Source organism: Protopterus annectens, chromosome 2.part1 (assembly GCF_019279795.1).
Source record: "Protopterus annectens isolate FY-2018-M chromosome 2.part1, PAN1.0, whole genome shotgun sequence".
Taxonomy (NCBI): Eukaryota; Metazoa; Chordata; order Ceratodontiformes; family Protopteridae; genus Protopterus; species Protopterus annectens.
Genome location: NC_056729.1, coordinates 1,623,084,519 through 1,623,156,607, shown reverse-complemented (window position 1 = coordinate 1,623,156,607; position 72,089 = coordinate 1,623,084,519).

The following is a 72,089-nucleotide window of genomic DNA, read 5'->3' as shown; positions in this document are numbered from 1 at the left end:
TGTAGATGCTGAATATTAAGATACTGAGAAATTCTTTATCAAATTAAGAAGAACTAAAATATAATTGTGTATTATGTGACACTTTTAGTGTCAAATGGGGAGACTGTTGCAGAAAATGTTTATGTCATGTTTATTCTTCACTAAATATATAATAATTTGTAATTTCTTCACACAAGTCAAATAAATGTTTATGATATGCTTATATCAAAGGAAGGCTGAAAAACAGATGCATAATTATGCAAGATATATTTTTATATGATTTAAGTAGTAGCCTTCTATTTTAAGTGCCTTATAATTGCTTTCTCTCTGTTAGCAAACTATAGTGTACTGACTGATAGTCGAATGCAAAGTAAATGCTGAAGTAGTTAGGAGATGTTATGTTATGTTATGCTGCAAAGTCTAGTTTCAGAAAGTTAAGGAATTGTGATAGATATCCATGGAAATAGGATAAATCAAATAAGGAACAGTGACACTCTGGCATTCTCAGGCTGGGGGGGATGAGTCTTTGCAAGGCTGTCTGTGAGATAGTGCTGACTGATACTGAATGTTACAAGATTGAAGGACAATAACTTTTAACACAGGTGACTCATGCTTAAAATGCGTATCAGTGAAGTGTTCATGTAAAGCTGTAAGCAAGAAGCACAAGGGTTGAAAATATTTTAAAATATACTGATTTCGTAGGTTCATAGGTAGGTACTAGGCTATCAGCCCAAGGGCCTACATAAGCCTAGCCAACAAGGTTCCCTGGCTTACGCCACTCAACAAGTTATTTTCCTGTGCCACTGTTGAGCAGAGACACAGAAGTGATCCCCGGGGTGTATTTCCTATTTCCCATCCACTCATCAAGATTTTTCTTGAAGAGTGCTAATGAAGAACTTTGCTTGACATAGATGGGTAGCCTGTTCCAGAGTATGGGAAGTCTCTGGGACAGGAATCTATCCCTCCAGCATGTCCTGTTTATTGTGGTGACAAGGTTTAGGTCCCTAGAGCATGCAGCTTGGAGGGATTGGGATTTCTTTAGGTGTAGCATGTCCAACAGCTCTGGGTTTGACATAGCTTTATATGTTAAGCAGGATATGCTACAGAGTAAAGCTGGAGTTTTTTGAGGCGGTCAGTGTACAGCATTTGTTTGAGGCCAGTAATCCTCTTTGTGAGGTACTTCTGTGGCCTTTCCATCTGTTGCAGATGTCTTGTGAGGTACATTCCAAAAGGGGCTTTGTACTCTATAATGGGTCTAATGAGTGTCGAGTAGAGGGGAGCAATGACCTCTTTTTACCTGGATGAGAACCTTTTTATGATGAGGTGTGCCACGTAGAAGGACTTTCTGACTACTGTGGCAATGTGACTGTCAAAGGAGAGACTACTGTCCACCTGGGTCCCAAGGTCTCTTATCACTCATTCAGTGTTAAGTAGATTGCTGCCTATGTGGTAGTTCATGGGTACAGAGTTTTTCCAAAGGGGATGACACTGCACTTTTTGGCATTGAGATTGAGGCCATGGCTCTGACACCAGGCATCTGTCTCAGTGATGCCCTTCCGTAGGATGTCCACATCATTTGCGGACTTGACTATACCACCTAGTTTGCAGTCATCTGTGAACTTCATTACCCAGAGGCCTTCTGTTTTAGCCTGTACTTCAGAGAAGTAGATACCAAACAGGAGAGGTCCCAGGATGGAACCCTGTGGTACTCCACTTGTCACTGCTTTGAAGTCAGATTTGGAGTCTGCAACTTTTACAGTGTGGGTTCGGTCAGTGAGCCAGTTGGCAACCCATCTTGTGACATAGGGATTTATACCTAGTTTAGTGAGTTTAGTTATAATTCCAGAATGGGGGATGGTGTCGAAAGTCTTGGCGAGGTCAAGATAGGCTGTGTGAACCACCCTACCCTCATCTACGGCTTTGGTGACTGCCTCAAAGAAGACAATCAGGTTCAGAAGGCATGATCTGCCTTTCACAAACCTGAACTGGGTGGGATCCAGAGTTTGGAGGTTACCAGTGTCTTTGTTTATGAGTTCCATGCTGATACATTCCATGGCCTTGCAGACCAGGCTCGTCAGGCTAATAAGTCGATAGTTCCCAGGAGGAGTGGTGGCTCCCCCTTTATGGAGTGGGATAACAGTTCATTCTGAAGTTCATGTAAAATGCAGCCTGGGATGTTGTCCAGTTCCATGGATGCTGAGTTTTTGGATTTATAGAGTGCAGCTTTTACCTGCACAGTTGTGATTACATGGACTCTGCAGTCTTCCTGTATAGATATGGGCCCTTTAGGGGGTGAGATGGGGGTAAAGTTAGCACTGAACCTATCTCCCAGAATATTGGCAATATCAGTTGATTCTGTAATTTTTGTGCCTTTGTGCTGTAACTCAGGGCAGATCTGGTGTTGCCATCGAGATTCTTGACATAGCTATAGAATGCTTTGTGGTTGTCCTTGGAATTAGTGGCGATTTTGTTTTCGTAGTTAGCTTTGGAGGATCTTATAAGGGATCTCATCTTCTTACTGAGGCTGACCAGGGAGCTCCTCCACTCATGGGATTTTACTCTCTTTTGCAACAGTTTCTTCCTCCTGTTGTACAGTTTGTTTATGGCAGGGGACCACCAGATTGGCTTGCTTTTTTGGAGGATAGCTTCTTGGTTCTGTTTGGGCTAGCACGATCCATGCACTCGTGTAAGTGCTTATAGGTTCATAGGTTCATACTAGGCTATCTGCCCGAGGACATTTACAAGCCTAGCCCATCGTTTTGTGGCTTAGGCCACCCCTTTAGTATGGGGAACTATACCCATTATTTTTCTGTGCCTCTGTCGAGCAGTGACACTGAGGTAATCCCTGGGGTATATCTGCGATCTCCCATCCATTGGTCAAGATTTCTCTTGAACAAGGCCAGCGAGGTGCTCTGCCTCACATGTACCGGGATTTTGTTCCACAGCATAGGGAGTCTTTGGGTGATGAATCTATCCCTCCAGCACGTCCTATTAATAGCCGTGTCAGGTTTAAGTCTCCCCTTGTGGCTCTGATGGATCTAGATTTTTGAGGTGAAGCATATTCATCAAATCTGGGTTTGACATGGCCTTGTCTGTTAGGCAAGGGTCACCTCTGAGCAAGCCGGAGGTGACTGACTAGAGATGGAGTTCTTTCTGTCGGGCAGCATAGGACAGATTTTGAGACCCTTTATCCTTTTGGTGAGGAACTTTGTGGCCTCTCCAGCTGCTGCAAGTGTCGGGTCAGATACATTCGAATGGGGCATTGTACTCAATCATTGGTCTGATGAGTGATGAGTAAAGGAGACTATGACCTCCCTTGATCTAGATGAGAATCCCCTCATGATAAGGTGGGCAATGTAGAAGGTCTTCCTAACTACTTTAGCTACATGGGTGTCGAATGACAGACTACTATCAACCTGGGTCCCCAGGTCCCTGATAACTTCTTCTGTGCTCAGTGGATTGCCACCTATTTGGTAGCTAGGGGTAACCTTGTTTTTCCCGAAGGGTATGACTATGCATTTTTGGCATTTAACTTTAGGCCGTGGCTCTGGCACCAGTTATCCGTTTCTGTGAGACCCTTCTGAAGGATATCTGTGTCAGATGTGTTTTCTACTATGGCGCCCAGTTTGCAGTCATCTGCAAACTTTGTCAGCCATAACCCTCCTGTGTTTGCTTGTACTTCGGAAAAGTAGATGCCAAACAAGAGTGGGCCCAGGACTGAGCCCTGTGGGACACCACTTGTGACAGGCTTTGAGTCTGACATGGCGCCAGCAGCTCTGACCCTGTGGGTTCTGTCACTCAGCCAGTTATAGAGTGCATTTGTGTAGGATTCAGCAGTTGTAACTGTATTGTCCATCTGCATGGGTGTCATGAAGTTCACCACGTCTGTCTTAAGAAGCATGAAGTTGGCTTTGGAGAAATTTTTTACTGTGGTTTCCTTAATGGGGGTGGGGGTGGGATGTGGATATTAAGGGTGATTAGCTTATGGTCAGATCGGACCAATGAGGAGTTGACTTCAGGTGTGGAACATTGGTCATTCATGTTGGTAATGACTAGGTCTAGGATATTGTTGCCCATGGTGGGGGTGTGGATAAGTTGATCCATAGCATTGGAGTTTATGAATTCCAGAAAGCGTTGAGCTAGGGAATTGGTACATGAGTAGTTTTCCCAGTTAATGGTGGGGTAGTTGAAGTCACCCATTATTAGGGTGTTTGGTTGAACCCTAATATTTTCCAGCACATCAAGAAAAGAGGAGTGGGAATCCTGGGGCATGATGGGGGATCTGTAGCAAGCTATAATTTGGATTGCAGTTTTGCCCAGAGTTAGTTGCACTTGGATAACCTTGGATGTATTATGCTGAGCAACTAGCCTGGAGGTGTGGATATCCTTAATGAATATGGACACACCTCCACCTTTGGTGTTTCGGTCCAGGTTACATGGCCAAAAAGTGTGGTAAGAGTTATAGCCTGGTAGTGCAGGGGTGCTCTCTGGAGCCCTGAACCAGGTCTCAGTCACTGCACAGATATCGATGTTCTCCATTTAAGGAGTGCCTCGAGTGAGTGCATTTTGAGATTTAGACTTCTATCATTGAGTAGCATTACTCTCAGTTTTTGCTTGCCTGTTCCTGTTATGGTGGTGAATTTGTTATTTGAACATTGCCTAAAAAAGGCACTATAGGGACAGCAAGAGCCTTAGCCAGTATCCGGAATCCCAGGGGCGACAGGTGCAGGCCATTTGTGGCAAAGCATCGTGGTCTGTCGAACATGTCATCCCAAGCACTGGATCCCCTTAGAATGACACCAGAAACTTAGCCAATTGTTGAAGTCAATCATTTTGTCCTTGTACTGCAGTATCATTCTGGGCAATGGCAGAATGCTACTCAGGGCTAGCGTCATACCTGCCTGGGCTACAAGATCGGAGAGCTCTTCCATGTCTCTTTTCATGTACTCCAGGGAGGTACGTCTCAGGTCATTCACACCAACATGGACAATGACAGAGTCATATTTGTACTTGTTGTGGAGTGACCTGAGTGCATGGATTATGTGGTGGATTCTGGCACCCGACAGGCAGCTGACAGTAACTTTCTCCTTGTTTAGCCTGGTGAGTGGGACATCAGTGTGCCTAACTATAGAGTCACCTATGACTAGTGTGTTGGGTACGTTGTTTTGCCTTATTGGCTGTGGTTGATTTTCTGAAAGTAATGCAACATTAAAATTATGCATGCATGTTGCTCATAAAAAAATGTATGTATATGAAGTGTTTTTTCTTTGTTCCTTGAGACTGATTCAGAAGATTTTAGCAGTCACTAACTCAGCGCTGTTTATGGAATAAACAAGTACTTTTCACATTCTGAAGTGTCATTATTAACTGAGTCAAAAGGTAAAATTCTTTGCTATTTAATTTGTTGTATAAAAATGTCCTACTAGCACAATTCAAATACATCCTTCCCATACTCTTCTCAGCTTCCAAGTAGAATTACACTATACTCCGGACATCACAGATTTGATTTGAAATTCATTGCTAACTCCTTCTTCTTAAGAACTGTTGCAAACTTGAAAAAGCTAAATATCTCCCAATCACTCCAAGATCCAAACACACTGTTATACCAACACTTATTTGCTCCTCTTTCTGCAAAACTGCATGAAAAAACATTGTGCTATAACTTATGGAACCTATTAGAATATGTGTCCTCTCATTGCACACCAAGATCCTCCTTGCATTCCCCCAAACATGTATTCTTTCTACTAGCTCATTTTCTCTGGAAATCTTACCCTCCATCCTTAAAGGAGCACACTGAATTAAGCATCTTCAGAAACAATTGATGTCACACCTCCAGCTTCAAGTCAAATGTTCCTGCCCCACTTGGAAAACATTGTCTAACCATATCATTCTCATCCTACCCTGTATTCCAGTATCATGTACCCCCATGCATCTTCTTCCCTCCTACAGTGCTCCTCATTAACTCATGCAACTAATTCTAAACATCACTGTCTACCTCCTTTCTGTTGCTGCTCAACAATTTTTCTATACACTCCATATTATATACTTGTTCATATTATGTATAGCATGGGCCTTTGTTTAATGAGTGAATGGAACATTCATCTAATGACTGTTCATTGTACATAGACCATAGAAAGTTCCTTTGCTCGAAAGGCCAAATTATTGTATATACGTTCATTGAGCAATCATACTGGCCAACATAAAGGGAACAGAACTAGTACATACTTACCAGTAACATAGGGATAAGGAAATCTACCCTTTCTCCACTGTAGTGTAATCTCGTAGTTGGTATATATAATTAGTAGAGGGTGTGGGGGGCAGCCCCCCTACAACTGAGGATTTGGCGAACACTGGAGCCTCCTTATGGGCAAGTTGGCTAACTATGATCATTTGATGAATGTATTTATGATCATATGGCCTTTCGAGGACAGTAACTTTTTATGGTCTATGTATGATGAATGGCCGTTCAATAAAACATTCCATTTCTTAAACATAGACCTGTATAGCATTATGTAATAATTTCTTTATTTATGTGCAATTACATCAACTGCATTTCTGACTATCTATTACTAATGTGCACTACCCCAGTAAAAATATAACTAACTAACTCAATAAATAAATAAATAAATAAAATAAATGTTATATATCAGATAATTCTTTATCTCATCCAGACAGTGTTTGCAAAAGGTTAGTAATGATCAGTACAGTACCCTTCCAAACAAATTAAAATAACGTAAAATAACATTTTACAATTCTCAAGCAATTAAACTCTGTTGTACCTCACCAAAAGAAGCATAAGATTTATGTTCTGCCTTACTTTTGTACTTTTAAATCTCAACAAATATTTACACAAAGTAAATCTGCCATAAAACTAGAGATAAAAACAAGAAAATGTAATGCTAATTAATAAACAAAAATATCAGATTTATTCACACAGTCTGGTTGTGGCAGTTAAATGAAAATATTTAAGTATAATTTCTTGTTGCTTTAAACAAAACAAAGAATAGTTTTCAGCTTCTTTCACAGTTATCAAGCTACTAGTACTTTCTGGGTCTCACAGGAAAAAAATGAAAAAGTTTGCTTTCTGATGTAAATGAGAACTTTTTAACACTCAAAAACTAAATAGCACTGCCAAAGATAATATATAGTCACACAGCAGTTAGTTTTGACAGCTATCTGAAGAAATCAGATTGAGGTGTAAAACACAAATGTTTCCCCAGCAGTTATTCTATACATCTTGTTTGTACCTTTCCCTTGAATAGCAGTTCATGCATAACATGAACATTAAATTGTTCTATAATCACGCATTCCTTGCATACCCATCCCTTTCAAATCCTGAAATGATAAATTCCAAAATAATTATGATCTACCAACACTTTCCTTCTGCATAGCTAACAAATGATTAAGCAAGTATATCTCCTGAAATGTCTTCCCATATAAACTGCAACTACTGACATGTGATCATTTAATACTTAAGTAAATTACAACTCATCTTTGTATCAATAGCATGGGGCAGGGTAAGTTGTGTATTTCAAAGTGCTCCTACATTACAATTGTTTACATGTCGTCCAGATAATAAATATCTCACATACAGCTCATTCTCCATATGTTTTTTAGGTCTAACCTATAACAATCTATCTGCTACAATGAGTCTGAGATTAACATTTGAAGAAACAAAATTAATTTTGTTTCACTTGCAAGTATGCTGAGTAACTCAGCAAAACTGATATAATCAATGCAGAAACTTCTGGTACTCCTGGGGATTTATCCCATCCATGTAACTGTAATGCTAGAATTTAGAATTTAATTTAGAATTTAATTTAAAATTTAATTTCACCACTGTCTTACTCTCCTTTACTAACACTACCCTTCACCTTAAAAACAATAGCTATCTCTCCTCTGCTACTTTCCTAGACCTAGCTATAACATTTGACATGGTCCCACACAAACAACTTCTCTCTGTCCTCAATAACCTATCCTTCTTACAATCAGTCACCAACTGGTTTCAGAGTTACCTGTCTGACCGCCAACAATCCGTTGTATGGCAGAATGACATATCTCCCAAACTACCTGTCTCCATAGGGGTTCCCCAAGGATCCATCCTTGGACCCCTACTCTTCTCTGTTTTCACCAATAATCTAGCCTCTGCCACCAAACATGGCACACTCATACAATACGCAGATGACTCAATCATCATCTGCTCAGCCCAGCCCCTACCCAAACTGCAAAAAGTCACACAGGAAGCCTTTTCCTCTGTTGAAACTTGGTTATCCGATGCCCAATTAATACTCAACCCAAACAAAACTAAACTACTCATCTTCCAACCCACCAAACATACTCAAAACAACTCTCACTTTAACATCACAGCAAAAGACAACACCACTATATACCCAACTGAACACACCAAATTACTAGGAGTGGAAATAGATAATAAACTAAAATTTGACATTCACATATCCATGACCATAAAAAAGTCCACAAAAAACTAGGAGCATTATATAGAAATAAGCAACTTCTCACCAAAGCAGCAAAGATTTCAATAGCAATTTCCCACCTTATCTCCACCCTACTTTATTGCCTCTCCAATATATACCAACCTAAGGCAATGCGATCTAAACAAGCTAGAGACCTGCTACAACAAAATCGCCAAATTCGCCACAGGGGCATCCTACCATAGTCACCACTGTCTCTCACTTGATGAACTGGGCTGGCTTGAACTCCCTCACCTCCTTCAATGGTATCAACTCTCACTCGCCCACAAACTAGTAAACCATCCAGTAAATGTCCATCCCTCCAGAATCTACTCCAACCCTATCGTATCACCAGACCACTAAGATCCAGCAACAAAAATTACTTGCAGATCACTAAAGCCAATAACTCTGCTGGTGAAGCATTATTCTCTTGCAGCATAGACAAATTATGGAACTCCCTCCCACCCACAATTACCTCCATACCATCATGCACCCACTTCAAAACTTTACTAAAAGTGCACCTAAAAACATGCTGGCTATGCCCTTGCAACTCCCACTCTAATATCACCCACCCCATCCAACCACTACCTTTCTTTCCACTCCACTAACTACCTTGATTATAGCAAGCTCAGATGTTCATAAACCTAGTACTTATTACACAGCAGGAACTTCTCATTGTAACATTTGTTAATGTCTGTTATGTACTTCACAGATAAAGATTCTAGTTGTCTACTGATGTACTATGTTCTTCATCTGTAAATATGTTGTAAGTAATTGCTATGTAAATTGTTAATCACTATGTAATCTAATGTAACTACTGTCTGTTTATTTTAACTGTGGAGCTTTTCTCCCCGGACCTTCGCTGAAAATGAACCTACATCCAGTCGGACACTCCCGGTCAACAAATATAAATAAATAAATAATAAGCAGAATGAAAAATGTGTCACTGTAGTGTTACTTGCCTCAGCACTTTTGCCTTTATATCATAAAAACTTGTATTTTGCCAACTGCATAATTTGTTGGCCATTGTAAATGTATAACATGCAGTACGGCTACATTATATTTATTTAAAAGGTATGAAGAATGCAAGGAAAAAAGTAAAATCATGTACAATATAAGTCTTGTTTAGCAGAAATTTGAAGTGAATTCTGAGTCTGCAGTAGCAAATTACATTATGAATTCCTGTTCATATACCATCAGCAGGATTCACGAACCTCCGTGTAAGAGTTACAAGGCTTACACGGAGGCTGCAGTTAAACGGTGTGACGTCAGCATGCCATGCATATGCATGAGGGCATGCTGAATCACACCTAAGGCTAACACGGTCCATGTAGGACAGTAGGGGGCGTGTCCGTTGGGCGAGCCCTGCAAACGGACACGCCCCCAGAAGAGTAAAAGTCCCGAAAGTAAACCCCCACGACAGAGACCGTGTAAATGTGAATAAACACAACACAACACATGCCCCCACAGACTATGAACATAAAATGTATAAATGAACATTTTATATTTTTTTTTATAAGTTTTAAAGATGTTTGCCCATGAGTGCGCTCATTTGCTTGGGCATGCCCGTCGCTTAGCCACAGTTAGCAGTCAGTGGAAAAGCATATAAGAACTAAATATGCAAAGTAAGCCAAGAAACAATAGCGTAGCGGTAGAGACGTCGGCTGAAGAGGAGGCAGTCATGGTTCGAGCCCCGACAACATCAATTTTTATTTTTAGTGAAATAAGCACGAAACAATTCCCTGACATATATGTACATATATAAAATTATATTTTATGTAAAATGTAATGAAATGGGCCATGTATTTTGAAGAAATGTGAGATAATAAAAAAAAAAATTGTCAGATGTGCCTATAGCTGAGCTACAGTCTAACAAGTTGAGGATATCTGCCTGTAGGTGAGCAGTGTTTTAACAAGTGTAAAATGAGTGCCTGTAGGTGGGCAGTGGTTTAACAGGTGTAAAATGAGTGCCCGTAGGTGAGCAGTGGTTTAACAGGTGTAAAATGAGTGCCCGGGGTTGAGCAGTGTTTTAACATGCTGAAACTGTGTGCCCGTAGCTGAGCTGAGCGTAATATGCGTGCTGACAGTCAAACGACGCGTAAGCCAGCGTAACCCGTTTGCATGGAGCTGCGCACTGCGCCAACAAGCTAACAGGTGGGCAACGTTGAGCAAGCTGTATCAAAACTGCCTTTACACAGACACACCTCCTAGCCTGTGCAGACAGTCATAAAATATAAAAAGCAATGGCCAAGCTCGAACCCAGGATACCATGCACCATAGTCAAAGTACTGAACCACTAAGCCATGACAGTTGCAATTAGAAATGCAGTAATAGCATATATATAGGAATGAATAGAAAGAGGAGCATGAGAAAGCAGGTTTTGTGAAGCTGATATAATTCCAAAATGGCCAATCACAGATAAGTGCGGGAAAAACGGCATATATAAGCCCCATAGGCAGGAATACACAGCATAACCGATTGTGGAACCGACTTGCAGCCAGGATAGCAAGTGTAGGAGAGGGTAGTTGCTTCCGAGCACAGAGGTGGGGCATTGAGGAGTCCAAATATATAGTTTGGCTCCTCGTCCATGATCATGAGGCCCAACTCATGCAGGGCCAGGTCCTGTGGGGAGCATATAGGGCTGAGGCGTGGGACCGGTTGGCACATGATCTCACCAGTGCCACAGGAATACCAAGGACTGGTGAATAGGTCCATCACCACCATGCAGACCTGAAGAGATGGAAGCAGGACCAACTGAACCATTTGATCCAGGAGGCCCGGCAAATGCCCAATGCCCCACTACTGAGTAAGTTACATGTAATTATTTATGTAAGAAATTAACCTAGCTGATATTATGGAGATGTGTATTCCAATATTACTTCATTTATATTACAGCTGCAGGTGTCCGTTCCATGAACTGTCGAGCCTATGCCAATAGGCTGGTGCAGTTGCGCCACCAGGCAGGTCAGTAGTTCTCTCCCTGTAACTGTAAAAAAATATATAAGTATGACAGTTTGCAAAAGAGTGCAGTGTAGTCACTTATTAATAAAATGTGCAAGTAACAGTGTAAGAGAGTTTGCAAGTATTGCTTGATTACAAAGGTGAGATGCAGCCTGTAATCCAAAAATAAAAATGAAACAAGTCTGAAATAAAGATGTCCCACCTGTAATATAATAGTACATAACCTGCAGCAGGCTGAAAAGTACAGCTACAGAAGCTGATTAAAACACATGTGAAATATATCCCTGTTTAAATTCTGAAACATGACATAAGTGAGACTGTTGGAAACGATTGTCATAACTAAAAGTAAAACATGTCAATAAAGCCTAGAATTAAGTACCATCCTGAATTGTAAAAATAAAACAAGTGAGAGAGTGTGAGAAAGAGGTATGAATCCACCAATTAAGTAGTGATAACTCCTGAATAAAGTATACTGCAGTCAGTACAGAATGAAATGAATGTGACAGGCAGAACCAAACAGCAACATGTGTTGAAAAAAGTAATGAAGCTGGAATGTGTGTCCCAAAATCTGGATATGTTGCTCTCAGTTTGCAATATGCAGATAGTATGGTTGTATGAAATACCAAACATCCACAGTTGTCTTTAGCCATATAAAGCAAATGTAGCAGGATGATGTAGCTGAACAGAGCCAGATATGAATGTGTATGAATAAATATGAAATGTATATTGATGTAGCACTAACATTCCTATCACCAACCTGAATTAGTTATCACATAGGAAACTGTAGTCAGACCTGTAGTGTGTATATATCTGCAGCTAGTAGAAATGTACAGCATATGTATAGGTATTTGAAGTTGTTAATGAAATATTTCTTCATCCTACCCTATAACCACAAATAATCCATTCCATGTGAAATGGGTATGTGCATTCACAATTAACACCCCTGGACATTTGTCCTGTTGGTTCATACATATGTGCATGTACGTTGATGCATGTGCCCTGTTCATACATCCAAACCTGATGGCCTGTTGCCATCAATCAACCCTGCATGTTGTTGGATTGTGTATTGCTGTTCAAATTATGCATGTGTTATGCTTGCTGTTCAATGGCTTGAATTTATGGGTGTTTGGTTAATGGGAATACTAATGCATGCTGTTACAACTAATTGTGAATGGTATTGTACGTTACTAACCCAAACTGTCATAACATAATGTAAATCATAGGACGACAGGGAAGGCAGGTTCCAGCGGACCCACATTTCCCACCTCAGTTGGCGAGTACACCTGGCAGTAGTGCCCAGGCCGGACCCTCCTCCGGTGGCCCTGTGCCACCTGCGGGTGGAAGCGCTGCAGGGGATGGGGCTCATCCCCCCTCTGCAAGTGTGGCCAGAGGAGAACATCCACTCACCCTCCGTAGTGTCCGGACTGTGGTGCGTAGGGAGATCTGGCACGTTGTGCTTGGGCCCCTACGCAAGCTTGAGGCACAGATGGCACAACTCACGGGCGTGCCTGCCGCCCGGCCTACACAGCCCCCAGCACAGCCCCATCCTGGGCAGTGAAGGCACAGTGGCAACTGCCCATGGGTGGGGATCTCAGTTCCACTGTTGCCATCTGTGGGCTCATGGGCTTGAGATATCCAAACATCCGTCCCCGTCAATTGTGTAACAACCCCACATGTGTCATACACCACCCCTGTATGCGTCTTGTTTGTCTTGTCTGTTAACCTCCCCTACCTACCTCCCCAGCTATACCGACTTCCTGTACCTGACATACCACTCTCACCTGAAAAAAAAAAAAAGGGCACTCTGTACCCACAAAAAAATTACGCCCCATACATAGTTGCCCATTTTGCACACATGTCTGTTGGACATGTAAACTGGCAATTACAATTGGCTGTACAACAAATATTATTGTTGTCCTCACACCTCTCTCAGGGGTGGAAGGTTTCAGATTTCACACCAAATTACAAACATATGCACAGCTGTTGCTGACGAAGAAATGGGCAGCTATGGGCCTTTCCTACATCCCTCCTGCAAAACCCAAGCTTGTTTTCCTACTGTCCTACCCTCTTTGTGCCCCCTTTTTCACCACTTTCCTATCTCCCCATTTTCTTTTCTTTAAAAGATAATAGCGCGTGTGTGCGTGACAGTAAGCATTTTTAAGCAGTAGTATGCGGGAGTGCGCTTCTGTGCGCTTAGCTAAGCATGTGAGCGTGAAGCTAAGCAGCAGTGCGCATGCGTGACCTCCGCACAAACCAGCGCTAACCCGCTTACAACTGCTTAATAGTGCCTTAGTCACTCTGAATGACAAGGCCTGTCGTTTTCTCAGCAGCAAAATAAGATACCTCTTTCAGTCTCGAAACCAGGACCTTGGAAACACTAGTCTGCATGACTTACCACTAAGCCATGACTGCTATACAAGAACACTGTGCTGAAAGAAATATATCATAAAATAGTAGGAATTAATGTAAAGGGAATATAGCAAGTCTAGTACACAAAGCATGTCATGTATATTTACTGTCAAATCTAGTGGATTTGTAAAATAGTACTGTGTGCTGAGAAACAGTCATGCTAGTTGGTAGCCACTAGTTAATAATGTCACAGTAGCATTTGGCAAGCCACACACATACTCAGAGCAGGATAAACACTGCCATAGTTGAATAGTTAAGAGATCAGACATAGCAACTGTGACTGAGTTACAGGGATGTCCCTGATGTGAAAACAAATGTGAACTGTGCCCCACTGACATCCTGTCAAATGTACTAACAGTAGGCAGAAAGGAGTAACTACACATGCAATGGTAACTATGACTGACTGAAGGTATGCACCACCTGCACGTCACAAATGGTGTACTAATACATATGCTTGAAATAACCCACAGTCACAACAAAAGAGTATCAGAATATGTCATTGGAGTAACCCACTGCTATGTACCATTCCATGAGGCTGATAAAAGATGCATCGGAGAGAATCTGAGGCCTGCTCAGCAGCATGATCAAATACCCCTGTAAGTGTCAAGGCCCACACCATGGCCAGACCACACTGCATGCAGTAACACCCTACCACAACAAACACATAGGGAATTGCTGCCCAAACAGATTTAGCAAGCATTACAAGCTGTGAATGTAAATGGAAAATAGGAAAGCCATAGCAACACATTACAGGAAAGACACCTAGCAGGCATAAAAGGAGTGAATGTAAAGGCGAAATATTGAAGCCATAGCAAAAGATTGCAAGAGCCACTGCTATATACCAGTTACACCACAATCCCCACAGGAAAGCACACACACCCATATACACAGTATTACTAGTCGTAGGTGTCAGTTTACATACACACGGAGAACAGGACACTGGAGGAAGGAATACTCAGCTTACAGAACAACATGCATTGCAGTGTCTACAACACAGCCTGAAATATGAGAGACATACCAACCCTTACACTCACAGAACAGTGTCCACAGCAAACCAGCATGGTCCCCACCCTGATAATCTGAAAGGGCTACGCCTACCTAACAGACCTTTTTATAGCACAGTCCTGTAATCACAGTGAGAACTGCAATCACTACACAACAGGCTGCATGCAATTAGTAAATGCTGGCTAACAATTGGTGCAGAGGCCATCACATGGACATGTGCAGATACCTACAAAAGCATCCTGTACTCCCAGTCCACACATGCAATACTTTCATTGCACACGCTGGAGGTAGAGAGAGAGAGAGAGAGAAAATAAGAAAGAAAGAAAGAAAGAAAGAAAGAAAGAAAGAAAGAAAGAAAGAAAGAAAGAAAGAGAAAGAAAAAAAACCTGTAACAACAAAACAAAGAGGCTGACAGCAGGCCAAGTAACTGCAAGCCTACACAAACAGCTGCAACAAACACAGGTAATGTAAAGTACTACTACTATAATACTCTACATACTGTGAACCCTCCAGATGTGTTATTGGTCTGTATCTATGTATATGAAGATGTGCATAGGGCCGGGGACATACTGAAACTGTCACTGAAGGCTCCACATACATATGTATGTGACGGTAGCTATGTGCACATAGCAATGTAGGTTGTAGTGCAATGTACAAGTAGGTTGTACAGTAATGGATGTTCAGCAGTACGTTACTGTGTGTATACATATGTGGAACTAAAAAGGAGGAGTATATATATATATATATATATATATATATATATATATATATATATCTATATATCTATATATATATATATATATATATATATATATATATATATATATATAAAACATGTGTATACATATGTATATCGAGATATGTATGTATATACAATATGCATATGTGTATACATAGATAGAGAGGGATGTAGAAATACATAGACATATATAGTTTCACAGTATCATAGTTTAGTATTAGGCTATCTGCAGAAAGTGTATAGAATAGATTTAGAAACTTGCGCCTCTGTATAGTAGTGACACAGTGAAGACCCCCCTACATAATAGCATTAGTTTACTGTGCCTCTGTCTAGTAGTGACACAGATATGACCCCTGCTGTAAACCTATGATCTCCCATCCACTTGTCAAGAATGCACATGAAGAGTGTCAGTGAGGGTCTCTGCCTAACATGAACTGGGATCCTGTTCCACAGTATGGGAAGCCTCTTAGTGATGGATCTGTCCCTACAGTATGTCCTATTCATATGTGTGCTGAGGTTTAAATCCATAGCTGTCATGGTTCTGATGGATTTGGATTGTATGAGGTGGAACATGTCCATCAATACCTGATTGGACATGGCCTACTACATCAGGCACAGATCATCCCTACGTAGGCAGTATGCTATGGAATAGAGCATGAGTTACGTTAGTCTGGCAGCATATGACAGTTGTTGCAGACCCTTGATCCTCCTGGTGATGTACTTATGGGGTCCCCCTAGCTGTTGCAAGTGCCAGGTGAGGTACATACCAAATGGGGCATAGTACACAGTCATGGGCCTGATAAGGGAGGAGTATAGGGTACAATGACCCTTTGATCTGGATGTGAATCCTTCATGATAAGGTGGGCAAGGTAGGAAGTCTATCCAACCACTTTGGCAACGTGGGTGTCAAATGAGAGGTCAGCATTGAACAGTGTCACCAGGTCTCCGATTACTTTGTCTGTACTCAGTGGGTTATTGTCTATGTGATAATATGTAGGTACCTTGTCCGTCCAAAAGGGTATGAGTATACATTACGTGGCATGCAGTGTAAGGCCATGACTCCGGCACCAGTTGTTGGTGTCCGTGAGGCCTGTCAGTAGGATGTATGTGTCAGCTGGTGTATTGCCTATGGCGCCTAGTATGCAGTCATCTTTGAATATTGTCAGCCACTACCCTCCCATGTCTGCTTCCACATCTGAGAATAATATGCCGAACATGAGCGGTCCCAGGACAAAGCCCTGTGCATGTGCCCATGTGCCCATGTGTGCATGTGCCCATGTGTGCATTTGTGCATGTGTGCATGTGTGCTTGTGCCCATGTGTGCATGTGTGCATGTGTGCATGTGCCCATGTGTGCATGTGTGCATCAGTGGTGACATTGTGTACACATTGTAAACTGTGTTTCCTGTCTTACTCCCACAGGTTCTGGTGCTGCTCTGGTGTCGTGCAGCAGGGAACCTGAATCAGCTGCTGTGGATAGTGATAATGATGATACCTGTGTAATAGCACAGGTAGGTGTTCCAGGGTCCGTCATTGGTCAGCCAATTGACACAACACAGCTGTCGACCCCATCAATGCGCACAGTCATCCTGCCAATACATCCTTTGTCACCAATGTCCCTAGGTGATGGACAGGATACAGTGGGCATTGACCAGGGTAATGTGGTACCGATGGCACATGTATCCCCACACAGCAGCCATGGCCAGGGTCCTGACACAGTACCACACAATCAGACGTCCATGGATTCTCGTGGGAGCATCCGTGGGAATACCACCCCTGTCAGATGTGCCCACAGAGGTCTTTCAACCTCAGCTATGTTTCGGGCTGTAATGCAGGCACAGTCACGTTTGGAACGGTACACCAGACAGGGTCTGAGGGAGCTGAGAGCATGTCGCACAGCCATGAATGACAGTATGCGTGATGTTGCAGCTGCCATCCGCAACTTCACCGAGGTCATTAACAGACATTGGGGGGACACATTAGATCTGTTCCACAACTACATGTCCATGAGCCAGGGCAATGGTGGACGGTTGAGGCGTCGACATGGCCGTATGCCAGCAACAGCAGCAGCTGGCAACCGTCGCGGACGACAGGCCCGCGGCTGCTCACATAGTGCCAGCAGCAGCCCCAGCAATGCTGGGTCTGTGCTGTCATCAGACCGCCCCAGGAAACCACGTGCACATGGCGCTGGACAGTCCCAACAGGGACCTGTCTCCAGTCACCAACCACCTGCTTTTGATGACAGTACCCAGTCTGGCTTAGTACCTGATATGGTCCATAGCACCCCTGCCAGGCACAGGTACCGTGTCCGTGGCCACAGACAGTGATCTGTATGACCTGGCAGGTACAGTCTGTGGCTGTCCACAAACACCTGTATATGGCAGCCATGAGGTGGGACTGTGTGCATTCATACACACATGCAAAGTGATAACACCTAGGGATACCGCATACACGCACACACTGCATCAACATTGCCCCATCTTGTACTGCTGTCCCTCACCAACACACACACACAGACATGTCAATTGGTTGTATCAGTGGCAGACTCAGGCATACCAGGTACACACCCTGTGCATATGATGAAACTGTGCCACCTCCTGCAATCTGTAAAATCGGTGCAGGAACAGGTTAACATGGTGCTGATGCACAGGGTGAGTACATAGACGTATTGTAATAGTATGATGTTGACAACAGTACAGTGTAATGATAGCATTGTGGGTATATACCAGCATGCCTGATGCAGTTACAGTATGAATGTCAATGTATATGTATTGTTTTGTACACCCATAGTAATTACCACAGTGTTCTGTCTGCACATCTTTGCATACTGGTGGTGAGGCTGTGATGGGATGGCCACCTACATAGGTAGCACAGGGAATACAACACTGTACATATTGATACTCAATGATGGCCATGTCAACTGCGAGTTGCATGCTGTCCACACACGACTCTGCAATGCAGATGTTTCAGGATGTTGATATCTGTGCAGTACTACACAACAGGTTCAAGGCTGACAAGAGCACACTAGCACTACAAGGTCACACCTCATACCATGCACGACAGCACCAAAACACAGAACTATGACAGGAGGGAGAGTGTCCATACATGTCAAGGATACTCTGGTGCCAGGACAGGGAGCATACATCATACTAGGTCTGGAACTGCTGAGTGTGGGCTCAGTGTCTGTTATTTGACATGTGTACTATTACAGGTATGAGCACTTGGGTATCAGGCCAGTTATTCAACATTACGAAGGCACGTGGTCTATACACTTGTGTGGGGTGCGGCTGGACTCAGCCCGTCTGACCTGTGAATGCCTGGTTACTGGCTTATAGTGCCTGCATATATGTACTGTTACCTACTGGAAGTCGTACACCTTGTTTGTTGTAGCATAGTCTACATACAGGCCTGCTGACTGTAGCTTTGTTTGTATGCATGTTTGCCTGTTATGTTCCTGAAACACTGATTCCACCTGCAGTGCAGATATACAGTGCCTCTGTGGATCCCTAGTGACATCTGTATTGCTTACTGTACTGATGTCCATGTGTCACTTGACAGAACGTCACTGTTTATCCTGTTTGCATGTAGCTTGCCTGTAACACATTGCATATGACTTACCTCACATTTGCTCAAGACAGCATTCATATATGCCAGCACTAACAAATCAGGAGCACTACACCCTCACATAGTCACCTTGAGTACCTTGTTCCCCATTGGCCCTATGTGTCATTACTTAGTATGGGAGTCACAATGCTATAGTAGCATGTGCAAAGGTCACCTGTCGATGTACTCTCAGGTCCAGTTGGTGAATCTGTGAGTCATGTGGCAATGTTACAGTGGCCTCATGTACACAGACAACCCTCTCCCCTTCCCATACACGTACAACACATGTGAGAGATGCAACCACATAGCCAAACTGGGGGCTAAGCTCTGTTAACACAGCACTGGCATTCCCTGTCAGGTGGAGTGGGATACTACAGTGAATACAGTACCAGTCTCCCATAGACCTGTCACGACAGTAATCCAAACACAGACACACACAGGTACATTATTGGGCTCTCAGAATAGCATCCTGCCTGAGCAGCTGACACCTGCAAAGCAGACACACAAGCAAACGTTAAGCCAGATCGGAGCACATGCAACACATAGCTCACAAAGCCTGTGTGCCAAACAGTCACAGGCCATACGGCTTGACAACACACCTGCTACAGTTGTATGAGGTACCTCTATCTTCACGTACACTGAGGTCCTGCTCACAGGCTGAACAAGGTGACGGTCACGCTGATCTGCCCGTCGGGCACTATGATCCACCACATAACACAAGCATACCAGTCACTGCAAGGCATGTAGATGTATGACTCAGTCATTGTCTGTGCCAGTGTGTATGACCTCTGACGCACCTCCCTGGACTACATGTTAGGAGACATAGAGGGGCTCTCTGAGCTTGTGGCACAGGCTGGTATGACCCTGGCCTTGAGTAGGATCTCACCCTCACCAAGAATACTGCCACAATATGTAGACAGGATCATCTGTTTCTGCAATTAACGTATATTTCAGTGACATTCAAAGGGGATCCAATGCCTGTCAGTGTGGGATTACATGCTGGACAAGCCACATTGCTTTGCTTGGGACAGCTTGCAACTGTCACCCATGGGCCGTTGTATACTGGCAGAGGCTGTTGCTACACACATAGTGTCTTTGTATGCATGGCTGACATTACATAGCCACCTACACATGTATCACATGGGATAGGACACTAATAGCAATGCTACTCAACAGCAGCAGTGTAAACCTCAAGATGCATGCAGTGGAAACTGTCCTTAGCATGGGGTACAGCAATATCCGTGCAGTAACAGACTCCTGGTACAAGGCTCCCAGGTGCACACCATCAGTGCCAGGTCATTCCTGATACCATGCTTGTCATCCCCTACACATGCACCAAACCAGAACAGGGGGGATGTATCCAAAGGCACCTGAGATACACCCACCCCCAGGTTGGTGGCACTGCACAAAGCATCAGAGCCTCTCCATGTGCAACACACAGTGGGTTAGACTGCCTTCAGGTTCATAGCCTGGCACACACCACACTCCCATACCCAGGAAACCCACTTGGCCTTCCTGACAGCACTGAGAATATGACGGTCTCTACACACACCATTATATGGTTGTACTGTGACTACCCAAACATACAATGTGAACATTATTCTAGCTGCAAGACCCTATCTGAAGGGTTCTTATCATTCATTCCCTGCATTGCTATGGAACAACTTGTTACCACTCCCACAAGTGGTGACAACATGCTGCACCTGTTCATCACCAACATGTGGACTATATGCTCCAGAACGATCATGTATCCCTCGCTGGTGGGATGACACCATCTACAACCCACACTGTATAGTCACATACCACATGCAGCCCCTGCACAGAACACCAGTCATACAGTTGTCTGCTGCATATTCCATGTATTCACATGAGGCAGGCTTTGGACATGGGATCTCTTGCAGTTCACAGGTACATATGTGTAGGTGGCACACACATACATCATGTGTGCATTGACATTACTGATATAATGTATGTCGTGCAATATTGGGAACAACACCCCACACACTTGGACAAACTGTGTGACAAACATACACATGGCATTTGTAGGATACATACCCCTACCTAACTATGTTAGATCACTTGTGAGGGTCGCAGTAGCAGAGTGTGCTATTTGCATTACTGGGAGGATTGCTTTCTCCTGCTGTACTTATAGGGTGCTGACATCATCAGTGTTTAGACAGTGGGATATGCAGATGTGTTGTGTAGTAATAGTTGCCAAAAGGGACATTTCTCATACACATGGAATTGCACACACTACTCCCCCACACACATTCACACACACACTGGGCACTTTCAGGATTCAAACCCCTACCTAACTATGTTATGACACTTGCGAGAGACGCATTAGCAGAGTGCGGTATTTGCATTACTGGGGGGATTGCTTTCTTCTGCTGTACTTATAGTGTGCTGACATCATCAGTGTTTAGACAGTGGTATATGCAGCATGTGTTGTGTAGTAATAGTTGCCAAAAGGGACATTTCTCATACACATGGAATTGCACACACTGCTCCCCCACACACATTCACACACACACTGAGCACTTGCAGGATTCAAACCCCTACCTAACTATGTTATGACACTTGTTAGAGAAGCAGTAGCGGAGCACGCTATTCACATTACTGGGTATAATATTTGCTCCTGACATATGTATAGTTTGCTGACATCATTATGGATGAAGAGGTATGTACATCTGTGACTATCCATCAGTACAGGGGAGAGCATATCTGTGCATTAACTGTGCACAGGCACAGTGGCCTACTACACTGTGGAGGCAGATGCCAAATACACTGTGGATAGCCTTCTGTATTCCCTAGGGACAACAGTCAAGTATTGCACTCTGCGGCCATATGTTTACCTGTCAGATGCAAGTATCTGTTGTTCATATACTGTTTGTGGGTCTTTATTGCCATAGCCTTCCCTATCTCTATAAACAACATGTGTACTGTGGGAGATGTTTGCATATGAGTGGGATCCAGTACTTTACTTATGTCTCTGTTGTAACTTCACTGTGTGCACTGGGCAGATGTCTGTATTGTGGGAGGTTCCTGTGTTAACATATAGACATGCCAGATATGTGTGTGCAACTGCTGAATTGTGACATGGCCTAAGTGTGTGAGCATGCCCAGTTCGCAGTTTGTATGGCTTCTTGACTGCCACGTCTCATTTATCTAAGTGTGCGAGCATGCCCAGTGTGACCTTTCCTTATGTTGGGATCTGTGGACCACCACATTTCTGCTTGTGTGTGGACGCCATCTATATATCACATGTACAGTTGAGTGTTGGACATCAGGTTGCGTTCTTACTGCCCAACTGCTTTGTGTTTGAACCTAACAGGCATTATGCTGTGCCTGCAGGGTCGCCATGGGATAGTTTGCATACAGTTGTCATCATCCTTTCCTGCTGACCAAACAGTTGTATTGTCGTATCGTGTACTGGTGCAGAACTTTCACTGTGGTGGACAGTATAATTGGTTTCAGTCCTATCACTGCTTGTAATATTTATAGTGAGCACACCAGACTGGTTGAGGGCCAGTTGTGCAGATATGACCATGTTGCATTTTGTTCAAATATGGACAGCATAGTGCATGATTGTCTGACATTGTTAATGTATTCCACAACTTGTGTGGACAGTGACAAACAATGGCCATGTGCCCTAGTCCATTTGTAATGCTAGTCAGAAAGTGTTTGTCCTTCAACACACATTTACTGGTGTTTGCCATGACATATGTCACGGTTAGTGTGCTGTGCCTCTGTCTACCCATGACATACAGGTGTTATCCAGGGTACACCTACCATCTCTCATCCAGTCATCATGATTCCTCTGGATGACAGTCACTGATGGACTCCCTGGATATCCTGTAGTGGGAGTTTCGTTGTGGGTGGAGTGAGCTTCTGGGTCATGGCCCAATCAGTACAGCATGTCCTGTTTATGTCTGTGCTGGGGTTCAGGCCTGTCAGCTGCATAGGTCACCAGCATTCAGTGTTTACATGGTGCCAAATGTCCATTGATACCAGGTTGGTCATGGCTCTATACATCAGGCACAGTTCATCTCCAGCCAGGCAGTATGGCACTGTGTTGAGCTGCACTTTCTTTACTCAGGTGACACATGGCATCTGTTACAGCTCTGCGATCCTCCTGGTGAGGTATTTGTGTGGTATTTCCAGTTGCTGCAGGTGTCTGCTACAGTACATCCCTGAAGGGCCATTGTACACAATTGTGAGGCTGCTGATGGATGACTGGAGAGGCACATTGACCTACCCTAACTAAGCTGTACTTACCTTCATGATTAGGTGGGTATATGGTATGTTTCTGTAACCACTACAGACACATGGTTGTCACATGCAGGATATCTATCACCTTGTGTCCCCAGGTCTCTTATTGCTCCTGATGTACTTACTGGGTTAACACCTATGTGGTAATTTCTGGCCATGTACTGTGTTTCCACCGGGGTTGACTATACACTATTCTGCATTTAGCTTGTTGACATGGCTGTGGCACCACTTGTGTGTTTCTATGTGTGCCTTTTGTAGGTTGCTTGTGTCAGCTGGAGGGTCCGATATGGTGGCCTGTTTGTAGTCCTCTGCAAACCTGTTCAGACAGAGTCCGTCCATGTTGGCCTGTACCTATGTGACATATATAGCATACAAGAGAGGTCCAAGGACCATGCCTTGTGGGATGCCAGTTGTACCTGGTTTGCAGTCTGCCATGGCTACAGCATGTCTGCCAGGTCAGTTCTGTCCTTGAGCTGGTTTGCAACCCATCTACTTGCATAAGGGTTTATAGTTAGGCTGGTGAGTTTATCTGTACCGCCAACTAGGGTATTGTATGGAAGGGTTTAGCAAGGTCCAGATAGGCTGTGTGATCAACATCCCCCACATCAATGGGCTTGGTGCACGTTTCACATGAGTCAGACATGTGTAAGGGGCATGATCTGCCCTATGACAGCCACACTGGGTAGGGTCCAATGTCTGTAGGTACCCAATCTCGTTATTCATGGGATCCATGATCATCCTCTCCATTACTTTGCCAACCTAGATAGTCGGGGTTGAGGGGTGATAGTTTGCAATATCCATTCAGGCACCACCTTTGTGGTGTGGGACCACTGTTGCTGTACACTGCTCTTTGGGTACATATCCTGTGGTAGGACTGATAGTCTGCAGTAATGCTATTTGCTTTACCATTCTTCTTACAGTACTTGTTGGACACAACCCAGGACACCATCTGGTACCATTGATGCTGTGTGCTGTGCTTCGTGGATGCTGGCTGTTACCTCAGCATCTGCAATGTCAGGGGGCCAGCACTCTCCTGGGATAGATATTTGGCAGTTAGGTGCTGGTGGGGAAGTTGGAAGGAATCTGTTCGGTAGGCTGTTGGCAATGTGTGTGGGTTTGGTGTATTGTTTGTGATATTAGAGTGCTGTAGAGTATATCTGTGGATTATCACCATGGTTCCTACCATCAGGTAGGACAGCTGTGTGATAATCCTTTGTGTCCTGCACAATTTGTATCATCATAGGTTCATAGGTTCATACTAGGCTATCTGTCCTCGCCTTGTCTGAGCACAGACAGACTGTGTGTGGGTCTCAACACCGCTTGCAATGTGCATATTATGCCCACGTAGGGTTTACTTTCCTAGATGTGACACAGGGATGGCCCCCAGTGTACACCTACTATCTCCCATGCACTTCACCGGATATCTCTTGTTGAGTTTGTGTGTGGAGCTCAGCCTATCATGGACTTGGATTCTGTTCCAGAGTGTCAGGAGCCTCTGGGTTATGGATCTGTCCCTCCAGCACATCCTATTAATCTATGTGTGGAGGTTCAGATATCTGACTGTGGTGTGTCTGCTGGATTTGGGGTTTCTGCAGTGGAGCATGTCCATTCATTCTGGATTGGACATGGCCTTGTACATCAGGCATACATCACCTCTGACTGTGCAGTATGCTTCTGAATTGGGCTGTGATTTCTTCAGCCAGGCTGCAGATGTCCAATGTTTGGACCCTTTATCCTGTTGGTGGGGTACATTTGGGGTCTTTCTGACTGCTGCATGTGTAAGGTAAGGTACAACCGAACTGGGGCATTGTTGTCACGTATGGGCCTGATAAGGGAAGAGTATGAGGGCACAGTGACCTCTGTAGCTCTACACGTGCATCCTTTCATATTAAGGTGGGCAATATAGCAGGTCTTCCTGGCCACCTTGGCAATGTGAGTGTCACATGAGAGGTTACCGTCCACTTGTGTCCCTAGGTCCATGATTACTTCTTCCATACATAATGGATTGCCACCTATGTCATACTTTGTGTGTGCCTTGTTTGGTATTTGTTGAGACATTCATACTCTGACGTGTCTTCAGGAAGGCTGGCTGGGGTACCTGGATTTGTGTGTGTGGTCTGTAGCAGGCTTCAAACAGGTACACAGTTTGAGACAGTGTTACTTGCCCGTGGATAGTCCATGCTGCTTCTTGCTGTGGTACCAACCTGGGGGTGTGGTTAATCTTGATAATTACTGGTAGCCACACTCCTATTGTTGTGTGTTCCATGTTTCAGAGCTGTAGAGCATGGTATGAGGCATAACCTGGTAGCATTTGGGTGCTCTTCCGGGCCTTGCCCAGGTTTCTGTTACAGAACACATAGTACCATTCTCCATGCTGTGGTGTGTTTGGTCTGCATGCACCTTGCAGGTTAGACTTCTGGCATTGGGTAGCATTACGTCCAGGTTATTATCCCTTGTGCTACCTATGGTGGTGGGTTTGTGTTTCCAGACTTACCTATTCCAGGCACAGTGGGGGTGACAACAGCCTTTGCCAGTATCTACACAGCCAGGTGTGCTGGGTGCGTGCCATCCCTAGCAGGTGGGGCATCATGTCTTGCTCGGCATGTCAGCCCAGGCTGTCAGCCATGTGTTCCCCCTTGCTAACAGCAATACCTCAGCCAATTATTGTACTTGATCTTGTTGTCTTCATAGTGTGGCATCATGCTTGGTGAGGGTGAGATGTTAGGTTGGGTCTTTATGTTTGCATATACTAGCTAGTGTTACATTGCTTAACACATGGCAATCATGCCTCAGGTGGTGCTGCAGGGCTGCCTCTGTCGGATGCACGTACTACACTCCCTGTACATGTTTGAGAGCAGGTTGTGTCATGTTAGGCATCCCTGTTACTATATGAGTGAGTCAGAGAGGGGTATTATTCCCAGGGTTCCTACTGAGCCAGTGTATGTGCTATGCGTTGCCTCTTTGCCAAGGCCAGGGCATACTGGGCACGCCTCCTTCTGCCTACTGGGGTAGGCTCAGGTTGTTCCTCCTCCGAGTCACGCTCTGCCTGTGATGGCCTTGGCAATGGTGGGGGGCTGTTTGTCCCAGCCCTATGCTGGTCCTGCTGTAGCTGTTTTCGCAGGATCGTATTATGTAGCATAGCACATACCATGACAATTTGGGTACATGTAGTTGGTGAGTACTGCAAGGCTTCAACAGATGTGTCCAGGCACCGGAACCGTGACTTGAGCAGCCCAAACACACGCTCTATTACATTACGTGTTTGTGCGTGTGCCTCATTATGGCGTTCCTGTTCAGGTGTGTGTGCGTTTCTGATGGGTGTCATCAGCCACGGCTCCAGTGCATAACCTGCATCCCCCACTAGGTGACCATGTGGGATGTCCCCATTGGCAAATGTCTGGTACAGCTGCGTCAAATGCCAGATATGGGAATCATGGTAGCTCCCAGGGCAGCCAGCACACACATTCATTATTATGCCCTGGGCATCACACATGACCTGGCAGTTGACGGAGGGGAAGCCCTTGCGGTTAATGTAGGCCCTACCCCGCTCACTGGCTGGTGCTTTGATGCGTATTTGCGTGCAGTCTATTGCACCCACTACCTCAGGGTATTCCGCTATTTGCTGTAAGAGACGCATATTGCTGACCAATACCTCATGGGCATTGGGGAAATATACATGCTCACAGACATGTGCTGACATGGCATCCAGGAACTGGTGCAGTACCCTGGAGGCTGATGCCTGTGATATCCCCATCATATCACCAGTTGGTCTCTGGAAGGTACCTGTTGCTAGTATTCTTAGGCCAACACATACCTTGGTTTCCACTGGGATGGGTTCCCCTCTGTTGGTTCTGTGTGTGAGGCGCGGCCTGCACAGCTCAACAATTTGCTGCAGGAGGTCTCTGTCCACTCTATAGCGCTCCACTATCTCCAGCTCATGTAACCCCTGGTAGGTGACCCTGGGCCTGTACACTCTTCTCCATCTCCTCACTGTGAGTTGTCTGGCAGCATTTCCATTGTCACCACCCTCAGCAAGTCTCCTATGTCTCCTTATGACAGCTATGGCAGCCCCTAGCATGTTTGGTCTGAGTGCAGTTTTCACTTCTACTAGCTTACTCCTGTCTTGCAGTGTCTCTTGAGAGAAACATACTGCAATGCTGTTTGCAGTGTTTTAAGTGTTGGGCTGGGCTTGTGTTCTGCATGTGTAATTGCCTGCTTCTAATTGTTTTCACCTGCTACCTCTACAAGTATTCCCTGCTAGTTTCCTACTATTTATTCTGCTTCCTTTTTCCTCTTTGTTTCCTCAGTGGGGGAGCAGCACGCATACCAGCGGAAACACGCTCACAGTGGCTACCACGCGCGCACACATGCTTACACGGACTAGAATCTGCTTATTCGGATTAAAACGTGCGCACACCAGCGCAAACAGGTTTACAGATCTTTAAACAGGCTCCTACATGCTTACTCTGCCTTACATGTGTGCACTCTGTCTTACTCGCGTCTCCCAGCGCCACAAGATGCACACACTGGCATGCACGCACAGCAAGAAACTTTGGTGTTGGCCACAGTGTACACCTTCCATTTCTTGACTTTCCCATGCTTATCTGTTGACACTCCTCTTTTTATGCTGTGTGATTGACATCTTTCACATACCACTTTGCTCCAATGAGCTTGGTTTCTTCCTGACATTCCCCCCTGTGATGTCACCTATCTCCTACTCTGTTACTCCCCTTATCTAACTCTTACACTACACGGAATGTGCTCATTTGCTATGTGACAGTGTGATTCACTATCCTACCACTCATTTACATAGGATTGCCTACTAATGCTTAGTTACATGTCTTACACTCAGCTTCCCCCCTTAGCAACCACTAGACGGTGGCCATGTTATTTTTGGTCTGCTAGTCCCTGCATTGCAAATCCATGCATTACATAAAACCCACATTTGTGTGTTTCAAACCTTTATTTTTCTGTTTTATATAGCGCAGCCCGTTTGTGCGGGGCTGCGCTGCGTTTAAACGTCGCCGATCTCCGAAAAAAAAAATTATTTTATTTCATGCTTGCATCGGGTTAACATGCCAATGGCCACATATTTGGCCATTGGCATGCTGACTGCAACATTTGCACACTTTATTTGGAGCTGTCATGGCTCCGTTGTGTTATTTGCAGTAACGTACTCAGTTGTCAACTGAGTACATTTCTACACCTAACACGACTCTTACACTGGCTGGTTTCAGCTTCGTGGATCGCTAATCTACCTCATTTGCATGCCTTTTGGCTGCAAGTGGGGTGATTAGCATATCCACGCCCTGCCCGTGTAAGAGTCGTTTTAGCTATCTCTTACACGGGATTTTGGGCTGTTCCTGGATCGCGATGGCTGCATGGAGTCTTACACGACTCTTAGACTCTGTGCAAGCCATCGTGAATCCTGCCCACGTCTTTAGTAGTGAAGAAATAGGGACCAAGACAGAAAACACTTCCCTGATATCTGCATATTTATTGTGACTCAAACATTTTGAGAGCAAAGTGGGTAACATCCTGTAAAGTCAGACATTATAACTTTGCTGTACAATTTATTTCCTAAGTGTAGAGCTTATTTGTGGATGGCAGGTGTTAGTCAGAAACAGAGGCAGTGATGGGCATTGCTGTACACTGTTGTCAATTAAACTTGCATATTATTTGCTAGCCAGTGGTGTTGCTCAAAAACATGTTTTCCTCAACCATCACACTTTAATTTGTGCCAGCAGAGTGGATTTAAATACTGTACCATGAACAGCTGCTTAGCCTAAAAGGTAATGCAATTGACTAAGAAGTCATTTATCTCAGTTATAGTATCTGAGGTGAGATACAAACTATAGCTGTGTGGGAGGTGTACCACACTGTACCATGATAATGTCACCTTGTTGCTACTAAAACAGGTGATATGTTCACAAAGAAAATCTATTTTGGTGAACTGAGGTCATCTATAAGGTTGGGAGGGTGGCCTAATAAATCAAAAGAAACTGCTCAAGGCTGGAAAATACGAAACCACAGACTAGCGTAACTTCCACTTTATTCAGCGCTTTCGTAAAAAACTTCTTCAGAACCAAAAGAAATGTTACATCAAACATTCATTTAAATACTGCACACAATTAAAATCAATTAATCAATTGCATAGTGTAAAATCGTAATTAAAGAACCCTTTACAAAAAACAAACTCTTAATTCATCATTATGCACTATAGAATGGGCATAATTGAATACATTACAATAACAAACATTACAAAACATATGCTTCACGATCTTTTAAGAAACATTTAATATTGATGGCTTTGTTTAAAACAGGAAAATGATCTGCCTGTAATTTAATTTGCCATCTAGTTTCTCTTTAAGCCAAAAAATTCCTGTAATCACCCCCCCCCCCCCCCGTAATCAGGTTCACAGTGTTCCAGGATAGAAAACAAAATTTTTTTAAAACCAATACATTCAACACTATGTCTACAAAATATTTGTTTTTTGTCCTTTTTTCTAATATTATACATATGCTCCTTCATTCTAACATTTAATTTTCTAGTAGTCATACCAATATAAAATGATGAGCATTTGTCACACACTGCAATATAAACAACTCCTTCTGTTTTACAACAGAAATTACCAGGGACCCCTATAGTGTTAGGTATGTGAGGAAGTTGAATATAAGGACCTTCTAAAATAAACCTACAAACAGAACAATCATGACATTTGTGCATACCCCTATTGATGTACCCCTTCTTAATTCTACATGTGCTTCTATCTCTCCCCCTTTCCCGTCTTTTTTTCCCCTTTTTCACCCCTTTTTCTCCCCTTTTTGGGTGGCCTAATAGTTAAGGTGTTTGCCTTACAAACACAAAGTACAGAGTTTGCATCTCACAGGGGATAATAGGCCAGGCTTAAAATTCCATGCAAGGGGAGTTAGCCTAGTACTAATCTATGAACCTATGAACCTATATATTTTTCCAGGGACATATAAATCACTTACAGAGGAGGACCATCAATAGCTTACATCCAGTGTTTAAAGAGCTCATAATGTATAATTTTGGGTGATGTGAATGTTGACTGGAAATCATCACATGAGGATTGTAACCTTCTACATTAACTACTCTGTGGTCTGACTGAGTTAATAAACTACAATAAAAGTAATTAAATCCTTACATACATTCAGCCTTTTGAGTTATACATATTACATTCTTGTCTGTTTGGGAAACCCTGACAGCTGAATCATCAATGAGAATTTTAAAAATATTTGGGAATACATTAAAAAAACAAAGACATATTTTTATCACTGAACACTTGAACTTCTGATTACCTTGGACAAGTATTTCCATATTTATGGAATGGTGACTCAGTACAATATTTAGGAATTCCAATAGCTAGAGACCTCCTCAGCACAGCAACACTAACTTAAGTACAACTAAAAAGTATGCACAACCATTAACCAGCATTGCGGTGTACAGTGATAAAGCCCTAATTGTGGCTCAGGTGATCCAGGTATGTGGCTCAGGCATCTGAAACACTGACTGGCAAGCGTACCTCTCAAGCTCCAGACAGAGAAAATAACTACAAAGGCTCTTGAAACAAAGGTACAGACAACCAAAAATCTGGAAATCTAATTAGCATCACTTTTGAATATTTAATAACACATTTCTCCTTCCTCTTTTAGTAGAACTGTGGGATACTGCTCAGAAACACACGTTTAAAAGAAATGATAAAATGAGAGCGAGTAAATATAAGCACTTTATCAAAGTCACAGTGTAAAATCGGCAGCCTTTAGTAATAATATTGCAAAAACCTACCTCACTTAGTCATTTATTTTTGTTTCAGAAAAAACTGATGTACCATGTGGATTCTTTTCTTTAAATTATTGGTGCCATTAGTATTTTGATCATATAGTCTGGTTGTTCTGTGGGGCAGCACAGTAGCATAGCAGATAGCGTTGTCACCTCACAACAAGAGCTTCCCCAGTTTGATTGTTAGCTGGGGGTGCTTTCTCTGCATAGTCTGCATGTCCTCCATGTGATCATGTGGGTTTTCTCTGCATGTTCCCATTTCCTCCCACATTCCAAAGACATGCAGTAGGTTCTTTGGACAATCTAAATTGACCATAGGTGTGAGAGTGTGTGTGCATGTGTGTCAAGTGGAGGAACAACAGTGACATGTCTAGCCACCCTGAGGTGTAAACTTTGGCTCTAGATGATTATCACTGTTGTGTAAAATATGGGAAAAAGGGCTTATAGATGGATGGATGGATGGATGGATGGATGGATGGATGGATGGATGGATGGATAGCTAGATGGATGGATGGATAGTCTAGTGTTCTGTGTAAAAAACAGTGTCAAAACTGTGTATGCGGGGAGGATTCAAAAAATTATGAGGCATAGGTACATCATGTGAAGGGGTAAATTATGCCTGAAAATAAGTACATACCTCCAAAATAGGTACAGCTAAGAGGTCTGCTGGAAAGGGAGGATTTTCTGTTGTGGGGGAGCATTTGCATGGGCCCTCAAAGTGGCTGGAGTTCTCTGGGAGTGGGTGAGCAAGCAAGTGCTAACTGCTTCCTGAAGGATGGTTGGGGCAGCATGCTGACATCAGCTGTTTGCAGAAGTGAGAAGCAGTTTGGAGGGGTCCATCTACTGCACATGTCACACACATAAGGTCTTATTTGTGCATGCAGGAAGGGAATAAAACTGTAGATAAGTAAAAAAACACACAACAGCAATTTGACATGGAATCAGGATGCCTTAATCTTGTTGCTGGCTCCAGCTCTAATCGGATATAGTCGGGAAGGCTAGGAGTGGTAGCTAGACTTTATGATTGAGAAGAGGCCCCATGGTCTGCTAATGGTCAGCTGTGTGGGAAAAAAATATCTCAAATAAAAAAAGTATATACGATAGGTTTTCACTTTTTGTCAGGCCCTCATTCTAGATTGTCAACAGTGGACTGAAACAATCCAAAGCAATCCAGCTGCCAGTCTTGTCATGTATACTGTACATTTCATGAACACTTATCATACCTGCCCCAATGGCCTTCTATAAAAATGCTAACCACACAAATTTTAGATTATAACTGGGCAAAAAGCCATCATAGGGTTTTATGGAAAACAGTGGTCCTTGCAAAGGAGCTTGTGGACTTGGATGGCACAGATCCATTTAACTTTTAGTTCAAAATTATGTCTCCCATAAACCATCCTTTTATCTCTTTTAATCTTGGTAATCATATCAGGTATAATGAAAGCCAGGTGGAAACAGTTCCTCTTAAAACTTCCTCAGTATTGAACTGATGCCTTACTTATTGAATTTAACTTTAATATTTTACCTTTATCTGAAATGTTCAAAATTTTCATTTGTAATACAAATTCTTGGATGTTCTCATTTAGTTCCCCTTTATGGTTAATTATTTTTTTATAGAAGTCTAATAATATTCTTTCACATGATTTATTGTCATACACAACCTGACACAATTATACTAACAATTCAGGAAATTATTTTTCTTGCATTGAATCTCAATAGAGATTTGTTGATTACATTTTCTCTAATTGCTTGAATTAGAACCCGATCATATGATAAGAGTTTCATATGTTTTTATTTCTATTCCCTTCAAACAATTATATCATCCTATACATTTCCTATCTCTCCAAAGACTCATTGTTTCAAATATTAGCACTCTCCAGCACAAAATTGAATTAATAACAGAAACCAAATTTATGTTTCTATGTTACCTAGAATAACATTTCTGGAATTTTAAATATATTATTGGCATATGAGGAGACTGCTAGAGAGTATATGTTATACTGCATAAAGCTACACAATACTAACCACATTTCTTTATGAATAATTTCGACTAAGATTTCTGAAATTTTCAATCTCTTTGCATTAAATGTATACTTTGCAATTTCCTCCAGTTTACCCTATACTTAATATCCAGCCAGTGAACTATTACTTTAATGGATTCAGCTGTTGCACAGTTTTCTGTGTCTGACAGCTTAATACCTCTTTTATTCCATGTCCTTATATAGTGTTTATATGCTAACCTAGTTTTTTTTTTTTGAGGGGGGATGTCATAACAATTTCAAGAAAATTTGATTGGATTTATTTATCTGTGCTTTGCTTGAAGAGAGAGAGAGAGAGAGATTGCCTTAATTATTTATAAAACTTAAGGGAGCAATATAATTTTTATAATTTGAAGTCGTTCTTCAAAAGTATAGAATAGCCCATTCCACACATCTACCATTCATAGCAAATCTTCCAGAATTTTATTGAAATTCTTTTCTTTCATTTCTTCCCATATTTTAGTTAAAAATTATTCCAAAATACTTTATCTCATTGGTTAGTTGCAGTAGATTGATTTTTGTTCATGATTAACATTTTAATTTTATCACTGTTGAAATGTAAATTAGATATATTTTCAAAGTTTTTAATTAATATGTAAATCTCTTTCATTGAGCTATTAATGTCAGTTATGTCACCTGTAAATAAGATTATTTCTATTCATATTTAACTTCCAGGTAAATTTCTTTAATTTATGGATTTTGCCTCATTGCTTGGGCTAGAGCCACTGCAAATAGATTGGGAGAAAGAGGACATCCTTGTTTTTGCCTTTTTTATTTCAAAAGATTCAGATAAGAAAACGCTTAATTTTATGTATACTTTATTGTTATAAGTTTTTTAAAATGGAGAATTAATTTGGTATATCATAAAGGCCCAATATCTTAATATGTAGTCCCAGCTAATAGTGTCAAATGTTTTTTCTACATCCAGATTTATGAAATCAGTTTCCATTTTATTTACATTCATAATACCTATTAAAGTTAACATTCTTTAGATGTTATGTTGGGTGTGTCTTTTACTTATGAAACCTGTTTGATTATTATTTGCCAAATTAGCAGTACAATCCTTCATTCTATCTGATATAATTGTCATAAAGATTTTCTAATCCACATTTAACAGGGTGATTAGTATACATCCAGAACAATCTGACAGGTCTGTATTCTCTTTTGGAATGGGGGTAATGAATGAAATGTTGCAGAGATGGAGGTATTATCTGATTTGTTTGGAAGTCAATGAAAACTTTCTGAAACAAGCATTAAATTCATTGTTAACATTCTATATAATTCTAGTATAATGCAATCTATGTCAGGAGGTTTGTTATTTTTAAGTTACTTTAATTTAAAGTTTAAAAAAACATTATTTTTCTGATAACATACTTTTTAGAATGTCCAAACCACTGACAAACTCTGAAAATGAGAGTTATTTGTATAAATTAATTATCTGTTATTATTCATTTCATTGTATTAGAGTCTGAATTCTGACAAAATGTTCCCAATTTCCATTTAGCTTCTTGTCCTTGACTCTTTTGATTTTTTGAATGTGATTAGTATTTGCTAATATTTTAGTGCTTTTTGCTAAGTTTTTCATTCCTTTGGATGACATTGCATAAGAGTTACATTTTAGTCTCTCTAGACCTAATGCAATCTTATGGGTTAATGTACTTTGATATTCTGCATTTAAAGTATTTATCTGTCATGGAGGGTTTTACTCCCTATTGAAAATGTTTGCTAGTCTTTTGTCTTTTGTAGTTTGTTTTGGATGTTCAAGCATTAATTTTCGTATTAATTTTCTTTTTGCACCAGTGTAACACCTTACCAAACAAATAGACTTTAGCGCATCCCAAAATCATTATTTTGGTTATAGGCCGGATTCCAAAAGCTATTTGTGGACAGAGCAGCACATTGAAGAAAGACTTCAGTGCACCAGGATATGCAATTTTAGAAGACACACTGAAAGCAGTCCAAGTACTTAACTGTTCAACACAAGATAATTACAGATTACGCATATGCCCATCTGATTTCAAAACACATCATGTGTACCCAAGACAACTTAAATGAGACAAACTGCAATGCTAACTCTGATTCCAAAATCCTTGTATGCTATACGGCCTCACAAGAAACAGAAACTACTACTACAGATTCTGTCATATTTCATAAGAATATCACAAAAAAAATAAAAGAAAAATGTAACCTGTAGTGAAGTATCTGCAACAGGCTGCAGTAATACAAGCCATGAATGACACTGTGTCTGTGTGCCCTAGAAGTCAGCAAGCTAGAGTGAGAGCAAGACTGCAACTAAACCAGTTGCCAGACCAACAAATAGTTGACAGGTACTGCCAAGATAGACAGCTAGTGCAGGCTGTCTGCAACATGTGTGCCCTACACATATCTGTATGGACCCTGCAAGGAAACCTTATCCCCTTGAAACCAAAATGTGTTTCAGCCTGGATGTACTTGCATCTGGGACATCCTAAAGACAATGGGGATGCTATGGGAGTGTCACAGACAGCTGCCAGTTGTCTGTTGGCAAAATTCCTGGCAGCAATGTACAGCAATGTGGATGACTTTATACAGGTTCCATCCAGCCCCATGGAGTGGAGAACAGTAATGCACCAGTTCTATCAAATCTCAACTATCCACCATATATTCAGTGCAATATATTGCACACACATCCCTTTCAAGACCACAGTACATCCTGAAGCAGACCAATATATAAACAGAAAAGGCTGGCCATCCCTGAACTGCTAGTTTCTGTGTGCAGCAGATGACAGCATAACAAACCTCATTGTAACACACCCTGGAACTGTCCATGAAAGTGGACTGAGGGTCACATTCAAGCAAGGTGAAACACCTGAGAGACTGCTATTAGGTAAGTACAGGAATGCAGCTAGGATGTATGCTAAGGATATCCCTTGCAAAAATATCCATGCTGAAAACATGTGTGTTTACTCCATACAAGAGTTGACTGTGGTTATCCACTTGAGCCATGGCTATTGACCTTATACAGTGAACCATCCAACCCTGCAAAGGAGGCTTACAATAGAGTGCATGCAACAACCAGAAAAACATAGAGTATGTGCTCAATGTACTGAAAGCTAGGTTCAGATGTCTGGACACACCCAGAGGTGCATTTCAGTACACACCTGAGAAGGCAGCACAGATGACAATGGTGTGTGCCATGCCACAAAACATGCTAACTAGAGCACACGGGGTCTTCCAGCTGCAGGTGTACGTGAACTACCTCAAGAGCCCCAGATGTCTGAAAAATGACATCCTGCAGGTATCAGAGGAAGAGCAGAAGGACATAGATGGCAGAAAACACAGGACTAGGCAATGTAGGATGCAACCACAAGTGCAGGCCCAGGCAACTTTGAGTCATGACAAGCCACATGTACAGAAGTACACAGATTAAACAATGATGTTGAGGTCTTGCTTCACCACAGCAGCAGCAGCAACAATTGCATCTAATTGCAATTACCCACTAGATGTACACACTGAGCAGCAGACATAACAAACATGTGACACACACATATAGCTCACTGCAGTGTTACAGATAATACTTACTTACCATTACGTCTGTGTATGGGTCATGGAATCCACATAACAGGGAGTTGACAGTTAGGTTATATAACTAGCTTACATAATGTATATGATGAATACAGACATAACACACAACTAGCAAAGCCTCATGGGAAGACAGCGTGGTAGAAGAGGCATGAAGTGCAACTATTGTAATTACTAATTACATCGTTGCCGGCATGAACCATTCAAAGAGTGTTAAAACATACAGTTAGTTTTACATAGACATACCTCTTGTTTGTACACTTGATGATGATGCAGTCTGGCCTAGGAATGGGTAGAAGGACAAAGTATTAAAGGAGGACAACAAGAAGAGTAACAGTAATGACATACTGTATGAACGACAGGTAATAGCAACAAGACAAAATAGATGTGCAAATCTCGAAAGACAAAGAAACAGGCACAATGGTGACTCATTTATACAGAAAACCCACCAGGGTAAACATGCTTCAATATTACAGAAGTCTTCAGCCTCCAAAAACAAAACACAACTTGATGAAATCCCAAGGATACAGAATAGCACACATCACCTCAAAACTCCAACCTTTTCTCAAGAATCTTAAGAATTTAGAAAATTATTTTTTATCCAGAGCATATGAGGGTAGTATGCTTTTCTCCTGTCAGAGAAATGAAAAATGTCAATGCCCCATTCCTTAACAACCATCTGAGAAGTCTAAAGCAATCATTTGGGAAAGAAAAAGAAAAAGACTGTTGTATTTTGACATATTCTTAAGGCTTTCTGTACATGAGAGAGAAACTTATTGAAAAATGGGTTATAATATCTGAAAGCACACACCTGAGAAGTGTTTTAGCTGACAGATCTCAGTTTGTTTATAGAAAGAGCAGGAACATCCATAGCTGGGTTGAGAGCAAAACGAAATCTACAGACAGAAGACCCAAGAAATGCGGCCGAAATTGCACTTTTTCTGACTAGGTAAAGGAGGGTGATTCATTTATATGTCCATACCTGCTGAAAGAACAGAAAACTAATGGTACTGGGGATTGTAATTCTACATTTGCTGTGTACAGGGCTCAGTGTGACAGTTGTGAAGCATTCTACAATGGAAAAACCATGAAAAAACTAAAAAGAAGAATTTCAGGACACTTGGCTGAAATTCGAGCTAAATGTTATAATAATGCTCTCTTTAAGTACTTGATCACTCATAAGAGACACACAGCCTTCAGATTCCAGAAACTAGAGTCTGAGTTTCTGGAAGGTGATGTCAACAACACCCAAAGACACTAATTAGTTTGTCAGCTCAGGTTGAATTACTTTCATCCTCTAGGACTAAACACTATTGTTCCTTGAAAAGTATGCTAGAACTTTATGGTTTATATGGCAGATTTCAAACACAGTTTTCATTTGTCAGTGTCACCCTAGAATTTTAAAAGTAGTAATTTGCATTAGGAATATTTAGATTTACTTCTAGTTTATTTCTGAATCTAATATAGACAACACTGAGTGACATTAATATATATATATATATATATATATATATATATATATATATATATATATATATATATATATATTCCTTAGGCAGCTATTGTTACTACTTAGTTATGGATTTTTGACTATAGTGAGATTTTCTATATTATGTTTTTCTGTATGTATATATATATATATATATATATATATATATATATATATTTACATACATACACACACACACACACACACACACACACACACACACACACACACACACACACACACACACACACACACACATACATATAGATATATATCTTTACTTGATTCTCTCTTGATGATGCCTTACAGTTATTCATGGGTCTACTTGAACCGAAATTCCATTTACTCAAATTTTATTTAATCAAGGCGACAACACCGAAACCTGCTTTTAATGAAATTTCACATCACCAGAATTTTAATCCAGCAAAAGAAGCAGTTGGCCGACTTGGCGAGATTTGCCTTTTTCCCTGCTAAAGTGCGATCTTGGAGTTGGTATATTTAATTGGGGTTGAGGGGGGTGCAGCTCCCCACATTGGGGGGTGGGGAGTGAAGGCCTACTACTTGGGTGGATTTGACATGGTACAATGTGTTTTTTTTCATGTTGGCCAAACTGCCTCTTTTCCTGCATTAAAATTCTGGAGATGTGAAAGTTTGTTAAAGTCAGGTTTCGGTGTTGCCGTCCTGATTAAATGAAATTTGGATAAGTGGAATTTTGATCTACTGAAGTAGACCCTTACTCACACATATACATTACAATACCCTTACCATTTTTTTTTATTTGTTAGGTAGATTGGAAATATAGATATATTTTCTGTTGGCTCTGCTGTGTAAAAGTAGCTAGAATTTAAACCAGAATTATTTGACATGTTTTTTCATTCTGTTTTCAGACTGTGTAAAATATAACCCCTTTGCACATGCACAAAGGCCCTGTGACATTGAACATACAGGATTATAGGATAATAGGAGATTACTAGGTTATCAAAATGGAGGTCATTTTAAGCCTAGTTGTTTCAACCCAATGTAATACAATAAAGTACTAGTCAATACCCAAGATTGCATTTAGTAATGACTGCCCATGTCCAGGAGGGTTGTGGGTGCTATCCCCAGTAAGAATTTATGGTTCCCAATGCACTCATCCAGGATCCTCTTAAACAGTGTCATAGAGGTGCTCTGTTTCACATTAATTGATAGCCTGTTCCAAAGACATGGCAGTCACTGGGAGATAAATTTGTCCCTCCAGCATGTTTAATTTAAATCACAGGCCATACTTAAGTCCCTGGAATGGGTAGCCCTGGAACCATTTGATTTACGTATATGCAGTAAGCTTATTAGGTTTGGGTCTTGGGTTGCTCTGTAGGTCAGGCATAAGTCTCCCCTAAGAAGTCTGTATGATACAGAGTATAGTGACAGGGACTTTAGTCAGTCCGCGTAAGGCACATGCTGGAGGCCCTTGATCTTCTTTGTTAGAAACCTTTGAGGTGTCTCTAATTGCTGCAAGTGCTTAGTACTTCACAGCAGATCAATTATGGGCCAGATAAGTGCCAAGTAAGGGGGTTATAACTTATTTTGCTCTTGAGGAGATGGCTTTACTAATCAAGTGAGCTACATGGAAGCTTTCCTTAAAATGGTAGACAAGTGGTGGTCAAAGTTAAGGTCAAAGTTATCCTGTGATCTCAGGTCCTTTGCCAGTTCATGGGTACTTAAGGTATTGTTGTTGATTTGATAGTGTGAAAGGACATTGTTTGTGCTGAAGGGAATGATAACGCATTTCTTTGCATTCAGTTTGAGACCGTGACTAATACACCAATTGTTGGTCTGTGTGAGATCCTCTTGGAGTATACTGACATCATTTAGGGATTCAATGATTGCATCTAGTTTGCAGCTGTCTGCAAACTTGGTCAGCCACAACCTGGGTCTATATTATATTATCGCATGCTTACAAAAGCAAACGATAAATAACCAACCCCATGTAAGCGAAAGCTTACAACATTGAAACCTCAGAACAACAATTTTGTTCAAGGGAAAAAAATCGCTGTTCCGAAATAAAAAAAAAAAAACTTTAAAACATTACATAATGTGGGGGGGCATCACCCCCCCACACCCCCTACTTAAATATACCAACTCCGAGATCGCACTACAGTGCCAAAAATGGCAAAGTAACGAAAGCGGCCCAGCAAATTCTTTCCCAGGGAAAGAATTCGCTGAAAAGCCGCTTCGCTATTTTGCCTTTTTGCTCTTTTCGGTTCGATCAAGACGCATTCGACAAACTCTGTCTGCGATCTGGTAATAGTAACTCCCACAACCCTTTAATTTTGACCTGAACTTCTGAGAAGTATATACCAAACAGTAGAGGGCCCAGCACTGACCCATGTGGCAGCACCCCACTGGTAACAGGTCTGATGGCTGATGTAGAGTCACCCACTTTGATATTGTGTGTCTGGTTTGTGAGCCAGTTGGGAACCCATCTTACAACAAAGGGGTTTACATTCAGGTTTGCTAAGTTTAGCAGTAATGCCTGAATGTGGGATTGTGTCGAAAGCCTTTGCCAAGTCAAGGCATGCTGTGTGCACAGATTTACCCTCATCAGTGGCCTTGGTCACACTTTTAAAGAAATCCACCAGATTTAACAGGCAGGCTCTGCCCTTTATGAAACTGAATTGGGTAGGATCCAGGGTTTGGAGATCACCTATGTCTTTATTAATGAGGTCCATAATGATACATTCCATGACCTTACAGATGAGGCTGGTCAGGCTTATGTGTCTGTAATTTCCGGGTGTGTTGCTAGGCTAACTTTTTGGAGGGGAATAACTATAGCTGTTCTGCATTCCACAGGAACAAAGCCTGTCATTAGGCTATGATTGAAAACAGTACTTAGTGGTGATGATAGTTCATGTTTTAGCCTGTTTATAAGACTGCTGGGTACATCATCTGGTCCCATAGAAGCCACGTTCTTTGTGTTGGACAGGGCTTTGAGGACCTGCTCTTCAGATATGTAAGGTGGGGGGGGTTCGGGGAGGGTTTGTTGTACGTTAGGAGAGGATAAGGGAGTGGAATTCTTGCCAAACCTATCTGCTAGCAGGCTCACTATCTATGTGGGGTCAGTTTGTGTGATACTATTGGCCACCAGTTCTGCACGTGCTTGGGTCCTACCCTTTAGGTTAAATATGTAACTGTAAAAGGCCTTATGGTTATTCTTGACAGTACTTGATAGGTTTCTCTCAAAGCAGCTCTTGGAGGATTTGGCAAGTTGTCTTATTTGCCTGTTAAGACTGAGGAGAGTACTTTTCCATTGTTGGATCCTTGTCTTTGCTTTCTTGGACAGCAACGTTTTGCATTTATTGTAGAGTTTGTTGATGCTGGAAGTCCACCATGGCAGCTTGATTTTACTTGAGGCTCTGGTTTTGATTCTATTTGGTACAGCCAAGTTTATACACTTATACAAATGATTGTGCAGGGCTTTAGTGAATCTTTGGCATGGTTACCATTTTCAGCTTGGGGTGGGGCTTGGAATGCATTACCTAGGAGGGTATAGTTTGCCTTAGTGAAGTTTTTTATTCTGCTTTCACCCTTTGTGTGTTCTGGTGTTAGTGTCAGTTCAAAGGTGACTGATTTGTGGTCAGTTTTAACTAATGAGGGTCCAACAGTTGCAGCATTGCTTCCATTTGACATGTTGGTGAGGACCAGATCTAGAATGTTTGTTCCTCTTGTTGGGGTATGGTCCAGGGCATTTGAATTCACAAAGTCAAGGAACTTTTGTGCTAGCAAATTTGGGCTAGAGTAGGTTTCCCAGTTGATGGTGAGATAATTGAAATCCCCCATAACCAGTGTTTCGTAAAATTTGGATTGTCTTCAGTTTGGTTAAGTAGGCTTCATGGGTGTCATGACCCATTGAGGTGGATCTATAACTGGCTAGGACTTGAATGGGGGCCTTACCCACAGTAACCCGGACATGGGAGTAAATTAGTCTAATTAGACGGGAAGTGAATTTATCTCTAATATAGACTGAAACACCGCTCCTTTGTTTTTCACATGTTCATTTTGCAGTCTAAAGGTGTGGAAGTTATTGTAGCCTTGCAGGGCCAGGGTACTCTCTGAGGCCTTAAACCAGGTTTCTGTGATGGCACAGACATCTACATCTTCTAGTGATAGAAGTGTTTCCAGGGAGTGCAGTTTTTTGTTTAAGCTCCTAGCATTTAGCAGCATGACCCTTATTTTGTTCTGATTGTTTAATTTCACATTCATAATGTTTTTGAGACCTTACCTGAAAAGGCAATATGGGGGAGGCAAGAGCCTTTGCCAGCAGTCAAAAGCCTAGAGACCCCAGGTGCAAACTGTCTCTGGCAAAGCAGCAAGGTTTGTCGACCATGTCTTCCCAGGCAGACAGGAACTGGATCCCCTTGGAATGACACCAAAAACTAAGCCAATTATTGAAATCAAATCATTTTTGTTTTTACTGTGGCATCATTCTAGGTGAGGGTAGTATGCTGCTCAAGGCTAGGGACATACCTGCCTGGAACACATACTCAGAAACCTCAACCATGTCTCCCTTCATATTTTCCAGCGAGGTACATCTCAGGTCATTCACACCAACATGAACTATGACAGAGTCATAATGGTACTTATTGCTGAGAGACCTGAGTGTATGCATGATTTGCTGAATTCTGGCACTGGACAGGCATCTGACTGTGACTTTCTCCTTGTCCAGCCTGGTGAGTGGGACATCCATGTGTCTCAATACTGAGTCTCCAATGACAAGAAAAGTTGTTTTTTGAGTATTATGCCCTACAGGCTAAGTGGGTGAGACACTGGTGTTGCTATGTGTCATGGGTGCTGTGAAGACTGTGTTAGGTGTAGCAGACTCATGTTTTGGAGGTCTCTGGTGTTTCAGTAAATTTTTCGATAGAACCTCCACATATGTGGATTTATGTGTTTGATGTGTATTATGTGTATGAGTAGTGCTATTATATGTATATGTAGTGATGGGTGAGTTGACAACATTCTCTGTGTTATTGATTTTAGTGAGAGAGAGCATGGATTCCAGGTTCTTGGTGTAAATACAAGTCTCGCACTCTGTAGTAGAGGGTTGTCTGTGTACATGAGGCAATTGCTACATTGCCTCAATAGAACTAAGTCAAGAAATCTGGCAGGAGAAACAAGGGTAGTCCAACTGTCCATAATGTTTCACTAGGGGTGGCTTTTCAGAAATGATCACTAAGGATTTCAACAAATGGATATTTCTGCCTGGGTTTTAAGATAGCATTCGTTAATTTAACTGTTCAGCTTTGGCACACAGTTGCGGTACAGTGCGTGACGGTGCTGAGCAATGTTCAAACAAGCAGAAACCTGCTCAGATGCAGGGTCTAAATACTAGCAACTAAAACTTGAAAAAAAAACTCTAACAAAATTCAAAATGACCAATGAGGATGCTTATTCCAAGCCCTAGACCAGCATCCCTGTACCAATCAGGTCCCAATCAACACAGTTCTCTCACAAAAGTGCAGATAGGCCCTTTACAATCCAATGTGGCCTGGAAAATGTGCGTAGAACAAACAAATCACTACAAACAGTTCCAGAAACAGCAGGCCTGGATGATCTGGACTATGCTACAGCTACTAGCTACCCTAGATTCAGTGGGAAACACTAGAGAATGTTTAACACAGCAGAAAAATAGCAATGAGACACTGAAAAATGTTTAAAACATCAGAAAATCAGCCAGGAGGCTCTAACGAATGATTTAAACAGTTAACAGGTCAGTTTAAGCACTGCTTGGCAGGAAAACCAAAGTAGGCAGAACAGATAGTTTTAAAACAGTGAAAAAAATACCAGCAAATACTTAACAGTGGAAGCAACAAAAAAGCTTGCTAAACAGTGAAAACAGCAATAAAATTCAATTTTTCAGGCACAGTGTAGCAGGCAAATGCAGTATAACAATATAGTTTAGTGCACAGTAAATAAATAACAAGATAAAAGTAGGCAGCAGACAATAAAAAGTGTAGTAAATAGTATAAATAAGCAAAAAACAGGCAACTTATGTCTTTTTGGAAGCTCAGAAGCCATATAGTGAATTTATATAGTATTGATGGAGAAATATAGAGAAGGTCAGAAGGAATTGCATTGTGTTTTTGTGGACTTAGAGAAAGCATATGACAGGGTGCCTAGAGAGGAGTTGTGTTATTGTATGAGGATGTCGGGAGTGGCAGAGAAGTATGTAAGAGCGGTACAGGATATGTATGAGGGTAGTGTGACAGTGGTGAGGACTGCAGTGGGAGTTACAGATACGTTTAAGGTGGAGGTGGGATTACATCAAGGATCAGCTCTGAGCCCTTTCTTATTTGCAATGGTGATGGACAGGTTGACAGACGAGATGTTCTAGAGTGGAGAGGAATGAAGGTCAGCAGGACTAAGACAGAATATATGTGTGTGAATGACAGGAAGGATAGAGGAATGGTGAGGATGCAAGGAGTAGAGGTGGCGAAGGTGGATGAGTTTAAATACTTGATGTCAACAGTTCAGAGTAATGGCGAGTGTGGAAGAGAGGTGAAGAAGAGAGTGCAGGCAGGATGGAGTGGGTGGAGAAGAGTGTCAGGAGTGATTTGTGACAGACGGGTACCAGTAAGAGTGAAAGGGAAGGTCTACAAGAGGGTAATGAGACCAGCTATGTTATATAAGTTGGAGACGTGGCATTAACAAAAGACAGGACTCTGAGCTGGACATTGCAGAGTTAAAGATGTTAAGATTTGCACTGAGTGCAATGAGGATGGACAGGATTAGGAATCAGTATATTAGACGGTCAGCTCAGGTTGGACGGTTTGGAGACAAAGCCGGAGAGGCAAGATTGCATTGGTTTGCACATGTGCTGAGGAGGAATACTGGGTATATTGGGAAAAGGATGCTAAGGATGGAGCTGCCTGGTAAGAGGAAAAGAGGAAAGCCTAAGATAAGGTTTATGGATGTGGTGAGAGAGGACATGCAGGTGGCTGGTGTGACAGATCAAGATGCAGAGGAGGAAGAAATGGAAACAGATGATCTGCTGTGGGGAACAGACAAAAGAAGAAGAAGATGAAGACATATAGTGAAGTTAAAACTTTTGCTTCACATATTATATATTGATACACACTGGAAACTAAACCTGTGTACCCCTAGTTTGTAGACATCACGTGTTTTTATATTTTAATGTCATAGATTTTAAATGGGAAAATATGTTACACATTTTTCTGTTTCACCTGCACAGACTGTCATGTGAGTTGTTTACCTACAAAGCTTGTATTGTCTTACTACCTAAAGCACATAACACTTAGATAAGACTTAAATATGACTTAAATACAGAGTTTTGTATCAGTTTATCTTCACATGTCCATATTTTTAAAATGTAGAAGTCCGTTGCTCTTAGAAGTGAATCTAGGTATTGTTGATTCAAATGAGTTAGACAGATTTTTTAGTAGTTTGAACTGTTTCTCCCTTATGATTAACAATTACATTTAGACAGACAGTAAAACTTGGAATTTCTAGTGTGCACAGACATGAAGAAGAACCAGAAGCAATTTTAGTTAAAATATTTGAATAAATTAATATGGTGAAAACATAATTTTATTTTATTATTATGATTTTTGTTTTATAAGGATGTAATAAAGAGAGAGACAGAGATTTTTAGGAATGTTGAACAGCATGGTATTTTAGATTAACTTTGATCCATTTTATTATTTTATTTTAAGGGAAGGAGTGGGGTTTTACTACAGCTGGACTAATTTGTATTTACAGTGGAAACTTTACCACTCCTACTTCAACTGCTATTTAACTTAGTGTTCTTAAACATATTAACCATTAAGTCTTATGAATTGCTTGTCTGTGCTTACTAATAAAGAAACTGAGAATTCAACATATCCTGGATTGGATTTTTTACCTGATTTACCAAGTTTAAAAGATTTGGGCAGTATTTTTGTATGCTTATTCCACTGAGAACTCCTGGTAGGAAGTTTCTTACAGTGTTTGTTTTTTTGGGTTAAAGGCAGGTAATATACCACTGACAGACTCCCTCTGCTGTGAGTTTGTGTGTTGTACTGTGAATCCTGCAGTGGTAAAATAAAGAGAAAGACTGCACAGTCCTGTACACAGGCAACAGAATACTGACCAGATGACATATACAACACACAGGGGCTGTGGATACTCACATGATGGACGTTGCACCTCATGGCCAGATGTCCCTATGTAGAAAAACAGTGACATTAATGTCAGGTATCACAGGTCTGCTACACATGGCTGCAAACTATGAACCTGTTGTGGTAACATACCTGCTCTGTCTGTACTTGCACCTGCATGGGCTGGGCCTCACTGAATGTACCTGTAGTGTACAATGTTAGGGAAATATCAATATGACAGTAAACAGCAGTGCCATGACATAACGCTAAGGTAATAACAGGTAGTGGTCACAATAACACTGTATGGGGACATTCACCTGCCATGCTCTGGTGTTGTACAGAAGTAGATGGACTTGTGAACATTAATGAAGACAGCATTACACATGTTAGTTGCACTGCTCTGTATGTGCTGCAGTTGTATGAATACATGTCATTACATGTATTGTTATCACCTTTTGTGGATTTGTGTGCATGATTCAATTGCACTGCTGTAAATCCAAAATGCCAAAGCATTAATACGCATGCAACAGCAATATGCGATGAAGTACTCTATGGTCATCTTTATCATGCAAAGTAAGACATACATGTTTGACCTGGAACTCCTGCTTATATCCCACCCCTGGGTATGTGTTGCTCCACACTCACTGTATGCAGGGAGGCAAGAAATACTATGATCTCATCGGGATGTTCAATGGTGGGCCATCACCAGTGGCGTCCCTTGATCTCTCATACCATTGTAATCTGTTGGCTACATGGAGGATAATGTCAGAGAAGCAGTGACAACAGGCCTAATGATATTTATTGTGATCTCCAACTGCATTAAACATGTTGGTGATTATGGCCACACTTCATTCCTCCATAGTGTATTCCCTGCCCATACAAGGAGTCTTTGTCCATGTTGGTGCAGAGCATCTATTCATAGGTTCATATGTTCATAGGTGTGTACTAGGCTAATGGACCTGGAGCCTTTACAAGCCTAGCCCATAGGATTACCCTGGCATCATGCCACCCGACCTTAGTTCCCAGTGCCTCTGTCAAGTACAGCCACTGGAGTGATCCCCGGGCTGAATTTTCTATTTCCCATCCACTCAAGATTCCTCTTGAAAATGGCCAGTGAGGTGCTCTGTTTGACATGTATGGGAAGTCTATTCCATAGCATGGGCATTCCATAGCACGGGATATTATAATATAATTTTCCTGTTGAGATGAATTGTTGCCTGTAGGTCTGTTTACCATCTGAAAGACTGTGACATGCACATGTTCATATTCATGTGAGGGCCCAGCTATGCAGATAATTATGTGGCCATCTTATATCACCATAAACAGTATGCATTCCTGTGCAATTCAAAAGTCTATGAAACACTCACTGTGACATATAGCTGCAAAATCAACACAGCTTGTGATAGTTGTACAGGCTGTCTGTGGGATTTCAACCCCCTGTACTACATGTCCATTGAATGGAGGTCCAAAGACAGCAGCATCATGCCACAGAAGTCTGTATGCATTTCACATTAAAATACTATATAAATTATCAATTGAACTACTTATGGAAAGTGTCGGAAAACCTCAGTATCCATAAGCAGGCCACAGAGAGTATGAATCTTTTTTATGTTGAACTAGTAGTTATAAGACTTGTGTTAAGAAACAAGAGTGAATAAATATCCATATCAGCAAAAGAACATAGCACTTATGGATACTGTTGGAATCCATAGGTTTCCATAAGTACACCACAGAGTGTATGGAGTCAGCTGCAAGACATATGGGCAATATGTAAATCTGTCTTTATGTACTGTTCACTTTTGCTATGTAAATCTGTTTATAGAACTGTGTATGAGAAATTAATGTATGTCCTTAATGCTGATGAAAACACTTGGATGTGTACAGGTAAATCAAACAGCACTCCAGTAAGTTATAAGCATTTGTGTTAATGCAAACATTTTCCATAAAAATAAATCTAAATAGATACATTTGAGAATGAGTAGAGATAATATTCCCCAAAACAGAAATGCTAACAGGTATCAATTTACCTTATCAACTACCTATGACTCAAGTATAACTGAAAGTAAGAGCACCTAATGTGCATCCAACTTTTAAATACCATTTGGGCTATACATAATTAATGAATGTAAATCTCAGCGTATTAACAGTAGCTCAGTGTAATGCGAAGGTGCTCTGCGGAAGTACCCAATAGGTAGTGACAAACAGTACCATGTTTAGTACATGCCTGTTATCTTAAACCAATAGCCATACTTTCTCCACTTGCAAAGATCATGGAAAAATGTATACAAAAACAACTCATGCACCACCTAATCCAGAATCACCTCCTAGCCGATACCCAACATGGCTTCTGTCCATACCACAGCATGACCTCCGCCCTACTAGCCTTTACCAATACTATCAATAACAACCATAACAATAATCAAATATCCTTGGCCCCCTTCTTGGATCATTCCAAGGCATTTGACATGGTGGATCATCAACTGTTGATATACACCCTGCAGACTTATAGCCTTAACTCTAAAGCCCTTCAGTGGTTTAAATCCTACCTCAGTGGGAGGCAGCAGGCTGTTATATGGCAGAACAAGCTCTCCATCCTATTACCTACCACCCTTGGAGTCCCACAAGGCTCCATACTTGGGCCCCTTCTCTTTTCCATCTTTATTAACAACCTACATACTGTCATCCCTAATGTTAATTGTATCCAATATGCTGATGACTCCACCCTGATTTGTTCAGCTACATCTCCTGCAGACTTGAGGTTTGCTACCCAGTCCGCCTTTAATATTATAGAAAACTGGCTCTCTGAACGTTGATTGTTACTAAATCCTCAAAAAAGCTAAAATGCTATTTTCACCCACACAAAGGTCTACAACTTTTGCCTAAACCATAAAAGCAAAAGATGGGACAATTATCTCCCCTGACCCTTCTACAAAACTACTAGGTGTCATTATTGATAACAATCTAAAATTTGACCTACACGTTAATCAAGTGATCAAGACCATCAATAAAAAACTTGGGTCACTATACAGAATAAAAGCCTTCTTAACCCCTCCAGCTAAGATTGCCATTGCCCGCTCACTCTTACTCTCAACCCTACTATATGCTTCCCCCCTTCTCTCTAATCTAAATAAGTCTGTACTTAACAGACTATCAACATGTTACAATCACATTGCCAGGTTTGCCACTGGCCTGCCTTTTAGAACACACCACTGCACCAACCTTAAACAACTTGAGTGGCTAGAACTTCCCAGTCTTATCCAATTTAACCTTCTGGTTGTGGCCAAGAAAATCCTCCTAAATCCAGATAATACACCTGCCCTTAAAAATATTATTACCCCCTATAGCAATTCAAGACTACTTCGATCCTCAAACAAACTACTAATTCAAACTATCAAAACTAGCAATGTAGCTGGTGACTTCCTCTTTGCAAACACTGTTGGCAGAGTCTGGAACCTACTGCCAGCTGAAATTACATTGCTCTCCTCTCTAACTCAATTTAAAACCAGACTCAAACAACATCTGGCTCTAAACTGGCTTTACCACTGTAACAAGTCTGGCTAACTCATACCTCATATATAAATAAATTCTTAGTCAAGTTACTGTTAATCTTCTTTCTCTCCTGACTTTATCCAGGGGTTAACCCTTACCAGTGAAATTGTTATTCTGTCTTTGTAAATATCAAATTTGTAAAGTGTCTTCATTTTTATTTTAATTGTTGCTGTTTGTCTTGGAGCTTTTCTCCCCGGGCCTCTGCTGAAAATGGACATGATTCCAGTCAGACTATCCCGGTCAACAAATGTAAAAAAATAAATAAATAAAATAAAATATCTTCCAGTGGTGTGATAACATGACATAAGCGCCACTTTTAAATATTGATTTTGATACATTGACAGATTAGACCATTGCTACCTGAGTACCGAGTGGGACCTCAGTGAGCATTTTTAAAATGTTATTATATTTTCCTTTGGAGTATCGACATTATCAAGATGGCTACTTCCAGGAGGCTTTGACATGTCTGGGCACCTAGCTGGACAGAGAGGAGACTACCCAGATGCTGGCTGTCTATGTTACAATGGAGCAGCCGATGAGAGCCAGGTCAAGGAAGTTTGTGATGACAGACATTTGGAACTGGATTGCGAGGGAACATCTATGATATGCAGGGTTTTCCTGGACTGGAGTGCAGGTTTGCCAACACTATGATGACCTGCATCAGAGGGACGCAGAAAAACATTGTTGGAGGGTCACTGGGGTGCAGAGACAGCTAGTGGATGCCTACAGTAAGTCTCAAAATCTTACATATACCTGAGCATTCTAATGAATTTAGAGATACAGCTGTGTACCAAATATATCAGATTTATGGCTTTTATAACCATTAGGTAGCTGTTCTGACAATTACTTCATCTGGATATTTAAGACGATGTAGTGACTGCTCTTCACATAAGTATGGGTTAAATTCCCATGCTGTTAATTTATTTACTAATGTTCATAATATGCATAACACTGAACATTGCAGATGTATATCTGTTTTCCAACATATAATGACATAATTTCCCTCATAGACTATAGTCATGTATCAAAGATGCCAATAGTGCCTAGGCCACTGATGACTATGCATGTAGTCCTCCCACAAACCTTACTGTGTCCCTGAATGCATTCTGTTAGACTACGAAAGTAATGTCTATTCTAGCTGTATATATCTGAATAATAACTCATAAATGACTTCTTTACTTCATTCCTCTTAATAAAGTGAACTTTCTTACTGCAGTCCCATTTGCTTAAGCCAAGAGGAATGCTTGTCTGACTGATTGACATATGTTTTCACTTTTGTGTTGATAGCTGTTATTTGTTTATATTATAATGGCCAATAAGTGTTGGAAGTTAATGTCTTCAACCGTTATCTGCAGGAATATGGGTAAACACATGCAGTACCTAATTGTTAGAAAGAAGTGTGTCCTGCCTATTAGATCCACCTGTGAAGAAAATGGCCAGCCTGCTTCTATTTTAGCATGCTGTGGGTTCAACTCCACATAGAGGAAACATAACATTATATTGTTACCTTTGTTTATTTCACACATTGTCAGATATTCTTCTCTACGTAACTGTTTATTGATATTAACATTTATTTTATGCATGGTTAAAAATAACTCAGTTATTTGTTGAATTCCTATGAATACATTTGCAATCTGTAATTTGATGTTAACAGCATCTCTTTAAGTAAGGGTTATGTGTAAAGTTTGCAACAGACTGTTATATGAATGACACACAGTTTTGTGTACTATGGTAGTATTTTCACAAGTGCTATCAAGTGCTGTTTTGTCATTCATCCTTACAATCACTTCAACAATGACATCTTAGTTTTTGAGTGAGTCAGATGGTCAGACTTACAACTGAAATGCAGATCAAGGAGATACAGTGATGTATGCATTTGATTTGTGATGTTCACTTTACCAAGGAATATCTGTAAATGTAGTCCTCCCACAAACCTTACTGAGTCCCTTTTATGTCTCTGTTAACAAAAGCAATGTGATACATGACACTGTCCCACTGTCCCACTGATTGACGGATGAAGGTTTTCCATTGCTGTTACTGGTTATTGCCACAGTGCTGATATGAATTTGTTCCTGCAAATTATTTACCTACTGGCCCAGCGCATCTTCCTTTTTTGAAATATTAAGCCATGATGCATATTAGTAGCCCATCCCTGCACATTCATAACCCCCAAGTATTTTCACTGCATTCACAACACACTTTCAGGCAAGACGGATTAGCTAGTGAGGTAAGTGTTGGGGTTATAGTCTGGATGCACATTAGAGTTGCAGGTTTGACTCTTGTGTCTTCCATCTGTGTTAAGAAATGTAAAGCTCTGTGTGCATAACATTACAAAATGCATATGGTTGTTCTTCAAAAAGTAATTTTTTTAGAACCTGATCTCCGCAGTGTATATCCTTGTTATTTAAGGAATACATCATTCATAGTTGTTTTTTTCTTTTCTCAGGCAATGAGAGCAGAACCCGAATTCATGCCCTGTGCATCAAGCAGATGCACAGGCTTGAGGAGTAGCAGAGGGAGAGAGGTATGTTGCTTAATTTTTCTGTTTTGTTAAATAAAATACATCTGATCCTTGTTACAGGCCTATGTTTTTTTGCATTACCATGCATATTGCGTAGAATGCCAGAATACCCTTCATGCATCAGTAAGGTAAATGCAATAATCACACTATACCTATGCTTACAAGTCTGATGGAAATACAAATATGTTGAAATATCATTTAGTAGCAAGCCATTTTTTTTTCTGAAGATAGTTTTTTTAAATGTAGGTCACAACCTAAATGACAGCTTGGTTTGTATATCCATCACACACATTTTGAGGTGGTTGTTAGCCTGTATATTAACAGAGTGAATAAGCTGTTATCTGCAGATAATGTGGCATGCCCTTCAGTTCAATATTGTTACTACATCTGCCTGCAACACTTTGGGAGATTTTGTTACAACATATTTCTATCCTGTATTTGTAGACACTTGTACAGATTTCTTTGCAGCATTTCATAATCAGCAAACATCATCAGGGTGTTTGCATTTTGCAGGCTACTGATTGTTAATAATTGTAGGTAGGTCATGCATACAGTTGTAGATGTACAATACTGTTTGTACAATGTATACTAGATGGTTTACTATCAAAATGTTCATATTTCTGACCTGAAATGTCAGAAATCAAATGTACGAACAGGAATATGACCGAAGGAGATATTTAAGGAAAGTCGAAAATGTTGACTTTACCGAAAATGCCACACTTCTGGTCATGACCTACGAACATATTGCAGAGGTGGCAAGCCCCCCTGCACCCCACAAACCCTGCTACTTATATATACAAACTCCAAGATCACACAACAGTGATGGAAAGGATACATTTCCCAATCCCCACTATAGTGCAGTCCACATTCAAAATGTTGAATCCAAAACAACAAATGCTAGCTAGTGTGCATTCGCTGTTGTGAGTTCAACATTTTTCCCTCATTTTCAAATGATGAACTAGGGCATTTGGTGTTTCCAATTCGGACGTAGTCCGATCGCCCTTTTGATAGTAACCCATACTAGATTCTCATTTGTCACAGGCTGTGACTGTGTTTATGATTGAACATTGTAACTATTTGTTACTGTCGTACTATTTATAGTAATGTGGGGTCAGCCAATTACCATGCTGCCTTGCTCAGATGTTTGTGATATGGCTTGTCTAATTTCCACAGTATTGTCATCTCACTTTGTCTTCATGTACGAGTATCACTTGGTGACAGTTCACATGACTCATTACATGAAGAGACTGTAATTTACATTTGCACACATTACCATTATTGGGACAAAGTTTTAAGGAGGTTAGATCATCTCTTTCCATTTCTTCCTATCCTCTGCATCTTGCTCTGTCACACCAACGCCCCTGCATGTCCTCTCTCGTCACCAATAAACCTTATATCTCTCTTACTTCTCTTACCTCCCTCTTACCTGATTCCTAATCCTATCCATCCTAGTCACACCAATTGCAAATCTAACATCTTTAAACTCTGCCACATCAGCTCTGACTCCTGCCTTTTTTTTCATGCCACTGTCTCCAACCCATATACACCTCTCTTCCACATTCACCATTACTCTGAACTGTTGATCCCCAGTACTTAAACTAGTCCAACCTTTACTCTACCTCTCCTCCCCTCACCCTCCTCCTCCCTCTCCTCTCTCCACACATATATTCAAGGAGGTTAATAATAAATTATTACTGTAACAACACACTCTGGAATTAATTTTAGTAGGGCACTTGAATTGAATACAATGAATGTGCAGCTACATTAAGCGAAAATTAGGATAAATTGGAATATCATCAATGCCTTTCCAATTACAAGGATATTTTAGGTAGTAAACCAATTTTTGTATACAAAACTGCTTTTAATTTTAAACAGTATATGGAGAACAACAAGGAATTAAACATTAACTTGGTGAAGAACAGAACCTCTAGATGTGGTTACTGTAAACAGAGCTCAAACATTATTACTGATGAGCAGATAAAGTTGGATAATGGTATTTGCAGTGTTATTATATGTAGGAAGGGTATTTGTAAGACATGTGGGGTAATGTACATTTTATTGTGTAGCTATTGTTCAAGTTCTATATAGGAAAAACAGAACGTTTGCTAAGTAAAAGGATCTATGAACACCTGTATGACATCAGGATGAAGAGCAATAATAACACACTTTACAAACACTCCCTTGGCTGTCATGGACCTAGAGGTTTTAAATTTGTCATACTGGAAAAGGTTAATATCCAGCCAAGAGGAGGGGACTGGTCATTGAGATTAGAGTTTTAGGAACTGCTACTGCAACTCATGCTTAATGATATCAAACCCCCAGGTTTAAATGAGATGGTCTTCATCCCTGCAGTATTAAAACAATATCTTTGAAATTAGAAGAGAAAGAACATTTTTTTATTATTAGCTGCGGGTATACTATACTGGTATTAGGTTATCAATATACAATTACAATTTTATTTAAACATCTCTCATTCATGTTATGGTTACTGTTTTTTATTGTTTTTATCATTTGTTTGAAGCAAAGTCTGAAGAATAAACTTTAGAATCTACTACTGTGTTCGTGTCTCAAGCCCTCTTGCCTGCATTCCTGTTTCTGCAGTTATCTCTCATTCATGTGTTTTTAAGTTAAGTTATTTTTGTTTGGCATCATGTTCAGCTATGCTTATTATGACACACACTAATCTTTATTGTATTTATTGTTATTATTATTATTATTATTATTATTATTATTATTATTATATAAGTTTTACTGAATGTAATATTTCTATTGTGGTGGCTAAAATGGTAGGATCATAAGTTTGGCTTGCACTTTGCACTTTAGACTTATTTCATTTTATTTGAATGTATTATAACTAAGTGCAGTTTACTAGGGCAAACAAATTTGCAAAATGTATGCCTATGTCTTAAAATGCAGATTTGTAAGGAAGTTATGTTGTTTCTATCCATATTCTGAGGAAGTCACGTTTTTCAGGAATGGAAGTGCTTAATCTAATCTTGGATAGTGAACTATGGATTGTCTTGGTAATAAACTCTGTACTACGTAACGCATGAGGTGGACTTTGGAGATCCTATTTTTATTCCTGACATCTTTGTACAATATACATAACTGACAATGTGTTTTCTGCATAATGGCTTTTAGTGACAGATAATGCTATTGGCCAAAAATTCAATGGAAACCCCTCTCCCAATAACTCACCACTCAAAACTGCAATACACTTCAGCTGTTATTTTTATGTACTCACTTGGAAGGGCATCAGCTGAAGTGCACTGTTCAAGTTTGTTTAAGAGTAGTTTTATATAGGATGTGGGCACAGGTTTGAATGTGAAAGTGGATGCGGTAATATGTGACTGTTGGGCAGGCTTGGGATTAGATGTTGAGGAATCCTTGGCTAGAGATGTTATGCTAGCTATAAAATAAGAGTTGAACTGTATTGCAGTTTTAAGATGGTGAGTTACCGGGAGAGAGGTTTGGCATGAATTTTTGCCTGGATGAAAGATTTCTTTAATGTATGTCCAAATTTTTTTAGGGTTGTGTTAAGCATTATTCTGAAAGTTATTATAGTATAGGTTTTTGTCTTCATTTGTTTGTTTTTAGTACGATTGTGAAGCATTCTGACGTTTTCAAGATATTGAGGTGTTTTTTATTTTTGCCATTCTTTCCATGCTTTTTATCTATCCTGCATTAACATTCTACAATTTTTGGATAGCCAAATTGCATTATTTGTTTTCAGTCTCTTCCTTCTTGGAGGTTCAAGGCTATTTAGGATATTTAGAAAAGTTGGATGCAGTGGTTAGTGTTGCTGCCTCACAGCAAGAGGTGCTCTGGTTCGATCCTCGGCTGGGGTGCCTTCTGTGCGGAATCTGCATGTCCTCCCTGTGGTCGCGTGGGTTTCCTCCGGGTGTCCAGTTTCCTCCCACATCCCAAAGACATGCTGTAGGTGGATTGGATACTCTACATTGCCCCTAGGCGTGAGTGCATGCATATGTGTGCCTTCCATGGAAGGTTGGGTGCTGGGCTGGCAACTCAACACCGTAAAACTTCACTGCCAATCATGAGCAGACAGGTGATCTGCTGTGGCAACCCCTAACCGGGAAAAGCCAGAAGAAGAAGAAAAGGTGGATTGAATTCAGTTGCAGTATTGTCTAAGGGGAGGATTTTTAGGAAGTTCCAGTCAATAGATGATAGTGCAGTAATGAACATTTCTGGATTAATCCTGGAAAGGTTAAGTGTTGTTTCATAAATATGCTGTTTAACTAGATGTGTGAGATGTCTAGTTATATAAAATAGCAGATGATTACTGAGGGAGTCTGACACTGTGCCTGTGGTGAAGTATTCGCTAGTGTCTGACACTAGGATCCAGTCTAATAGACAATTTGATGTCTTGCTAGAATGTGTGGGGCTATTAATTAGTTGTGTGAAACCATATAAGTTTATGCTAGATGTAGGGAAATTAGAGTTTATGTCCAGCCAAGTCATATTTACATCATCTAATAATATTTTTTTAATGTGGAAATGTTATGGATATCCAATGTAAGATATCTTCCAGTACAGCTGTATTGTCATCAGGAGGGATATAAAGGACAGTAATACATATTTGTTTATAATTATTTATTTGAGCAAAGCAATAATAAGCTTTGCTGAACTGAATTTTGATGTTGAGTTTGCTATAAGTGGAAATGTGGTAGGAAATGAGAAATATTAAAGTAATACAACCACCTTTCCTCTTTATATGATCATTGTGGATGATAGTATAGCCAGGAGGTATAACTTCAGAGTCATTTATGCTGGGTTTATGTCAAGTTTCAGTTACAGTGAGAACATCAGGCTTATGTTGGGTAATCCAGACATGTAGTTCAGCAGTTTTATTTCTTATACTTCTAACATTTATTGCAGCAAAATTAGTTACAGAAGTATGAGGGAGAGAATTATCTTTGTGTTCATTGTGATAGGTGGGGCCAGGATTAGGGTTCATATCTCCTCCTAGAAGGATTTTAGTATACTGGGGAATTATTCATACTTGTTTTTTTTTTTTTGGGAGGATTCTTGCACTTAATTTTGTTTTGTTTTGAGATGAAGTGCAATTAATCAGCCTATATTTGGAATATAGGTGATGGGCAATGTTAAATACAGTTGGTACAATCTGTGGAGATTGTAAATAGGAAGTATGGATAGGTGGTTGGGACAGAGTTGGCAAGATGTTGCAGTATATTATTGAGTCATGGTAGGATGGAAGATGGCACAGTAGAAGGAGAAGGATGGAGGCTAAGCTGTAGAGTAGTATAATTAAGTAGATGAATCTGTATTTTGTGGATGTTAGGTAGTGCGGAAGTAGCAATGAAGAAGGAATCAAGAATTTGTAGGACAGCTGGCGAATCAGTGATTGTGGATTCTGAAAGCTGGTAGAGGACAGGTAAAGAGAAAACTATCTTGACATTTACAAGCTTTTATTTTGTCAAATTTCAGTTATGCTAATGGGGCATGAGTTGTGTCAGGCATGATTCCATTCAAATATCAGGATCTTGACATGTGCTTGCTTTGTGCACGTTTGCCATGCTTCATGCTGGCCAATAAGAAAATATCCAGGTGACGTCACGGTTTCTACTGGTAAGCTGTGCCATGCATGCCATTGCATGGTCTTTATTGAACTGCTCATATTGGTGATGTACATTCTCCCAGACATGTTTTGTTATTGGACATGTCTGTAACAATAGATAAGTGACATAGAGAAGGTATGTCCATTAGCAGCCATTCACTAGCTGCAATTGTTTTAATTGTAATTGTGATTCTTGTTAATCTTTTCACCATTTCAAACTGAACTGTGTTTTAAGTAAGAACTTCAATGTATGAGACTACACCTTCAGTGTCATATTTGTATTTGCAGAACTCACATGTGAATGGGATGGTAATTAATGTACGTTAGATTGCAGATGTGCATATCAGTTTCATTTTAAAGTCAGCTATGTTCTTCAAGAGAATGTGTGGCATGATAGATGTAGAGCACAGTGTGTGATATGTCTTTAAGGAGCATAGCAAGTGATAAACGTGCATGTATAAATAGCGGGCACGTGTTGTACCAAGTGCCATTTTGAAAATGCAATCAGAGAGTAAGCATGTGAGAATGAATGTAGTTAGTTTGTATATAAGTTACCTAAGTTAAAGTCAATAGCTATAACTGTAATGCGTTTGTACATAATAAAGCTGCTTGAACAGAACCCATGAAGACTCGTCTATTACTTCAAGACAAGATGAACAACATGGTATCAGAACCGGAATTCCAGAGACTGATATTCAGAGCCATGAGGTGCAGATATAACAGTGAAGGTAAACTAGAGAAACAAGCACCGAGAGACAGAAAGGAACCAAAGGTAATGAAAACTTGCACAAACAGTTTATTTTATAAAAAAGATAAAATGGAGTATTACAAGGGCATAAACCACATTATTAAACAAGCGAGAGGCACAAAAGGTTTATTAATTAAGCAAAATGTTTGCAATTAAAATATTAAGCAAAATGAGTATGTTTAAAGTGAAACAAGTATGTTTAAAGCAAAACAAGTATGTGTAAAGCAAAATAAATTTGTTTAAAGCAAAACGGGCAGGTTTAGAGTAAAACAAGCACAGGAAAAGTGCAACGGGCATGAAAAGATATTAAACGAGCAAAACAAATATAAAAAGGGTAAAAAGGGCACATTAAGCATAAATAAAGCAATGCAGCTGCAAGTTTTTTGGCAAAGTACTATGTTTTGTCATAACTAAGACATTGTATTGTATCAAAGGCATGACTAAAGTTTGTTGAACTATCTCAAAGTGTGTAAAAGGGCTTACAGTGTGCGCTTATTGCTGTGCATGTATTCCGAAGAGTTTATCTTTGTGCAAAGTGCAACTATTTCGTAAAGTACAGTCAAAGTACAGCCATTTCAAAAAGTTTCTTGTGCTGGGTGTGTCTATTCACAAAGTACCGCCATTACAGAATTTTTTGTGCTGTAAAGAATTGTCTAGTAAAGTACTGCCATTTTAGGAAGTTTCAGTGTGCCGTGTACTGTTTATTCACAAAGTTAAGTTACTTCAAAATGTTTCTCACTCTGAGCTTTTTTTGCCCATTTCATTTGCACAGTTCAGTTATTTGAAGTGTTTCTTAAATTTTTAAATCACTTTTGCTGTATGGCAATTTCGAGAGTGTCAAAGTGTCCGAGAAACTTATTTTGCAAAAATCAGATTATTTCGCAAAATTCAGTTATTTAGAGGCTTGTTGTGCCATTGAGCAAAGTTAGAAACACTGGCGTAAATTTCTGACGTGTGTGTGTGTGTGTGTGTGTGTGTGTGTGTGTGTGTGTACTTGTGCATATTTGCAAAATCCTTCACTGGTATGTTTTAATATGGCAGACAGATTTCTAAAGTCCTCAACACTTGTGTTTGATCAGAATATTGCAGAGAATTTGAGGATATTTGAGTAAGAGTAGGATATTTTGTACAAGCAGCTTATTCCAACAAAGATGCATGCACCAGGGCATTCATTTTGTTAAACCTAGATGGGTCAGAGGCTATTGAAAGAGAGCATTCATTTGTGTATGCACCAGCAGTATATGAATGAGAAGGTGAAAATAGTCATATTATTGTACAGGCTGAATAAAGGGAAGCCTCAAGTTTTGAAGCACAAATTCAGAGAAATATGCAACCCCCAGACAAATATTACATTAGAGAGGCATTTGTTTTACACAAGAGATCAGAGACCAGGGGAAACTTTTGCAGCTTATATTATTGACCTGAGAAACAAAGCTAAAACATGTCAGTTTGGTGACTTAAAAGATGAGTTAACAAAGGATAGGCTTGTGTGTGATATTAGTAGAGCTGCTGTGAGAAAGATTTTGCTTTGTGACAGTGATTTAACATTGAGTAAAGCCATTGAGATATGTCAAATCCATGAAGTTACAAAAAGGCACACAAGTATGCTTGCAAGTGACAAGAGCATTATTTCAGTGGGCTCCAGAACAAATGTAGATAGCACGCAACACGTGGCAAACAGAAACAGGCTTAAGCACATGGCAGCCACAGCCCCTGCTAGGTCCTCAGGGAAATCACATATTTTTCCAGCAAGTTCTGAGAAAGAAACATGCTGAGTGCAGTACAAGCATGAGTCAGCAAAACCCAAATCCAGCTTTATTGTTAACTGTCGCAATTGTGGTGCCAGTCAAGAGTCCAAAAGAGAAAAATGCTTAGCATTTGGTCAGCAATGCCACAAGTGTAAAAAAATGGAACCATTTTTAAATGTTTTGCAAATCAAGTAAGCCTCACGCAATCACAAAGAAAGGTCACTCAAAAAAGCAAACTGATCAAGCAGAGTTGCAGCAGTCCACTTTCTATATAGATGGTGCATCAGTAATTGGTGAAAGGGTTGATGCAGTGAATTTATTGGCAAAGAACAAAGTGTTTTGTACTGTCTAGATTAATAGTAAATCCACCAGACTCAAAGTAGACACTGGCTCAAAGTGTAATGTTATATCAGCAGACACATTTGCTAAAGTGAGAACTAACGAACAACTCAATATGGCTAGTAATGCGAAACTTGTTGCTTATGGGGGTGAAGAAATTCAAACTGAAGCCTCAGTAGTACTTTCATGTTATTTCGCTAAGAACTGTTATAACTTGTTATTCTATGCAGTTCGAAGACCTGTGCAGTCATTATTGGGTCTGAGAGACAGTTTGAGAATGAATCTGCTTTCTTTTACCAAAAAGGTTCATCATATAAGCGCATATCTTAGTTCCAATTTTTCTGAAGCCATTTTCTCAGAGTATGCAGATGTTTTTGATGACAAGTCGGACAAACTTTCAGTTGTGTATTCTATGAAGTTAGACCCAGAGGTCAGTCCAGTAGTAAGACCAGCGAGAAACATTCCAATAGCTATGCAAGATAAAGTCAAAGCTCAGTTGGATAAAATAGTGCAGCAAGGTGTAATTTATCCAGTTACAGAACCAACTGAATGAGTGTCTTCCATGGTAGCAGCACACAAGAAAGGCTCAGACAAAATCAGAATATGAATTGACCCAAGAGATTTGAACAAAGCATTAAAGAGACTGCATCATCCAATGCGTAAAGTCGAAGAGGCCACAGCCCTAATACCGAATGTCACTGTTTTTCTGTCTTGGATGCAAAAAGTTAATTTTGGCAAGTGATGCTTGGTCGCAAATCCTCATTACTGACCACTTTTGGTACCCCATCTGGCAGATATAGATTCCTGAGAATGCCATTTGGAATAAATTCTGCAAGTGAAGTCTTCCAGCGTGCAACGGAGCATATTTTTTTAGGTTATCCTTGTGCCATAATAGTAGATTATTTATTGGTTGGATGCAATGGTGAAGCCGAGTATGACAGAAACCTTAAGAGAGTTCTAGACAGAACATAAGAAGTGAACTTAAAGCTCAATCTTCTAAAGTGCAAATTCAGACTATGATGGTCATTTGTTTAACAGCACTGGCTTAAGACCAGACCTGACTAAGCAAGCAGCTATTCTTGAGATGTCAGCACCAGATAATATTCAAGCTCAACAACGTTTCCTTGGCATGGTCAACTATCTAAGCAAAATCATACCAGACTTCAGTGAGTTGACAGCACCTTTAAGAGAGCTAATGCACAAAAGTGCTACATGGTCTTGGTTGGAACAGCACCAGAAGGCATTTGAAAACCTTAAGCAGAAAATTCTACCCCACCTACATTAACATACTATGATGTCAATAAACTAGTTACTCTTTCCTGTGATGCTTCAAAATTTGGTCTTGGCACAGTTATTATTCAGGAAGACAGACCAGTAGCTTATGCATTTAGAACACTTATTCAAACTGAAATGCAATATGCTCAAATTGAGAAAGAACTTTTGGCAATAGTATTTGCATGTTCAAAGTTTCATGATTATGTCTATGGTCAAGCTATTCAAATTAAAACCGATCACCAGCCTCTAGTTACTATCCTAAAGAGGCCTATGCATTCCACTCCAGCAAGATTACAAAGAATGATGTTCAAATTGCAAAAGTGCAACTTCAAAATGGTCTATACAAAAGGCAAACTTCTTGATCTGGCTGATACCTTATCCCAATTGTCCAGAAATACAGTGGAACAGCTTGATACAGAGAATTTTGACTTTGATGTAATGGCAGTGTGTAATTTTTCTACCATGAGACTTAATGAGCTGAGAGATCATACAAAGACTGATCCAATTTTGCAAAATCTCAACCGCTACATTAATGTTGGATGGCCACCAAAACAATCTAGTGTACCACCTGAAGTGCAAACCTGTTTTCATTATAGAGATGAGATCTTGATGGAAGATGGCATTGTTTTCAACACCATGAATATATCCAGATTTTGCATTGTGGTCACCCAGGTTCTGACTCTAAAATGAAGGGTGAGAGAACTAGTATTTTGGCCTTCACTAGTGAAAAACATTAATAAAGTACTTTCTTCTTGTTAAGTATGCAATAGTACTAAACCACATTTGCAAAGAGAACCACTTCAGCTAAGTCAAGTTCATGAACTACCTTAGTCAAGCAGTTGCCACTGATATATTTGAGTGGAACAATCAGCATTACTTAGTATTGGTAGACTCTTATTCAAACCGGTTTGAGATTGACGTGCTACCTAATCTAACATCCACTACTGTTATTGTTCATAGGTTCATACTAGGCTATCTGCCCTAGGGCATTTATAAGCCTAGCCAGAATGTGTTTGGCTTTCACCACCCATTTTTTTTTTATTTTTGCTATGCCCTTTTCGAGGTTAGTATACTGTGCCTCTGTCTAACAACAGTGACACAGAAGTGATACCCGGGTAAACATCTCTATCTCCATCCCACTCATCAAGACTCCTCTTCTTGAACACAGTCAACACTCTCTACCTACCCTGGACAGAGTGAAGGGAGCCTCTGAAGGGAGCCTCTGGTTATGAATCTGTCCTGCAGCATGTCCTATTTATTTCAGTTGAGGCTGGCTCTTCTCTCGACGATCGGGGGCGGATGAGATTTTTGGGATTTGATTTTTCTTGAGGTGCATTTATGGATTTATACATGGCTTACATGGCAGGCTACATCATCACTGATGAACAGCCACTGAGTAGAGCTATGCCACTGAGTAGAGCTGGGCATAGCAGCAGCATATGGCACTTGCTTGAGCACTTTGATCCACTTTGAGGGAGGTTTTTTGTCTCTTCCAGTTGCTGGTAGTGTCTGGTAAAAGTAACATTGGGCAAGGGGCTTTATGAGTGATGAGGGATGAGTGAGGATGTAGTAAACAATCACAAGGATCTAGATGAGATCTGATTCATGGGGAGATTTAATAATTAATTTAATGTTTTATGTTTTCCACTTTGGCCATGTCAAATGATGTCACAATCAAATGAGGGTCCCAAGTCCCTAATTCCCTCTCCACTTTAATGGATACCACCATGTTTGTACCTATGTGGTTTACCAAAGGGGGGAGGGATGACTTTGTTTTTTTAGCTTTTAGCTTGAGGCCATGGCTCTAGCACCAGTTGTCCTGTTGGCTCTGGCTTTTGGGGGGGATTGTGTCGTGGAGGAGAGTCGATGGGTGTGTCTTGCAGTCAGTCATCTGCAAGGTCAGCCACAGTCCTTCCGTGTTGGCCTGTACCCCTTCCTGGCCTATACCTCTGAAGAGAGACTCCGAGAAAGAGGAACCGGGACACCATTTGTAACTGGTTTGAGTCTGACATGGCTCCAGCAATTCTAAACATGTTTGTTCTGGTCCTTGTTCCAGTTTGCAATCCATCTAGTGACATAGGGTTTATATTTAAGCTGATGCTGATGAGACAATCCTGAGTGAGGTATTGTATCAAGACTTTATGAGGAAGGGGTAAGTGGCGGTGGACCACCAAGACCACCTTCCCTCGTCAATGGCCTTGGTGACTGTTTCAAAGAAATCAACTTCAGGGAACAACAGGAGTTGGTAAGACTTTAATCCTGCTTTAGGATCCAGTGTCTGCAGGACTCTCCCAACTGGGTCCTTTCTATGTCTTTCATCCAGTGATATTCCAGTTTGCTTATGAAAGCTTGCCAGTTGATGATGGCTTCTTTCAGTTTCAAGGGCGGGGAGCTAGTGGGGGACCAGTTTTGCAGGCACCGCTGATCCTGTGGCATACTCTTCTGACACATTGTGAGATACTTGCCTAGCTGAGCATTAGTTTTTATAGCTAGTTTGGAGTGGATTCTTGGCCCATGTGATGGGCTTAGCTCTTGACACCGATCTGTGTTTTTTGCACAGTGGTTTTGCTTTGAGAGCACTGAGATGGCAGCATGGATTTGGCTTATAGGGAGCGGATGCCTGGAGGGGGGGCATCTGCTGCTGGGAGGAGCTAGGACTGTGGATGTAATGTCTTATTTGTTGGTTGGTGGCTTTTGCTTTTTTGGCCGTCATCTAGGATGTTGGCAATGTCTGTGGGTTCAGTGTATTTTGTCATTTTGGACTAATTCTGAGCATATCTGGGAATTACCACCCAGGTCTAGACAGCTGGGTTATTAGTGCCCGTTTAGTTTATTCTTTTTTTTTTAGCTAATGCTGATTAGTGATAAGCTTTCCTTAGGTTTTGGCTATAGTTTTTTTAGTAGCTTTCCCCCTTGGATTGTATAGTTTGTTTGGGGTTGGGGTTTTGGAAGGTTTGTTAGGAGTTTTGAGGATTGGGTCTTGTTGTTATTTGGGATTCCATGATCCATGCATTCTGTTCTGAGTCTGTTCGGATGATTTATTGGTTCTATGAGGGATCAAAGATTTTCCACAGGCCTGGGGCTTGGGGGGAAGAATGCATTTTTTTTGAGTTTGAAAAGTGGTTTTTTTTTTTTTGGTTAGGGTTGTTTTTTTTCTGGTGAAATTTGGGTTTTTGAGGAGTGGTTTGATTGGTAAGGTTTAAGGGTGGTTTGTACATTTGAGTATCAGTAGTGGTCTGGGGATTGGTGTAGATCTGGTGATTAGGATATTGTCAGATGTGAGGTCCATGTGAGTTTTTCTTTTGGGGAGTGTTGTTGTTCCACATGTGGGGAGTTTAGTTGGAGTTTTGTAGTTGTCCTTATGTGGAGCTATGTAATTGGGTAGAGTCTATTTTAAGTGTATAAATGGGTGGCTATAACAGGTGTTGGAGAGACCTTCATATTTTCCAGTGTTCTCAGAAACAGTGACTATTGTCAAGTTAAAAACGTCATTTCTCAGTCCATAGTTGTCCACACAAAGTTATTTCTGACAATGGTACTCAATTTACTAGTCAGTTATTTCAGAAATTTGCAAGAATGGGACTTTGGACATGTTACTAGTAGTCCAGAATGTCCACAGTCAAATGGACTAGCTGAGCGTGCAGTGAAGAGTGCAAAGCAATTACTTGAAATGTCAAAGTGTGACAATACCGATGTCTTTTTGAATCTACTTAATCTCAGAAACATACCCCATGATGATATACTTGGCTTGCTTGCTCAGAGACTTCTATCTAAGCAAACCAGAACAACATTGCCTATTAGTTCCAGTTTATTGAGGCCTAAAGCTAAAAACAAGAGAACCATCAGAGCTCAGTTGTTCAAAAAGCATTCTATATATAAGTCCAATTATGACAAATTGGGCAGATTTCTTTGACTGTTGAAAGAAGGAGAGACAGTGAGGCTACAACGGTGAAAGGTTTTGACTGGATTGGTCAAGTAACAGGTACATGTACTGAGCTGAGATCCTACTTTGTAGAGTCAGAGGGTGTGGAGTACAGGAGGAATCACAGACCTCTCCTTCCTGTACCAGAATTGTTATCCAACATACAGACTCTAAATTTCAGAGCGATATAGGCATTGTTCCAGTTCCAAAACATGTCATACAATCTGATTCTTGTCTCAAGAATGTTCCTGATATTCCTAAGACTGAACATTCAAAAGAGGAATCTCCAGTTGCTAAGCCTGATTCCCAGTTTTACATTACACGATTTGGTTGCACGTCCAGTCCAGGTGCGAGATACACAGCGACTTGGACATGACTGTATATACGTACATAGTTTTGTATAATGCATGACAAAAAAGCTATTTGTATTATCAGCATGTTAACTGATATCCTGTGCATTGCATATTCTAAAAAGAGGGAGGATGTAGAGCACAGTGTGTGATGCGTCTTTAAGAGCATAGCAACTGATGAACATGCATGTACAAATAGCGGGCACGCGTTGTGCCATTTTGAAAGTGCAGTTGAAGACTAAGTGTGAGAATGAATGTAGTTACTTTGTATATAAATTACCTAAGTTAAAGTCAATAGCTATAACCATAATGTATTTGTACTTAATAAAGCTGCTTGAACAGAACCCATAAAGACTCATCTATTACTTCGAGACAAGACGAACGACAATAGACATTTGCTTTTCATTGTTATAGTTTTGACTACTGACATGCATCCCATATGGTGGTACATGCGACTATGGGCATAATATATTTTAACATTTCATGAGGACTCTTCTCTGCCTGTTCATTGTGTTACAGTAGGTATATTACACAGACAGGTAGTATCAGGTATGCATATGTATGTTGCAATTCATCTTGAAGAGCACTGGACCCATGGATGTTTGACAATCAGATATTCACAAGCACATGCCAGGCAACTGCCAGAGTACACATGCACATGCCAGGCCACTGCCAGAGTCCACAGATGATGACAATGATGATGATGAGGAAGTTGAACCCAAACCTACATGAACCATCATGCCTGCTACACCCCGGAGAAGACAATGTCAGGAACAACAGAGATACAACTATTGGGAAGAGATTCAGGAGGTTGTGTCCAATGTGTTCTGAACACAGTTGAGGGACATGATGGAGAATTGTTTCCAGGACATGGCATTGGCTATGCCGACTTGTTCAGGGAGATAGCCTGGGAGATCATTTGTGAGGCTCATTTCCATCAGGCCAGTCGTGTAGGTCCTTAAGTATTGTCTGCATGCTCTGATTGTGTTATGCTGCCAACATGATGATTGCCATATAATTGAGTGGACTGTATATGCACTCTTGTGTATGCATACCTTGTAACTGCTATGCTTATGTGTTACATGTGCAAGTATACCATGCAGATATCATCAAGTGATATTTAATTCTGTTTCAATGTGTGCATGACACACATTAACACATTACACTTTCCTCCCACATTCAGCTGTCATAGGTTCATAGGAGATTACTAGGCTAACAGCTCAAGAGCCCTTACAAGACTAGCTAGTTTAACCTAAATTTTACCAAATTTTCTGTCCCTTGAGGAAAGATAACAAGGGTCAGCAAACAGGGTTTTGACTATTTTACAGACTGCCTCTGTCATAAGAGACATGGGTGCCACCCCAGGAGTGAATTTGCAATTTCCCATCCATCGGTCCAGATTGTGCTTGAAGATGGACCGTGAACTGCTCTGCTTTATGTGAACAGAAAGCCTATTCCAGAGGAGGGGCAATCTGTGGATATAAATATGTCTCTCCAACATATAACATGCTGGTTATACCCTGTATTTTTTTGGTGAGAAAACTGTGAGGATGCTCCAAATATAAAACTGTGAGGATGCTCCAAATGTTGTAACTGCCTGGCGAAGTACATGCCAAAGGGCGCACTGTACTTGATTATTAATCTGATAAGGGTTGAGTACAGTTGTACTATGACATCCTTAGATCTGGATGCCATGCCCTTACTTATATGCTGAGCCACATAGAAGGATTTCCTCACCACCACTGACACATGGTGATCAAAGTTCCAATTACTATTTATCAGAGTTCCCAGATCTCTCACTACTGGATCCACTCTTAGGGGGTGCTGTCAACCTTGTAATTTTCAGGGATATTTGATTTTCCAGTGGATATTATTATGCACCTATTTGCATTTAATTTGAGGCCATGGCTCTGACACCAACTCTTAGTCTGCATCAGTCCTTTCTATAGGATATCAACATAGTTTGGGGAGTCAGTGATTGCCCCCAACTTGCAGTCATCAGCAAACTTGGTCAGCAAAAGGTCATCTACATTTTCCTTGATATCTAAGAAGTATATCCCAAACAGGAAGGGGCCTAATACTGAGCACTGTGGTACTCCACTTTTGACTGGCCTCTTGCTGGATGTGGATCCCCCCATTCTAATAACATGTCCTATCCATGAGCCATTTAGCTACCCATCTGGTGACATTGAGGTTTATGTAACTAGTAAACTCCCCAACTAAAGGGACAAATATCCTAGACCTAGTACTCATGAACATGGGGAGATACTGCTCTCTCCCATGCATTGAGCCCTCCCTGGTAAGATCTAACCACAAAATGATCTCCTTTAGTATTAAAACTAACCTAGAACCCCATCAAACTCAAACCCTGTTAAGAACTTTACTAAGACCAATTACTTCAAACTAAGTAACAGTTTATTAAATCTGCAAGCCCCTCCAAACCCAGATGACACTGATGCCTAATCTGAGTTGTAAACAAAAGAACTGTACATCTACATTCATAGCTGTATAGAGGAGGGAGTACCTGTCAGAGTCAAACCTATGATTACTGGCAAAAAATATTCAACCAAAGGAAAAAAATCCTCTCCAAAGCAAAGAAGGAACAGAAAAAGCAGTGCAAAAAGACACTCACCAGTCTAAACAAACAAACTTGAGAGCTAGTCAGGTCTTCCAAAACAAGCTATGAGACAAAGGTAGCCTCCCATGTGAAAGATAACCTTAACGCTTTTTTTAATTATGTTCGTAACCTCAGGGGAAATGCTCAGAAATGTGTCGAGTTTCTCATGAATGGCAACACTTACACCCATCCTGAAACAATAGCAAATCTGCTGGACGAAAAGTTCATTTCAACACCCCCCCATCACCTCCTATCCTACTACACACAAAGAAATACCAGCAACCATCCCCCTACCATTCATTACAAGGGAACAGATCCTTACTGTGTTCACTAAAGCCAAACACACAGTCTCCAAGGGATCTGACAACATTCCAGGATGCTTCTTATATAGCTTAAAACAAAATCTATCACGGCCACTAGGAAACCCTCTTTACCACAACCTCTGGACGGGCTTTGTCCCAGAGGAATGGAGGACTGCAACAGTCACCCCTCTGCATGAGGGCGGCTCATCAACTGACCTAGGTAATTACAGACCCATAAGCTTGACCAGTCATTTCTGCAAGGCCATGGACAGAATTATCATGGACCTGATCAGTAACAACATAGGAACTCTCTAAACATTGGACCAGACCCAGTTTGGTCTTGCCTTCTCAGTCTGGTAGACTTCTGGCAGAAAGTCACCAGGGCCATGGATGAGGGTAAAATGGTACACACTGCTTATCTAGACCTGGCCAAAGCTTTCAACACATTCTTCCACTCAGGAATCATAGACAAACTTACTGAGTTAAGCATAAACCTCTACATCATCTAATGGATAGCCAGCTGGCTTGCTGACAGGATATATGTTGTCTGGATAGGTGAATCCACTTCCAATAAGAAATGTGTCACTAGTGGTGTCACACAGGGACCAGTGCTGGGACCCCTCTTATAGATTCATAGGTTCATAGGTTGGTACTAGGCTATCAGCCCTAGGGCCTATACAAGCCTATCCATAACAATTCCCTGGCTATTTCTTCCCACACTATTTACTTCCCTGGACCCCTGTCTAGCAGGGCAACTGACATGATCCCCGGGGTGAATTTCCTTTCTCCCATCCAATAGTCAAGGTTCCTTTTGAAGAGGGCCAAAGAGGCACTCTGCTTGACATGTATGGGCGATCTATTCCAGAGTCTGGGGAGTCTCTGGGTCAGGAACCTATCCCTCCAGCATGTTTTGTTTATTGTGATGACAAGGTTTAGATCCCTGGAGCATGTGGCTCTGAGGGATTGGGATTTCTTTAAGTGTAGCATGTCCAACAGCTCTGGGTTTGACATGGCCTTGTATGTTAAGCAGAGATCGCCTCTGAGTAGACGATATGAGACAGAGTATAGCTGGAGTTTTTTAAGGCGGTCAGCATAGGGCATCTGCTTTAGGTCTGTGATTCTTTTAGTGAGGTATTTCTGTGGCCTTTCCAGTTGTTGAAGATGTCTTGAGAGGTACATACCAAACAGGTCATTGTATTCTATAATGGGTCTAATGAGGGATGAGTACAGTGGGACAATGACCTCCTTTTTTCTGGATGAAAAGCCCTTAGTGATGAGGTGTGCCACATAGAAGGATTTCCTGACTGTTGTGGCGATGTAGTTATCGAAGGTGAGACCACTGTCCACCTGTGTCCCTAAGTCTCTTATCACACTTTCAGTGTTTAGTGTACTGCCACCTATATGGTAATTCATGGGTACATGTTTTTTCCCAAAGGGGATAACTATACATTTCTTAGCATTGAGCTTGAGCCCATGGCTCTGGCATCAAGCATCTGTTTCTGTAAGGCCCTTTTGTAGAGTATCCACATCATTTGGGGATTCAATAATGGCTCCCAGTTTGCAGTCATCTGCGAACTTTGTTAGCCAAAGTCCCTTAGTGTTGGCCTGTACTTCAGAGGAGTAGATGCCAAACAAGAGCAGTCCCAGGACTGAACCCTGAGGTACTCCACTTGTCACTTATCTGGAGCTTGATTTGGAGTTAGCTACTTTTACAGTATGGGTTCTATCAGTAATCCAGTTAGCAGCCCATTGGGTGATGTAGGGATTAATGCCCAGCTTAGTAAGTTTATCTGTGATTCCAGAGTGGGGGATGGTGTCAAAGGCCTTGGCAAGGTCTAGATAGGCTGTGTGAACCGCCTTACCTTTGTCCATGGCTCTGGAGACTGATTTGAAGAAGTCAATCAGGTTCAGAAGACAAGATCGGACCTTCACGAACCCAAACTGGGTGGGGTCCAGTGTTTGAAGGTTGCCAATGTCTTTGTTTATAAGTTGCATGATAATATGCTCCATGGCCTTGCAGATAAGGATCGTCAGACTGATGGGACGGTAGTTTCCGGGATCCAAGGTGGATTACAACTTGTAGACTGGGATAACTGTAGCTCTGTGCCACTCAGTGGGCATGAAACCTGAGGTGAGGCTATGATTAAACATGACACTTAGGTGAGGTGCCAGTTCATATTGTAGTTCATGTAGTACACAGCCCAGGATGTCATCTGGTCACATGGATGCTGTATTCTTAGCTTTGGAGAGCGTTTTTTACCTGGGTGGCTGTTATTACCGGAGTTTGGCAATCTTCCGGTATTGAGATGGGCCATTTAGGGGGTGAGAGGGGGGTGAAGTTGGCACTGAATTGATCTGTCAGGATATTGGCAATATCCTTGGGATCAGTATATTTAATGCCATTCTGTTTTAGTTCAGATCAGATCTGAGCATTGACATTTAGATTCTTGACATAGTTATAGAATGCCTTGTGGTTGTCTTTGGAATCTTTGGCAATTTTATTTTCGTAACTAGCTTTGGAGGATTTTATGAGGGAACTCAGTTTCTTACTGAGGCTGGTAAGGAAGTTTTTTGCATCCTGGGATTTTCCTCTTTTCTGCAACAGTTTCTTCCTTTTGTTGTAAAGTTTGTTTATGGCAGGGGACCACCAGATTGG